Below are 72,089 nucleotides of genomic sequence, written 5' to 3'. Positions count from 1 at the left end.
TATAAAAAAGAAAGAAAATACATAAAAATGGTCTCTCTGTATTAAGGTAACAAATACAGGGTCAATTGCTTAAAAGAAATATGAATAAACAGCCTTCTTTAAAAAGAATACAAATCAAAGCACTCCAGCACTTATATTCATGCAAATACCAAAGAAAAGAAACCATATAACTTACTATCTGATCTCTTTGTCCTTACACTTAGAAACAGAAGATTAGAAAGTAAAACTACTTCTCCAAAGCTCAGAGACAGCAGGCAGACAGAAAAAGACCTTAGACACAAAATTCCCTCCACCCAAAGTTCAAAAAATCCGGTTTCCTGATTGGTCCTCTGGTCAGGTGCTTCAGGTGAAAGAGACATTAACCCTTAGCTATCTGTTTATGACAAGGACATATTACACCCTGCCCCAGATATTAACTTCCCTATCCGCAAGCAGCTATCTTCCCCTGCCCCTGAACACACAGGTGGTCAGGAACCTTCTCTTGGTAACCCAGTTCCACCTAATACAGGAAGGACCTGTCCCCAGTCAGAAGGGCTAGACTTAAAGCTCTCACTGAACAGTTTCTCAAGGATCCTTGCAACTGCTCTGCTCCCAGCTGGACTGTTGTTTCCTGGAGCCATCTATGCCAAACACAATAGACTTCCCTGGTCTCCATCTCTCAGGTCTCAGCTCAGGTCCTCCTATGGCAGGAAATAAACCACAAAAGGAGAGTTATTGCCAGAGACCACAGTGCCACAGGCTGATACTCTCACTTCTCTAAAAGGCTTTGTCTGATGCGCCCCACAACAATACTCCCCCTACAGTCATAGCTACAATGAAGGGGAATAGTGTTCCTGAACTGTGAAAAACAACATCCAAAAATAGTCATCGCTCACAGGAGACTATTGACCCTCTTCCTTCTGTAGCTTGATCTATAGATTATGAATAAAAATTCCTAGTTGACGGGTTCTTGTCCCAAGATCAGGCCCAGTATTATTAAAATTATTATATAATTGGGAACACTGATGTGCACAGGTACAATACTCACACTATAGTAACTCATTTACATATAAATAATTTATTAATACATTAAGCAAAGTCACACAGTAAGATAGATACAGATAATATAGAAAGTACATTGAAACATCCATACTCACACCATCCCTTGCAGCACAATCTAAAATGTTGTGCATTATCTTCCTCATCTTCACCAGTGGCCATCACTTTGGCCCCTCCCAAGGGCTACATCTCTCCCCTACTGCCCTGGGATGCCACTTTTATAATATGTTGTGCTGATGATACCTTGTCTAATGAATATTCAATAGGGGTTTCTCCCCATTTCCTTGTCTGTATTTCCTCCCCTTACCAATGTTAAGGTGTCCTTCTTCTATAGTTTAGTGTATTTATGATTTCACTCAATTTCATCAATTTGTTGCCATGGCACTCTTGCAGTCAGATGTTCCATCCAAAACCTTCCAGAAGCTGGTGTCAGTTCATGTTCTGTGGCTGGCTCATGTCATTATGGACAAAATTCCCCCCTACACTCTACTTCCAGATCCCCAAAACTTACGAGTTACCCAAGTTTATCTATGCCAAAGTTCATAGGCCTCAAGCCTCATGCTAACTGCTGAAGCCAATGTCATACAGGATACAGGCCTGTAGGTTCCTTTCATTACTGCTGCATATAATAAAGCAGAATATAATGTAAAGCAATGAATATAATAGAGGTAAGATGGTCCACTGGGCTACACTTCTCTTTATGCCCAAAGAGGACAGTCACCTGCTAGTAGGCTCACGTTCTCTGAAGAAAAACAAGATCAAGTACAGAGAAGGAGAAAATAGTGACCAGTGACTCAAACCCAGTAATGTGTAACAGGAGACAGGTAAGGGCTGAGCATCTCTATGGGCAGGTCACTCTCCTGGGAACCAACCTTCCTCCAGGGAAGACATATGCCCTGTTTTAACTGTTGGGCCTGCAAAGTTTTGTAGAAACAATAGTATCAAAGTAATTCTGTTGTGCAAAGTAAATGAACAAACAGTAAACACAGCACTGACATGACCAGCTTCAGTCATCTTCCCAGATAAAAAATGTTTAACCTTGTCTTAGAAGAAAAATACAATATACAGTTATATGATTTTTAGCCCTGGTTTTTAATTCAAATTTTAATTCAAATTCAATTTTAAGCCCCACCTTACCTACCAGTACAGGGTAATTATTATTTGAAATTTATAACCATTAAAGAGCTTTGGTTACTGCTTGGAAACTAGTTTAATTTGACAGGTAATTTATAAGAAATTTATTAATAAAGACTTCCAAGGAAGCTCCAGATTACTGGAGGAAGAAATAGTTACCAATAAAACCCAGTATCTTCATTTTAATTTCATGTGTTACTTTCCACATTATCTTGATTCATGAGAATTTTTTGTCACTCGTTTATATACTTAGTACGAATCAAGTGATTTTTATGTACTTATGCAGCATTTACAAGCCCTACCATAGCGACAAGGTTACTGACATAGAAAAGCAAACAGGGTGACGCACTGAAGTTGCTTGGCACTTCATAGAACCCGCATGTCACACACACATACACCCCACCTACTAGTAAATGGCTATTGGAAAAATACCCTCTGCTTGTCTTGCCATCTGTAGTGTGGGACTGAAGAGACACTCCTTCCTTTAAAATACTGTATGTGACTGAAAAGCCCCCCCAGGAGGTAATCAAGCTATTCTGATGATGCTAACACATGACTCCAGTTCTCACACCCCTTTGAAGGCTACTTGTCTTGGTGCAGTTTGCAGCATCAAATTCTAATTCAGTTACTTGGAAACTTGTTTATACTCCAGACTTTCCCTTCAGTGACTCCCAAAGGGCTCTGATCTCTAAGGGCAGAAATCTGTCCTGCAGACCGGGCCCAGACAGGGCTTAGCCCTGCGCCTGCAAACACAGGGGCAGGGAAGCAGTGCAACACATGCTTGCAGCTGCTGGGGGAGGGGTGCAAGGGAGGGAGGGGCAGGGTGCAGCTGGAAGGGGGAGTGGCTGCATACAGCTGCCAATTTTCTACTCACACAAAACCAAACACTCTTGCCCTACCCCATATCCCACCCCTTCTCCAAGGCCTCACCCCATGCTCAATCCATCCCGCCCGTCCCTCTGTCACTCGCTCTCCCCATCCTCATTCGCTCATGCATTTTCACTGGGCTGGCTCAGGTGGCTGGGGTGCAGGAGGGGGTGAGGGCTCTGGCTGGGGATGCGGACAGAAATGAGGAGTTCGGAGTGTGGGATGGGGCTCCAGGCTGAGGCAGTGGGTTGGGATGTAAGAGGGGGTGAGGGCTCCAGCTGGGGTCGCAAGCTCAGGTGGGTCTGGGGATGAAGGGTTTGGGGTGCAGGAGGGTGCTCCAGGCTGGGACTGAGGGGTTCAGAGGATAGGGGAATCAGGGTTGGGGCAGGGAGGGATGATTGATGGAGTTTGGGATGGTTGATGGCGGTTCCCGGCCAATGGGAGCTGCAGGAGTGACAGTTGGGACGGGGACAACATGCTGAGCCCCCGGCTGCCCCATGCATAGGAGCTGGAGTGGGGACTCGGTGGCTGCTTCCCAGGAGCTGTGTGGCATGGAGGCTAGCAGGGAGCCTGCCAGCCCCACTGCAAGGCACCACCAACTGGACAGTCAATGGCCTAGTCAGTGGTGCTGACCAAAGCTGCAAAGATCCCGTTTCAACTGGATGTTCCAATCAAAAATCAGACACCTGGTCACCTTCTGGCTCCAATTAGTGTGGGGGAGGGTGGTCCTGGAGCCTAACTCTAACTCTGTCCCCCGACCTGGAGTTGGGAAACCCCTACATAACTCGACACAGCTGTTACAACCCAGCAGGCAGGCACAGAGCAAGGCAGGGCTGGGGCCACATGGTGCACATGTTCCTCTGTTAGCCTCACGGAGCTGCTCCTCTGACCTTCTCCCCACGGCAGCATCAACCACTTATCACATTGCTTTTGCTTCTGGCCTCGGGACTGGTGTCCAGAATGGCTGATGGGAGATGCAGGCCCGGGGGCACTACAGCTCTCATGGTCCCAAGGGGCCCACAATCACCGATGGGAGATACAGGCCGGGAGACACTACATCTCCCACACTGCACTGCTTCACTTCTCCTCAGCCCACCCAGGTTCTCAACCTAGTATTTGAATTTCTGGTGACCTGCTCCGTGACGTCATGTTACTGCAACAGACACAGGATGAGAGACACTCCCCCGCATAGCAGCAGGATCCAGTTGTAACTGGGTGGCGAGGTACCTGTGGAGGTACAGTAAGTGCCCAATGATCATCATTGCTTACCTTGGTGTCACACTAGCCAGTCTGCTGAGTGCTAGCAGGTCATTCTCACTGCCCTGGGTTTCTGATTCACTGGCTTTTCTTGGCAGAAGTTCTTCCTGGGGTTCAGTTTATCAATGGTACTTTTCTCTCCATCTAAATAACATTGCCAGTAGTCCACAAGCTCCATTCAGGTATAGTTCCCTCTAAGGAATGCACACAAGAGAACGAAGGGCCACCCACTTAATTAGTGGAGCCATGTAGGCATGGCTCCACTAATTAGGTGCCTGGACCCTGGAGAAAATGGAAATGTAAGGTGAGGTGGTGGCCTTAGTGGGGGTGGGGACAAATAAGGGATAGGTGGGAGGGGGCAGTGGGCTGAGAAGAGGGAGTGGGGGGAATTTGGGATGTGCAGGGCTGTGGTGGCCAGAGAAAGGGGTGACTTTCCCTAGCTCCAGGGCTGAGGCTGCTGAGGAGAGAGAGCACATCCATCACATTAGAAAGGTAAGACTACTGATATTAAAATATGAGTTGTGTGCTTTTATTTGTAGAACAAAAAATAATTATTATAGGGTGTTTTTTTTAATATAGCGCTTTCCTCCAAAGTGCTTTACAATAGTTAGCGAGCAGTACAAACAACATTTGGAAAGATCATTAAGTGGTCCACTGAGACCCTCAGCAATTTTCTAGTGGTCTGTGAAAAAAAAAGTTTGAGAACTACTGGTATAAACCAGTGAAGGTCATATGAAAACAGTTATAGAAAGCTCAGCAAACTATAGTAAATGAAACTGTGGTACAAAAAACAAACAAACAAACAAACCCTAAATCCATGCACAGCTTTGTTCCCACACAGAACAGTATATCGTACTGACAACTGCTTTCATCTTCCATTGCAGCTGCATTCTTTGAATGGGGACTTATATGGAACAGTTTGAGAGAGGCCACTCTGTATAGTATTACAGAGGAAACAATGCAGCTTTTTTAAGGAAATATGCTATTACAGATTACAAACTTGCCACACTTCTCTAAACCATTATTGCTGCTTTTGGGATCTATTGTGAAAATATAGCTTACTGTAATAACACTTAAATCTAATGCAACACTCACTGAAGCAACCAGACATGACGGAACTGGGAGGGCTTAGCTGTTATTTATGTTTGGTAATCTAGTCATCGTTTAAATTAAAAAACAAAAAAGTTGGGGAAGATAGTATTCATGTCCAAAGAAAGGAGTAGGTTGTGGTTCTTATGGCATTTTATGAACAATAGACCCTGTCTTGCAAGCATTTTCAGCACACAAGTTCCCTTGATCTCAATGCAAGTGCCACATGCAAGTTCTTTTTTGCAAGATCGGGCTCAGTGTATCCTCTCCAGCTTGGTAGCTGCTACTTCATTTTACTAAACAGCCTATTTATTTTAAACAAATCATAATGTGTGTTACTCATTGGAGGAAGGCAGAGAGAGAGGGAGAGGGAGAGGGAGATGGGGGGGAGGGAGTGAGAGAGAGCAAGACAACCATCATGCAATGAGTTGCCTTTGTGTGGCAATGTTCTTGTCTTAGTTCTGGTAATGCTTTTATAATACAAGTAGTCCTAAGGAAGATCTCTGAACCTTGCCACATGTAGGGTTTCAGCTCTTAGCCAATAATTCCTTAGCTGACAACACTTTTTCAGTTTGCAGACCAGAAGTAGCTGTTGAAACAAACTGGTTTCTCAAACTTTAAAAAATGAAGTTACAGGAACTGTCTCAAACCCCACACAACAGAATTTGTAGCTAATGTTTGTCCCCTGAAACAGAGAGTGCAAAGAGAAGGATTTTTATTTACTAATACATCTAAGTTTTCAGGAGCAAGCTTTCGCGAATGAAATATAATTTGTAATAAAATCAAAGGGTTCTGATAGCTCCAACCTTTACAAATTCACTGTCTTATGAGAATGTTGGTGCATGTATATTTTAAGAAAAGTTGCTTCAACAGAAAAAAAAGGCAGATTAGTTGATAGAGCCAATTTAATAACTTCAGCAGTGAGGGCTTTCATATTTTAATTTATAGGACACATAGTTCCAACAGTTTGCGTAAGTTCAGTACAACTACCCTTTCATTCCAATATTATTTTTCTATGTAGCAAAAATTAAGGATTTCCATCTGCTATTTATTCATTAATTAAATAAAGATTCTCAGAGTTGGGTAGAACAACAGTATCATCATCATAGAAGACATGCTTTCATTTATGAAAGCATGCTAAATGGACTATTTAACACTGTATTATATCAGGAAATCAGAAAGGCTATGCTACCTGCTTTTTTCTCCCTTGCAATGTAATTAATTTAAATTATCTGGTCTACTTTTCTAAGTTTATTTCATGAATGTGCCAGAAGATGACATTCAAGTCTTGTTCTTTGATTAGTTTATTCAGTTATTTTAAGTGGAAATTTAATATTTGAAATATTTTTGGCTAGTTGTAGTATAATCATATTTGGAAGTCATTGACCAGTTATCACATCTAAAAATAGAATGCACAGTGTATGCACCCGATAATCTGAAAATTGCAGGCACATGCATGCACACATTATTTAGGGCATGATTGTATTATGTAAACTTATAGTGAAAAACAATTATTCAGAATTACTGTAGTTTTGTTCTAATATTTTGGTTATTCTACTTATACAGCCCAATATGCTGTTAGCTTTCTTGGCAACAAGGGCACATTGTTGACTCATATCCAGATTCTCATCCACTGTAACCCCTAGCTCCTTTCTGCAGAACTTCTGCCTAGCCAGTCGATTCCTAGTCTGTAGCAGTGCACGGGGTTCTTCCATCCTAAGTGCAGGACTCTGCACTTCTTGTTGAACCTCATCAGATTTCTTTTGTCCCAATCCTCTAATTTGTCTTGGTCCCTCTGTATCCTATTCCCTACCATTCAATGTATCTACCACTCTTCCCAGTTTAGTGTCATCTGCAAACTTGCTGAGGGTGCAGTCCACGTCGTCCTCCAGATCATTAATGAAGATATTGAACAAAACCAGACCCAGGATCGACCCTTGGGGCACTCTGCTTGATACCAGCTGCCAACTAGACATGGAGCCGTTGATCACTACCCCTTGAGCCCGATGATCTAGCCAGCTTTCTATCCACCTTATAATCCATTCATCCAGCCCATACTTCTTTAACTTGCTGGCAAGAATACTGTGGGAGACCGTATCAAAAGCTTTACTAAAGTCAAGGAATAACATGTCTGCTGCTTTCCCCTCATCCACAGAGCCAGTTATCTCGTCATAGAAGGCAATTAGGTTAGTCAGGCATGACTTGCCCTTGGTGAATCTATGCTGACTGAGTCAGAGTTGGACATATTGATAGATGAAGAGTCAAAAATAGATAGTCACTTATACTATACTAAAAATACTAACACTCTCTTCTTTAAATGGCAGATCTCCCTTGCTCTTTGTCTTATCCTATAACCTCTAGAGCATAATTCCTCCTCATGTCTTGAGAAATTTTGCAACTAGAAATTAGAATTCAGGAACACAGGAAAAAGATGACAATGGGAAAGAATATAGCACCCCTTCCCCCACCCAACTCTCCCCTTGTAATCACACACATTGATCCTGTGGGATATGCCCTAAGTTTGCCTATCACAGTTTGTTTGACTGAACCTTTTAAAGTAAAAATCTTGAGCAAAACAGTAAGTTCCCACTGTTTGTAATTCTATAGGTTAGTCATGATGATGATGGTGCACTAATGCCATACTTACTTGCCTTCTTGTAATTCTGGAGGGACTACACTTCCCTCATTTCCTCATCTATGATGAACTGCAGACTAATTGTGAGGCATTCACATGACTTTAAAATTGCATTGCCAGTGATACGTAGATATCTTTAAAGTGCAGTTATAGGCTGAAATGTAACTCTTCAGAAATAATGCCTTTGAATGCCTGTATCCTTACTTCTTTTGTGTCCTGTGGTCTCTGTGCATTTGTCCAAATCATAACCACCTTGTTTACTGCAATCAGTCCATAGCCAATCTGTCTTTGGCAGAGTAAAACTGATTCTGTCTTAGTAATGCTTATCACAACCGACCAGTAAGTTCCAATTCCAGGGTTTTTCTTGTTGGTGACAAGATTAAAAAACACAAGGAGCACAGGATGTTTTTTTAAAAAGTAAGAAGAGCTGTAGGGTTAATGGTCAGAAATATCTTAATTTTGACATTGAATTAAGGAAGTGTAACAAGAATAGCTAGATAAACACAGAGGCAATTTATGCAACTCTCTATTATGGATTCCACAGAACAGGTCTGGATAATTCAAGTTAATTCTGTGTCCTGTGACTGAAATTAAAACTTTCTAGGAGCAAGGTGTACTGAGGTTTCAGGGGTTCATTTTCAGTCAGGGGCAGCCAAGGCTTTGTCCACCCTAGGATTTTTTTCACCAATAACTGACTGTAGGTATAGTGTCATCAGCGGACGCTATAGTGTAACTAGAACCCAGGCTAGAACTTTGTCAGATGGAAGACTATGTTGTCTTCATAGATTCCACGGCCAGAGGAGCCCTTTGCAATCATCTAATCTGACTGCATGTACAACACAGGCAATAAAATACCCCCAAAATAATTTATAGAGTATATAATTTAGAAAAAACAATCTCATCTTGATTTGAAAATTGCTGGCGATGGAGAATCCACCATGACCTTTGGCAACTTGTTCCAACAGTTAATTACCCTTGTTGTTAAAAATGTACGTCTTATTTCCAGTCTGAATGTGCTTAAATTCAATTTTCACCAATTGTATTGTGTTAGACCTTTCTCTGAGATTGAGGAGCCCAATATTAAATATTTGTTCCCCATGTCTTACAGTACAGCATCCACTAGTCTACTGGTGGTGGAGCTGATGAACTGGAGAATTACTGAACTTGAAAAACCCTAATGTAGAGATAGCCCTAGTGTGTACTGTCATAGTATTTACAGACAGAAAGGACATTAGATCATCTACTCTTAACTCTTGTATATCACAGGCCCTTAAATTTTATCTAGTCACACCTGTATTTAGGCCAATAACTTGTATTAGTCTTAAGCATTTTCCAGAAAGTCATCCAGTGGTGATTTGAAGATGTCAATACTCTGTGAAGTCCACAGTTCAAACTAGGGTGATCAGATGTCCCGATTTTATAGGGACAGTACCGATTTTTTTGTCTTTTTTTTACATAGGCTCCCATTACCTCCAACCCCGTCCCAATTTTTCACATTTGCGGTCTGCTCACCCTAGTTCAAACATAAGTATATTTTTGGACCTCTTCATGCACAGGTTATTAGAATGTTGAGTTTAAAACAAGCAAGTTATTAATACACTTTGTTGGAATTGAATGGATTTCCACCAGCAACTGAAGTTGTTCTCATTACTAAGCAATTAACTCAGTTTTCTGTCACCATGTTGCTCCATCTGCTGCCCTAGCTTCCTCCTAAATTATTATGTTCAAATTACTTGTACATTGTTGTTCAGAGAACAAGCAATACAACATCTTGCTGATCATGAGGAGCAAAAAAAGACAAACCAAAATCTACCATGTAAGAACGTTGATAAAAGGGAAGGAGAGGCACATGCACTTGTTGCTTAGTGTGCAGGTTTGATCAAAATGTTAGCATTCTTAAGAAATAGAAGAGGAAAAAATACTGAAATCAGTATAATGTCATCATATATATCTCTGGTGTGGTACCTTCATTTTTTGTTCCATTCCCCACCCTCAAATAATAAAGAGTCTCTGAAATGGAGGTGACAAATATGACCAAGGACAGACTTCAGTATGAAAAGAGACAGAAAAGATTAGAACTATTTACTTTAGGAAGGAAACAATTAAAAGGTGATATTTAAGAGATAAACAAAATACTGATTAGTACGGGAAAGTTATGGGCATGTATTTACCTTTACTCATAACAAGAACAAAGGGATGTTCAATTAAAGACAAAGTTCAGAAATAAAAGAATTTTTTTTTAAAACACAACACAGCTTGTGAAACTCATTGTCACAAAATAGCGTAAACTGATTAATTTAGAGGATTAAAAAAGGTGGAGGTATTTACATAAAGGAGAAGGATTATTAACTTCCTGCTTCAGGTGATAACTTCCAAAACGACAGGGATAGGAAGAGCTTTCCCCTATGGACTGCTTATTTCAAAATGTGACTGTAAGGGTTCATGCAGTTCCCTCTGAAGCAGCTGGTACTGGTAGAGACAGGATTCTTGACTAGATGGCTTATTGGTCTGATCCAGTATTGCTGTTTCTGTCTTCCTATGCAAAACATTAAATTGCTTCTTACAAAACAAGACTCTGTTTCCAAAGATCTAGAGCTTGACATAGAGCTACAGGAAATCCATCAGATATGTGTGCATATGTGACAGCACTTATGAATTTAAAAATATTTGACCTGGCATTACAACATAATGTAAGTTTATAAGTCACGGCTAAATCACATTGTTTAATCAACATTTGGCATGAAAACAATCTTCCCAAAAGGAATAATGTTGAGTCAATTTATTCAGAATGTACACATACTGAACTCTTCTTTCATGCCTTGCTGGTTTTAAAGATAGAAAATTAAAAACAAAATTGTGTTATGCAGCTCGATTTCAAGCACTAATAAAACAGGAAGAGGCCACTGTGAAACTGAAAATGCCACCTGCCTTGTTTTAATTCTGCTTGCAATGGCCACGCAGAACTTTATTTGCAGCAGTCTCTCAACATAAGTGATTTGATACCCTTTCCCCTAAGAAAAAAGTGAAAAAAGTAATTCAGCAACAACAGACCAATGGTCCCCCGAGACCATACCACAGCCCAGAGGGCATATCCCAACATTCATGTATTACCCCATAACAGCAAATCTCTCTGAGTGTGTTTGTGTGTTAAACAAACAGACTCCAGCATATATGATTTGTGCCCATAAAATTTCTGCCTGTATTTTTGTGTTCATAAAATGAACTACAGGTGCAAGTCAGAATATTTGAACCTCTAGCTATCTGATTTGCACCCAGAGGTAAATTCAGGTGAGGGGTAAATACTAAGTTGTGCACCCACAATTCAAGTGGAAAATGTATGTAATTTGTGCCTTAAAAAAGGAGACCACCCTTTTAAAAATGTGATTCTCTTTTGTGTAGGTGTTTATTACCATATGAGAACTTTACTCTCCAGGGACATGTGGCAGTAAAGAGGATTGGTACCACTAGCAAACCAGTCTACTTTGAATGTGAGGGAAAAACATAAAATTCAACAGGCTCCACTGATTAATCCATGAGAGAAGTCAAGTCCCTAGTTCTGAGGAGCTCGAAGCTCTGCTTTGAGCACACAGCAAGAAAAAAGACCTATAAATTATGTAATTGCCTATGGGATATATAGGGGGAAAGGTATTAATTCTCACTGACTCAAGAATTACTCCTCCTCATCCCTAAAGTGATATATTACTATACCTGAAACCTGGGCCTTCTTTCTTACTAAGTCAGTTCCCTTTGAACAAGTAACTTGTAGTTTCCACTACCCTGGCTTTTCTTCCTATCTTGCATAACTATAGTGACTTTAGAGCCTATAGCATACTGTCATTTGAAAATTTAAACTCATTGTCTGAGTGCCTCACCCACCTCATCTGAATTGTAATTGGTTTGCACAGAAGGAGAGGCTCAGGTTTTTTCTATAAAGAGTGTTTCAAACACAGCTTGAATCCTTATCATATAGCACCATAACTGCTCAGAGGACCACTGAACACGAGTCACAGAATAGCAAGAAACCATGGCTGGTGAGTAAAATACAAGTCTCTCAATAAATAACCTGCAAGCAACCGAATAAGGTTATATTCCCTTACAGGGATGGTTTATTAGTGGGGGGTTGTTGCAAAGGACTCTAAGTGTTGCATACTCTATATTCTGGGATTTGGAATAAGTTGTATTACTGGTAACAGATATTTTAAACATTTATTTTCCTAAATTTTTAATAATACAAACAGAGAAAATAAGCTGTTCCGTACATTGTAATACTAGAATACAGTATTACAAAACTGATGCAGAGCACAATGGGTTGTGGAGAACCACTAAGACTGTTTAGATCAGGTGTTCTCAAACTGGGGGTCAGGACCCCTCAGGGGGTCATGAGGTTATTACATGGGGGGTTGTGAGTTGTCAGCCTCCATCCCAAACCCTGTTTTGCCTCCAGCATTTATAATGGTGTTAAATATATAAACAAGTGTTTTTAATTTATAAGGAGGGTCACACTCAGAGGCTTGCTGTGTGAAAGGGGTCATCAGTTCAAAAGTTTGAGAGCCACTGGCTTAGATGTATTACCCAAGAATGTACCAAAGTGTACAGAATGTGACTATTTTATGCTGGTCAGGTTAAATATTAAGAATTTAGAAGGCAAGCTAGAGATATGAATCAAAGCTAACTATTACTAATATAGGCACTTATGGTAGACATTTTGTGAGCATTAATAATATACTTCTGTGGACTCTGTCTCATGTCTACAAATACTTACTGAAAACTAGCTTTTAGGATGGAGTCTGTGTTTATAGAAGTAAGTGTTTGTGTGTTGAGCACACATACAGGGCTAGATACTATCCTGTAGATGCAGGGAATGTACACTGCACCCCTTGTACTTGCAGGAGCAACTGTACCTAATGGGGACAGCACCTTTAAATCTAGAGAGTGCTTCATATGAGCCCCAGCAGTGAATTGTGCCCCTCGCTTGGCATACCCTCTTTGCCAGCGTTTGGAGCCTGGGCTCTGCAGGCATAAGGTGAATCGTGACAATCACTTGGTGAAAGTGATAACAGACACAGAACAGTGTCCAAAGAGCAGAAACAAAGAGCTTGATTTTCCTCTCATACTGATGTAAATGAAGACTAAATCCACTGAGGTCAATGGAGCTACACGGGGAAGTGAGAAGAGAATCTGGCCCATGGACTCTAAAAGCCATGCATTTTATCTATACAAGATTTTTTTAAAACAAACACAATTTCTTGGGGTGACTTGAACCACTTACTATCTTGGCATATTCCTCACGGATTCATTCTGCCAATGCTTCCTAACCTGTTGGTGAAAGTGCAGTGTGTGGCCTGCCAGTGCCCACTTGATGAATTTCTAAATGTACTAGATGAGCTCTGACATTCCATTCATCTAAATGTTCATCTCTAAGAAATGACCTGAGAAACAGGAGGGTTCGAAAGGGGTCAGATGTGTATTATGGGCAGGTACCAAATAATCTGCTCCATTAAATATTGCTTAAGTAAACAGCCATGAAAAATGCTACTGGGCTGGTTAAGAGAGCTCTTTGTTAACAGAGGGAGTATGTGTTAAATCTGGACAGTAAAAACAATAACCACAGATTGTAGCAACAGGGAAATAACCACAATTTCCTCAGTGTAACACTTGCACAATGATGTGCCAACATCATAGCCAATACTTTAACAAGTGGCTTTCCAAATATTTTCCACTAAACCTCCAGTATGCTCTATGTACCACTTGCATATGCTCACAGAAGAAAGCAGGAGAGAACAGGGAATCTGTCCATTTGTGTTTTTCTCCATTTAAACAAAAGTCATTGTCATAATCTTAATTGGAGGAAGAGACAGCCCCACTTGACAAACAAGCTAGCACTTGGTGGATATGGTCAGACTTTTTGTGAAACACTCAGAGTACATTCACAGCCCAGCCCAGCATTACATTTGTGGGATCTGAGGAAGAGGTGTAGACCTGGGGGAAAAGGTGTGGGGGATCCTCCCCATGGTGCTGTGTAAATGCAGGACCTGCCACTTGGTGCTATCAGGGCTAGTTTAAAGGAAATATTTTGCTCTTCAGCAGATCCACATGAACCCAGGTAAGTCATTTCTGGCAGGGCTAATTTAGCAGTGTCCAGAAAGGGGTTCATGGAGCCCCTGCTACATCCCAACTGTCAAGGATTCAGCTGCTTGTTTCACAATCTCCTCTCAGTCATAGTCAGACATTGTTCAACCTTCAGCCCTAGTAACATAACAAACAATTAAGGTATGAGTCATACTCAGGAATATCTTGTGTGGACACTAGAACCATAAAGCAGGAGCTCAAGGAAATGCAAAACAGATATTGGATCCAAACCCTAGATTAAACATTCACTGCCACGTAGAATGGTGATTACAAGAGACACTTCTCACTTGTAAGTAGAATATGCAGTATTAACTGGAGGTCACCTCTTCTGTATATTATCTACACTACACTTGTGAAATTTGTGTAAGTGATATGCATGGGAGAGAGATAGAGATAAATGCTTAAACAAAGTCAAATCTAATTCTGAAGGGTCCTGGATGGCGGGTTGATGATGGAGAGCCCAGGGCTGGGGTGACAGGGGTGTGTGGGGAGGAGCCCAGGACTGGGGTGAGGGCAGCCAAAATTTTTTTGCTTGGGGTGGCAAAAACACCTAGAGCCGTCCCTGTTTAGACCTTGGGATCAGATTTAACAAGTGCCTTCTCTTGATGCGTCAGAGACCTGAGCTGACTTCCTGCTCTTTGGAGCCACAGAGGCTGAGTTTCCTCAGAAGCGAGTCACATCACTGTTTAAAATATAGCAACATGTCTCAGCTCTATAGGTTTTTTGGAATCTCCTGCTTCCTTCCCAGAGGCCAAGAGGATTCCCCTGTATGACCCTGCTTTATACCTCAAATTTTCAGCCTCACATCACATCCAATATGTTGTATTTTGACTGAAAGAAGCAGTCAGTAGAATTGAACTGCATTCTTTATTCAAGCAACGCACTCTCAATTCCAACATCTCTCTCCTCTCTGACACTTTCCCAGCCTCCCTCTAGTATTGCAGTAACCAACTCTTGTTCTATTTTAGTCAGTACTAGCTACAACAGTCTCTGCTTTGAGAGATGCCAATTCCCAAGAAGCTAGATAAAATGCTTGCAAAATGAACAATTGGTTCCTCTGTGTGATGGAGACACAAACACAGGAAGAACCTCCTCCATCAAACTGCCTCCCATTACCCCAAGTCACCTGTACTTAAAACATGTACAACTCCAAAGAAGATGCCTGAGATTTTTTTCTGTCTATCTCTAGAGACTCCTCTGCCCCCACAAGGCCTTGGGATTCTCCTCACCATTTTTTTCCCCTCTTCTCACAGCTCTGACATTGATAAATATCAACTGGCAGCTTGAAGCTAATGCGAGTGCACACCATACTGATAAATACTCCAGCACAGAGCTGATTGTGAGGAAAGGACAGGCCTTCACTGTCATCCTGACCTTCAATAGAGCACTGCAGACTGGAGAGAGCTTAACATTCACTGCAGAAACAGGTAATGCCCCCACTTCCGTCCCTCTCACAAACAGGTTGCTGCCTGAGACTGGTGATGTCCTTCCCCCGCAGATGCCCACTCACCCTGTCAAAAGGAGGTAATAATGCCCACACAAACTCATCCCCTCAGAGCCATTCTTAACACAGTTTTACCTATCCATGTGACTGTGCAGGGTGTTAAATGTACGACTAACTTAAGCTAATGGTATTTGGCATCAATTTGTCTAACATGCTGACATATGGTACAATCTCACTCATCACGGGTTGCCTCTCTGCTGGGTTCAATAGAAATTGTATGTGGTTTCAGAGTGCAAGAGAAATCTCAATGTTCTTAACCCTCTTTGAAAGGGCCAAGACCATCACTGCAAGCTAAGACCCAGGCTGTATTTGACATCTCCAGCACAGCAAGCAATAGTACCTGGAGCGCAGTCCAACAATCCACCAACTCCAGCTCTGTCAACATCTCTATTTCCAGCCCAGCTAATGCTGCCATCGGACGCTATAAACTGAGCGTGCAGCCTGCCTCAGGTGGTAGTGCCTCCCGTAGGACCCTTGGAACATTCGTTCTGCTCTTTAACCCTTGGTCTTCAGGTACAGACACTTTGGGTTGCTCGCTAAGTAACTCACTGCAGCTTTAATATGCATAGCTTGCCCATCTGATGTACTGAATAGTAACAATATGTACCCTAACACTGAGTGCCAAGAGTGAGAACCAAGTGTGTCCCAATACCTTCCAGTGACACAAAAAAGAATGAACATCTTAGAGATTTACTGTATAGCACACAGTAGGGAGTGCACCCCACCTCCTCTCTGTGCAGAGTCAGGATACTGAGGGATTCCCAACAGGGAAGCTACAAACTCATCATGTTCATGCTGTAGCTTGTGTGTGATTATGGAGTCTTACCAGAGAGCCCTTACTCTGAAAGGCATAGACAGAGCCCTGTGTCTCCCACAGCTCAGCACCACCATAGAAGAGAAGAGACTAGGCACTGTACTATCCCTGAAGAAAAAAAGACAAGGCCCTGAATCTATCTCACACTAACTTTCCCCTGCAGGACAGAGACTTAGCCACAGGTGTGTCTTCGCTATCCCCAATCCCTCTTCCTTCACCCCACAACTGCAAAAGGGTTGAATTTCTAAAATCCATTGATAACATTGAAAGCAGAGCAGATAGGTGTTTATAGGAGCTCATCTGAGGCTTTCAAACCCATGCCCCATTGTGGCTTTACAGTGCCTCTGCTTTGGATTTTCAGGGGATGATGTGTTTATGCCTGACAGCACTGAGCGCAAGGAGTATGTGCTGGAAGAGTTTGGAATTGTCTTTGTGGGCAGCATAAACCGTATTAGCAAGATGGGCTGGAATTATGGCCAGGTAAATGCAAAGTGAAGAACTTGCTGTTTGGGCCTCCTTTCTTCTCATAAGCTAGATCTGTACCTTGCCTGCTCTTTCTAGCTCATATTTAGTGCAGTATATAATGCAGCACAATCTTTGAGAGACCTTCTGGGGCACTGGCAGCCACTAGCCATGTTCCTCTGCACCTCCCAGTGACTTATCTGGACAACAGGAACCTGGTCACAGGCATCAGGCCTCATCTCATGCCCCACTTTATACCAATTCACATAAAGGTCAGTATCAATAACTGGGCATGTCTTGTAAACCAGGACTCCCATAGTTCAGCTGTAAACATTTTAAAGTCTCTGCTGGATAACACTGTACACAGACGTGACTGCTGTGATGCTGGGCAGCACTACCCCAACTCTTATTACAGAGTCATAAATTTTGAGGCCTGAAAGGACCATTGTGATCATCTAGTTTGACCTTCTGAATGACACAGGCTAGAAATCTGTATGCACTAACTCCTGCACCAAGCCCATAATTTATGTTGGAGCTAGATTGGCTCGTTAATAAGTATGTAGACTGTTATTTCAAATACTGATTTAGACTATTGTACCCTTAAGATTTATAAGGAAGAACAATTTGCACCACCTATATATTAACTTATTTTTAAAACACAGTTTCAAGGAGACATTCTGAATATCTGCCTTTCCATACTGGATAGAAGCCTAAGCTACCGTAAAGACCCTGCCACTGATGTGTCTCGCAGAAATGATCCCAAATATGTGGGCCGTGTGCTCAGTGCCATGGTAAGAAAAGCGTTGATTTACTCAGCATTAGAAACATTGCAAAATCCAAATCCACTAACTGTTTCTTTAAAAGCGGATGGAAGATACTTCCCTGTGAGGGTAAATCCACTGTTTGTGTGGCTCAGAAACCACAGTGATGGATAACTACCTGATTTGTGCATGCAAGTTCTTCTTAGTCTATGGTATTTCTGAAACATTTGTTACTTTGGTATCCAGTTGTCAGACAAAATAAAGGAGTTCATAATTCAATTCCCCCTCTTAAACAGAGAGAGTAGGTCTGGTGGTATTTACAGAGGTCATTCCTGGTAGTCTTACATTTTGGCTTATTTGATCATGTCTGGTAAGGAGTTCTATAGGCAAGGGATTTTTTTTACTGAGAAGGCTCTTCCCCAGCACCCTAGATGTTACTCCTGATCTCTCCAGTTGCTCTGCCCCTGCAGTAGACAATTTTATTCTCCAGGGCTACCATTCCTTCCACGAGCACTAAATTGACTTAAAAGTTTATAAAGGTAGCAACAAAAGCAGGAGACAAAATAGTATTAAGATTTTTGCATTCAGCCAAGAATTTTTTTTCTAATACTTTCAGTTTAAATCCATGAAGCTGCTCCAAATTGCGATGTACATCTCCCCACATAAGGGCTTGTTGGTGCTGAAACGTAGTGTGTTTCAAGCTGGGGGAGTACATCTACAGCTGGCACATGGATCCTGATATGATACACTAAAAGTTCTGTAAAGTGCTTTGACCTACTGCTGTTATTTTTGGGTGGGAGGAGCGGAGGGGGCTAAATATTTGTATTTGATTAAATACATCTCCTACATCCCTTAAAATAAGATATCATCTTTGTGGCAAGCCAGTTCCCTGAAGTAGCTTTGCCCCTTGCCCAATGATTAGGGCACTAGCCTATGACTTGGGAGACCCAGGTTCAGTTTCTTCCTCTGCCACATTCTCTCTGTGTGATCTTGGGCAAGTCACTCAGCCTCTCTGTGACCCAGTTCCCCATCTGTAAAATGGAGTTATAGTAGTGTCCTATGACACAATAACATTCTGTGGATCAATATAGTAAAGATTGTGTTGCATTTTGAGATCTACTGATGAAAAAGCACTTACATAACAGTTATACAAGGTATTAATTGGTACTATATGCCACACAGGGCTGTTTCTCCCTCCTTCTACTGCAAACTACGCTATGTGTTAATCTAGGGTATATTTTTTCCAGGTCAATAGTAACGATGATAATGGGGTGCTGCTGGGAAACTGGAGTGGAAATTACTCTGGTGGAACAAGTCCAAGCAGTTGGAATGGAAGCGTTGAAATCCTGCGAAAGTGGAAGGATGCAGGATTTAAACCTGTTAAATATGGACAATGCTGGGTTTTTGCATCAGTGCTGACCACAGGTATGTTTCATTAACACAGATGTGTGTGTTGCACAGGCTCCATTATGGGAAATGCTAAACACTATATACTGAGGCCTGTTTCAAAGCACTGACAATGCCAGAGCCTGGTTTGGCCAGATCACTATCCAGAATTGTTAGCTGAGGATAGTAGCATAGAAACTTTGTATCCCAGAAATGCAGGTTTTTAATTATTTGTTTTGATTTCTTTAGTGCTCAGGTGTCTGGGGATTCCTACTCGTATGATTTCAAATTTTAACTCCGCCCATGACGCAGATAGAAACCTGAGTGTGGATGTATATTATGATGAATCTGGAAATCCTCTGAACATGGGGGGTGACAGCATCTGGTAACCAACTACTCTTCTAAATATCTGTAATATTAAGCATTGCCAGCACCGGGACTTATAGATGCAAGTCAAAGGCATGATTTGGTCCTGTGCATTGATGGGATAGATACAGACACCTCAACCAAAGCACGTAAATTTCCATACTAAACACATTGTGAACATATAGTTAAAGCTGCAACTCAAAACAAGACACACATTAAATAAATAACAAAACAATAAAAAGTATGGAAACCACCAGCTAGGATTACCCCAATCTTCACACCCAAATTATGGTCTCTCTCTCTCTCTCTCTCCAAAGAACAGAACAATTCTCAATGATCAACACTATTTAATCTACATGTACCTCGTTTAGTACAGAATGTAACATAACAAAGAGTTACAACAGTCACTTGAAGCTAAATTAGAAAGTTGTAACAATATTACAGCTACAGGACCAAAGTGGATACAAAAATCTAAGGTGTCAACCTGAAAATATCACACAATGGGACTTGATTAGTTTGGGTCTAGATTTTTAAAAGGGTGCACACAGTGGTGTTGGAACAATTTATGTAGTGGGGGTGCTGAGAGCCATTGAACCAAACTTGGATATGATGGAAACCACTTCAAGCCAGGGGGTGTGGTAGCACCCCCAGAACCAGCACCTGTGGGTGTATATTAAGATGTGAACTTTCAGCATAACCAGGACACAGGCTTCCTTTATACAGGTATAACTTGTCCCCATATCAGGTCACTGGGGTGAAAATCCACAGAATTATGCCCACAATTAAATGTTAGATGCATAAATTAAGATACAAATTTAGCTTGAGATTATGCTGTCCAACTGTAGAGGTGCTCGGGAAGGGACAGCATCCTGGGTACAAGGACCAGGAATAATCTGCCCTTGTGCTCCAGGGAACACTGTTGAACCCAGTGAAGGCTGAGAGTGCTCAAAACCTTTCAAAATCAGGTCCAAGGCTTTCTGTACAACTATAAAATGTCTGAGATTATTTTCAGTTATAAAATTCTTGTTGATTTTACATTTCCCAATGAAACCCCCATCCAGAACTTCAGGTTGAGATTCTCAGGATAAAGTCTGAACTATTCAGCATCAGTAGAGAACATGTACAGATTACAACATTTGCTATAGTAAATATAAATAACACAAGGAGTGCATTTCCTGTAAATTAGTGGGAGTCTGGAAGTGTTGAGGGCCCTTAATGAGGACCATTACTTGCTGAGACATGCCTGATCCAGAATCAGGATAGTTTATTTGACATAGCTTATAACAGCAGTAAAGTAATTAATATTTATGCTGTTTCATTTACCATTTTGTTATTTTCTTAGTTATTAGAGACCAATACAGAAACCATTGGTAAACCATGTCTCACTGAGAATGCTCTGTTAGGGGATATAATGTGTGACTAGGAAATGTATAAAGTTGTGCAACCATTTAGTGTATTTATGGACCCCATTCTCCCAAATGGTCTTTCTGCTAGCAGTAAAGAGTAGCCAGAAAGCCACCTTCATCAGCAACCTGAGGGCTCCCCTAGGGGAAGGGAAGTTTTGGGATCACTCTACTGGCAACTACCAGTTCACGGGATGTGGCCAGCGCACTGCTGCACTCCTGTAATTCCTGGCTGCCACAATATGCTTTCGGGGCTATAAGCAGCTGAACGTAATTTAGAACTCCCCTAAAGCTGCAGTGCGTTCCTGGCTCAAGGAGCCTCAAAGGCAACATGAAGCGTGTGTGTGTGTGTGTGTTTGGCTGGTCCTTCAGCTTGAACAATTTTGTCAGATGAGAGAATCTGGATTTACAGAAGTGGATACAATCAGTGACCCTCAAACTCGCTACACAACTGTCACACATTAGTTATTTACCATGTTTATTCTTGTCTCTAGGAATTTCCATGTCTGGAATGAAAGCTGGTTTACCCGAAGTGACCTGGGGCCCTCCTACAATGGATGGCAAATTCTGGATTCAACTCCCCAGGAGAGAAGTGCAGGTACAGGGATTTTAATTCAGGAAAATGTTAAAGCAGGGGGAACCCTGTAAAATTCAGGGGTCCTTGACACATGGTTTGTCTAATGTGCATTGCTTACATTCTATTAGAGTGTTTTGACTAGTCTAGCCCTAATTGATTTTCTTTTCTTTGATACTCTAGGAATATTTCAGTGTGGTCCTGCTTCACTTGTAGCCATCAAAGAGGGCGATGTAGACCTGGACTATGACTCTCCATACATATTTGCTGAGGTGAATGCAGATCGTATCACCTGGACTTACGACATTAGGACTAGAGAGGCAAAGCCAATCTCTTCTGAGACCAAGTCAGTTGGCCAGTTCACCAGCACCAAGGCAGTAGGCAGTTATGTCCGTGTAGATGTCACTAATAATTACAAGTATAGAGAAGGTAAAGAGAAAATCCTCTGTTTCTTGATAGTACCACAAGTTTAATTCTTAAAATGGTAGAAACATTGTAATAAGAGCCAGTACCTTAGCAAGTACTACAACAGCTAGGGCAAAAGTTACACTTTTGGCTTCTACAGTGCTAAGAAAAGGAAGGAAGACAGAAGGTATAGTATTGTGCCATACCATTTCTGATATGTCAGTTTTGACTCATGAGACCTAGGTAATGTTGCTCTTAATTATATTGTGCAAAACATGTCCCGTCCCATCCTGTCCATGATAACACAGGCTGCTCAAATTGCATTTGCTATCAAACACAATTATTAGATAGGTTTCTATACAGTACCTATAAACTAAGATAGACAGCTAACTCCACAAGAAGGGCAACCCTTTCAAAACGACCTCAACTGGCCTCTAAATTTGCACCTTCAGTTTTGCCAGTACAAAATACAGAACACAAACATCTTTATCTAAGTTTGCAGGTGCAAACAAGAGTAAGACAGAGTGCTATTAAAAATGTCTAAATGGGGGAAGGGCTGATAATTCAAACTGTCATATTAGAGTAGGGCCTGTTCACGTAAGCTGCAGGCCTGTCAATCTCATCAGTTTAGAGGGCTGCTTCGTGTTACAGAATAAAGTGAAGCAAGTTGAAATTTATATTTACCACTTGTACAGCCCTAGGAAAAGTTGGATGAGGGAAGGTTTGGGAACTAAGCTTTAGTTCCTCTCTGGAATTAACAGGTTTAATGCTCTCAAGTTTAAGGACAGCAACTCTGAAATCTGAAATGAATGCATGCCTGTCACTCATCCAACAGGTTGATAGTGGCTGCAGTAAACAGTTGCTCTGTCTCCCCTGCTGGGTAAGCTTGTCAGTTAAAAGTGACCAATGCCACTACAACTACCCTGCATACAAATTTAAAAATGGACATATTTGACTGGATTTTTATTATTTTTTATTTTTATTATTTTCACGGTGCACGCACTCTCTCGCTCTTTCTCTCATAGGCTCTCAGAAGGAAAGAGAAGTGTATGAAAAGGCTCGTACAAAGCTGGGTCGAGTATATGGTTTCAGTGCCACATCAGAGAAGCGACCAGAAATTGATCAAAAGCCTGAAATTTCAGGGAAGTTCAAGGTGGATGGCTCCTTAGAGATTGGCAAAGATGTCAGCCTAATCTTGGTTCTCAGAAATTTGACCTCTGATGCTAAGACTGTAAAGGCAAATATGACTGCTTGGACCATTGTGTACACTGGGAAGCCAATTCATGAGGTCTGGAAAGACTCCTTTTCATCTACTCTTGCTTCTGAAGAAGGTAATTTTTCATATAATTGTGTAACCAAAGAAACAATTTTGTTATAACAGTATGAGAGAATTAGAGGTAAAGGTGGCAAAACTGAGGGAATGAAGAAATCTACTAAGAAAGGTGCAATGGGAGAGGGTCTTAAATTCCAGCCTGGAAGGAGGCTGGGGATTCTTAAGAGACACCATCATTAATCCAAAGCAGGTTAAAGTTCCTCTAAAAGAGAAAAATCTAAGAAATAAAACATTTCCCGTATGATTGCCAAACACAGCTCAGATATAAGGGTGCGGGGAAAACATACTAGAAATGAAGAGGTGGTGGCAAGTAAACCAGAATACTCAGTTAACAGACGCTAGAATGGAAAAGATAAGGACAACAAAAAAGCAAGACGAGTTAATGGCAGCCAAAGGCTTCTGTAAAGTTACATGGATTTTTATAATGGGAAGAAGCAGCACAGTAAAAGGAAGAAAACTGGTTCATGGGGGGGAATGAAATTATTGATTCAAAAGTGGCTGAAATGCCCTGTTTATACTATATCTTGAACAAAAAGAAGCCTGAATTAGTACAGAAGGAAAATGCTGTAAAATAACTTTGGATGAAGGGCAGATAGAAGAAAGCTTGAGAAAATGCAAGTATTACTCACACACGAGCAGGTCCAAGTGATGTGCATCTTAGGGAATTAGTCCTGGATAGGGCCTGAGAGGCCTTTCCCATGACAATTAAATAGACACTAACTAGTTAATGAAATGCGAAGTGGCAGGTGATCTGTCTCATCACCTTCCAGAAAGAACAATGGGGAGGAAAAAAGGGGCAGAGAATGAGGCAGAAGGAATTGAAGAGAAATCAACCGCAGTCCAGTCCCAGACAAGCAATGCAGCAAGAAGTGAGAGAAAAGCAGGAAAAGCTCATGTCCTGTCTACCACCAAATACTGGGTGATAGGAAAATACTCATTTTAGGTGAATGATATTTGTTAGACTTTTGCAAGTGCATCCCATCCTATTTATGTTTTTTTCCTTTCAGAGAAACAGTTTCCCATTAAGATAACATATGCTGAGTACCAGCAAAATTTAACAAGAGACAACATGATCCGAGTAACAGCTTTGTGTCAAATTGAAAGTGGGATTGATGTGGTGGTGGAAAGAAACATCACTCTGGATAACCCTGACCTTGTCATGCAGGTAAAGATCTGTCCCTTTGCAACCTGGAGAGGGAGAGCGCTTCAGCTGCCTCACACAGTTAATCTGAGCCCAGCTTTAGCACTGGGGAAAAGGGAAGGTGAAAGGAGGTTTAGACTGGATCTTTTGCTTCCTACATCTACTGTCTTTACCCTTGAGAGATGCTCTGTTCTCATCCTGCCATGGTGGGGTGTCTTAAGAGTGCCTAACACTTCATGAATCATAACATCATTTTCTGCTTCAGAATGTGATCATGCAAGTGTTTGGTCTGTACAGGTGCTCAGTGATGCAAAAGTGAATGAACCAGTGAATGTGGAAGTGATATTTACCAATCCTCTCGACCAAGAGGTGAAAGACTGCGTGCTGCAGGCAGAAGGCAGTGACCTGCTGAAAGGAAAGCTCAAGATAGAGTAAGTACAAGGAGCATCAACTTCTTGACACAAAAGATAACACCCAACCCTAAGTCCTGTTGTGTGTTTTGAAGCAAATGTTGGCATGACATCTTTTTCCTTCTGGCTGTGACCACAGAGGTCTGGCTGTGGAAATGAGACTCAAGATAAAAAAAGACCTGATTTTTAATGAGGCCTCAACCTGACCTTTCTTTTGGCACTGCAGTTTGTAGGTACCAATAGCTGTGGGCACAAGTTGGTGCTATTTATTCACCCATTTACCTGACTGCACTCACACATTGGGTAAAAGTCTAAATTATATAAGTGGGGCTGAGGCCCTGGCAGCCAGTCTGCAGGTGCAATCTATTAAACTTGAATATTATGGCAGTGCCAACCAGGTCACACCCTACTATACAAGGCATGATACAAAGTGGTGGTTGCTATGCAAAAAAAGCTGCACCTGTTAACCTTGGGTCCTTTTTAAAAACTTTTTTTAATGAACTGTGCATGTGCAAATCTGAGTCTTTGTGTGTCTCTCTCTGATTTTCACCCATATCAGGTAGGTAGAGGTGCAAGTATGCAGATTTGTGCCTGCATTTCAAAATGTGAACATTTCAATAAGGTCAAATTTTTCAGACAGAAATTGCACCCTCAAAAGAAGGCCATCCTTCTGAAAATGTACTCCCATCTCTCTCCCTGTAGAACTACTGCTGGTGCAAAATTTTTCCAGCAACTAGTATATGAGAACTACTGATACAAAGAGGCTGGGTATTAATAATCCAGACCTAAACCATAATGTTTAGAAAGCCAGACATGCTAAGAGTTTGAAAGCTACAAAATTTGTGTATTTAGAGATAAAAATATATTAATTAGGGAGGGACAGAATGGAAGGAGTGGTTAATATTGTGATTAATACTTTTTTAAAACAAGAGACTATTTCTCCTAAATAGTAACCCTTGGCATGTATGATTTTTCAACCTTGGTTTTGAAATTCAATAAATGTCATTGTTTTGGAAAATGTAGAAATATAGTAGGGGTTAGATCAATAAATTGAAACCCTTACTTATTAGGGGGTACTAATGTATTTGCTACTGATAAATGAGGAATGGGACAGCTATAAAGAGCTGGAATGCAATAGATGCTATCCAGTTCATTTTTCTTGTATGTTTGGATCATTAATGTTTTGTAATGCTGGAATTTTAAATTAGAACCAGGAAGGGTAAATTTGCAGCCAGACCTTCATCTGGCCTTCACAGAACTGCACACACAAACTTCTACATGCACTTGGCAAGCACAAATGCCTGACAAAAATTCTATTTGTCTATGCCCTTTAGTCTAACACCTGCATATAGACTCATAGACTCTAGGACTGGAAGGGACCTCGAGAGGTCATAGAGTCCAGTCCCCTGCCCTCATGGCAGGACCAAATACTATCTAGACCATCCCTAATAGACATTTATCTAACCTACTCTTAAATATCTCCAGAGATGGAGATTCCACAACTTCCCTAGGCAATCTATTCCAGTGTTTAACTACCCTGACAGTTAGGAACTTTTTCCTAATGTCCAACCTAAATCTCCCTTGCTGCAGTTTAAGCCCATTGCTTCTTGTTCTATCATTGGAGGCTAAGGTGAACAAGTTTTCTCCCTCCTCCTGATGACACCCTTTTAGATACCTGAAAACTGCTATCATGTCCCCTCTCAGTCTTCTCTTTTCCAAACTAAACAAACCCAATTCCTTCAGCCTTCCTTCATAGGTCATGTTCTCAAGACCTTTAATCATTCTTGTTGCTCTTCTCTGGACCCTCTCCAATTTCTCCACATCTTTCTTGAAATGTGGTGCCCAGAACTGGACACAATACTCCAGTTGAGGCCTAACCAGCGCAGAGTATTTACATATCCTTAAATGTAAGTGAAAATGCCAACAAAACTCTGAATTATCTATCCCATACTCACAGTAGGGATCTCCAAAGTGGCCGAAGGGAGCTAGGTACCCAAGTCAGCATTGGAGATTTAACTCCTTTAGGAACCCCATTGTATAGCTTCTCCTCCCTACTGACAGCAATGCATAGGGAGGATGGCTGGCAGGGAAACTCAAATATAAAATACTAGGATGTTTTCAACTGATATTTCTCCTTTTGTTTCTGTTTTTTAGAATGCCCTCACTACAGCCCAGGCAGAGTTCCAAAGTACCGTTTGAAATCATTCCCACCAAGAGTGGAACCAAGCAGCTGCTCATTAATTTCTCCTGTGACAAGTTTCCAGATGTCAAAGCATTTGAGACCATAAATGTGGCCAACTGATTATAAGATGTGCAGTTGTCAGTCTGTCTGTATAACTTTGAGTGAAATAGTGCAAGAAAGCTCCTGTCTTCTGTGAACAATTAGTAAACCAGTCTATTTCTGCTATAGAAACAAAATCCACACCCTGTCTGACAGGAATTATCCTGTTACATAGTTTTATCAAATTCATGGCTGTGAAAAAACATGTCATGGACCATGAAATCTGGTCTTTTGTGTATTTTTACCCCATACTATACAAATTTCACAGAGGAGACCAACATTTCTCAAACTGGGGGTCCCAACTCAAAAGAGGGTTGTGGGAGTAGTCAAAGATTACTGTTGGGGGTGGAGGTTGCAGTATTGCCACCTTTACTTCCATGCTGCCTTCAGAGCTAGGTGGCTGGAGAGCAGTGGCTGTTGGCAAGGTGCCCAGCTCTGAAGGCAGTGCTCCACCAGCAGCAGTGCAGAAGTAAGGGTTGCAATACCATATTATGCCACCCTTACTTCTGTGCTGCTGCCTTCAGAGTTGGGTCAGGACCCCTACAATTACAATACCGTGAAATTTGAGACTTAAATATTCCTAAATCATGAAATTTAAGATTTTTTTAAATCCTATGAATGTGAAATTGGTAGGGCCCTAGTTATACATTTCAATATGCAATGAGAGCAGGGATTCTTCATGTACTGATGTAAATTTCCAAATTTTAAATATACTATCTGCATTTCTCTCCTAATTGTGTGTCTGGTTTTCTTATGCCTTTTTCAATTTGGACACTATTCCCTGTGGCCCCAGGTACTACTATAATCTACTATGAGATCCAGACCCTCCTAGAGTGAGCAACACTACACTGTATATTATTTTAACTTTGAACATGACTTATACTGTGCAGAAAAGACAGGATATTGCAAAAATTTAAGCCACTCTTATGAAAAGGTTCTACAGAATTTAATAAGGATGGAAACCAATAGGGTTCTACAGAAATTACTCAAAAAAGATATAGAATAATATTCTTTTTATGGCTTTTAAACCAGCCTACAGAATTCTATCACAAGCATATAATTTTCTATTAAATTCTGTAAGTTTTTTCTAAAGGATATTCACTATTGAAAAGCTGCTGTCTTACATTATTAACATAGGTATATCTCCATATCTCATAGAACTGGAAGGGACCTTGAAGGTCATCAAGTCCAGTCCCCTACGTTCACTAACAAGACCAAGTACTGATTTTGCCCCATATCCCTAAATGGCCCCCTCAAGGATTGAACTCACATCCCTGCGTTTAGCCCGTTTTAGATCCTCAGCTTCTTCTCTAGCATTATTGTCCCTTCTCCAAAAACTTTTTCACTGTTGCGATAGTTGGTGGGACCTACACTGTACCAGGTGCTTTCCAAACAGAGGAAGTCACAGTCCTTATGCTAAAGAGGGAACAATTTAAAAAGATAGATGAAGTGTGGCAGAGAGGGCTATGACCTGTAGGCAGACAGTATATCTACAATGTAAATACCAGTATGATTGTAGCTTGAGTAGATATACCTGCAGTAGCTTTCATCTGCCTAGCATAGTTAAAAGTAGCACTGAAGATGCAATGACATAGACCCCAGTATAAGCTATCAACACGAGTGCGTAACCAGTGTAACTTTAGCATCCTCGTAGCCAAGATGGAGTCTGCTCTGAAGGCAGCTCTGGCAAAGAGAGAGCACACACAGGAATGCAGCAGGAAAAATCCCTTCCACCCCAGGGGCACCTGTTCCAAGCCCCCAAGAGTTAACACACCCACCCACAGGAAAAGTACAATCATAGAATTGTAGAATATCAGGGTTGGAAAGGACCTCAGGAGGTCTTCTAGTCCAAACCCCTGCTCTCAAAGCAGGACCAATTCCCAACTAAATCATCCCAGCCAGGGCTTTCTCAAGCCTGACCTTAAAAACCTCTAAGGAAGGAGATTCCACCACTTCCCTAGGTAACCCATTCCAGTGCTTCACCACCCTCCTAGTGAAAAAGTTTTTCCTAATATCCAACCTAAACCTCCCCCACTGCAACTTGAGACCATTACTCCTTGTTCTATCATCTGGTACCACTGAGAACAGTCTAGATCCATCCTCTTTAGAACCCCCCTTCAGGTAGTTGAAAGCAGCTATCAAATCCCCCCTCCTTCGTCTCTTCTGCAGACTAAACAATCCCAGTTCCCTCAGCCTCTCCTCATAAATCATGTGCTCCAGCCCCCTAATCATATTTGTTGCCCTCCACTAGACTCTTTCCAATTTTTCCACATCCTTGTAGTGTGAGGCTCAAAGCTGGACACAGTGCTCCAGATGAAGTCTATGAGTCTGAGGCCTCACTAATGTCGATAAAGGGGAACGATCACATCCCTCGATCTGCTGGCAGTGCCCCTACTTATACAGCCCAAAATGCCATTAGCCTTCTTGGCAACAAGGGCACACTGTTGACCCATATCCAGCTTCTCATCCACTGTAACCCCTAGTACCTTTTCTGCAGAACTGCTTCCTAGCCATTTGGTCCCTAGTCTGTAACAATGAATGGGATTCTTCCATCCTAAGTGCAGGACTCTTCACTTGTCCTTGTTGAACCTCATCAGGTTTCTTTTGGCACAATCCTCTAATATGTCTAGGTCCCTCTGTATCCTATCCCTATCCTCCAGCATATCTACCACTCCTCCAAGTTTAGTGTCATCTGCAAACTTGCTGAGAGTGCAGTCCCCGGCATCCCCCAGTGCATTAATGAAGATATTGAACAAAACCGGCCCCAGCAGATATAAGACAGGGAAATATTTATTTACAGAGGGATGAGAGGAGAAAAACAAGGGGAAATATAAGGGGAGCAGTAAAACAGGGTTGCATTCAACACAAGGTCCCACAGGCCTGGTGGTAGCACAGTCTGAAAGGTCAGGCACTGAGCAATTGTCTACACACAGAGTTCAGGAGTCCTGAGTAAAGTTCCAGTCCAGTGGTGAGTCTTGGGTGCTCCTAGTCATCTTTGGCACCAGGAAACTTTCCCCAACAAACCCCTTCACTGCCCTCTTCTGCCACTCTTTGCAAAGCCACACAGAGCAACTACCTCCCCACTTAATTAGCTAGCAGACTCCCTTCTTATGCCCAACACATAGTCACAAGCCCCAGTACCAGGGGCGGCTCCAGGCATCAGCACTCCAAGCACAAGCCTGGGGCGGCAAGCTGCAAGGGGCGCTCTGCTGGTCGCCTCTAGGGCGGCAGGCAGGGTGCCTTTGGTGGCTTGCCAGCAGAGGGTCCACTGGTCCTGCGGCTTCGGTGGTGCCTGCAGGAGGTCCGCCAAAGCCACAGGACCAGCGGACCTTCCGTGCTTGGGGCGGCAAAATGTCTAGAGCCGCCCCTGCCCAGTACTCACAGCCCCATGCAGCTCTGGGCAACAGTGATACTGGGTCCAGCTCTGGCCTGTCGTTCTTGGATGAATCCTCCTTGGCATGGTACTCTTCCTGGCTCCCATCCTGGGGTGTCCCTGATCGGCCCTGTCCTTCCCAGGCTTCAGGCAGGTTCTCTGCTGCTTCATTTTGTGAGGGCCTGTAGGCTATGATCCTCCTCTCTCTGGAGCTCTAAAACCACACGCTGGAGTTTCCCTCTTATCTCTCACTACTCCCCCTCCCCACTTAGGAAAAAGATTTAAAGGGGCCATGCTCTCTAAACCCCAAAGGGATTACACCAGGATTTCAGATTGGCTTGTACAGCATGGTAATAAAGCCATACTCAGAATGATCAAGGGAATGAGACACCACAGGTTGGATTTGCTTGTTTTTATATGAAATTCCTCTCCCTCCACCACACAGTTCCCATGTTCCCACCCACCAATCCCCACATTCAGTTGCAGTAATTTTATCTTTCTGCCTTCTAGTTTCCACTCCAAAACTCAGTGCAGCTTCCCTTGGCTGAAAAAAACCTGCTCCCCTTCAGTCTCACATCCGTCTACTACCCCACCTTGGTATCTACATGCCAACACACTAATGCACAAATGCTCTCAAGAACTATGGGCTTGAGTTCCCTCAGCTGAGCCTGGGGCTCATCCCTCAGGCCAATCAATGTACTCAGTTGGGCTGCAGCAGAATCGCCTGATTGGCCAGCCTAGACAATTGGCTACAAGGAACCAACAGGTCTGCATTTAAACTCAGCAGCAATTCTCACACCTGAAACAGTGATTGCCTCTGTGCCTGCCTTGCTTCAGAGCTGCTCCTACCTCATTCTTGTCCCACTCCATTCTGCTCCAGCCCTGCTCCCTTGCCTGGTTCATGAATCTGGCTCTGACTCCCTGTTCCTTGCTCTTACCCTAAGGCCAGACCTCAGGGGTGTCATTTGGGGGTTGCCTCCCCTGCCCGAGTTTCATACAGGAGGTGTGCTCCCAGGCAGAGCTCTTAAATATAGCACAGCATTAGCCTTTGTCTACTCTGGAATTTTGTTGGCAAAACTTTTGTCATTCAGCGGTGTTTTAAAAAAAAACAGCCCCCTCCCCCCCCCAGCAACAAAAGTTTTACCAACAAAAAGCACCAGTGTGAGCTGCTACCACTCATGGGGGGGGGGAAGAGTTTTGTGTCAGCAGGAGAGCTCTATCCTGCCAACAAACAACAGCTACATTGAGTGCCTTTTAGCAGCATGGCTGTAGTAGCACAGCTGTGTCCTAAAAGGTGGGTAGAGTAGACAAAGCCTTAGTGTGGAACATGAGTTCTGCAGAGAAGAGGTGCCCCTGGGGCACAGACAGTATTTTGTTCAGATAGGGCACTGAGGCATAGAGAGACTAAGGGTCAGATTTTCAAAGATATTTAAGGCACCTAGTCGGATTTTCAAAAGCACCTTGAACAGGGGTAGGCAACCTATGGCACACGTGCCAAAGGCGGCATGCGAGCTGATTTTCAGTGGCACTCATACTGCCCAGGTCCTGGCCACCAGTCAGGGCGGGGGGGCTCTGCACTTTAATTTAATTTTAAATGAAGCTTCTTAAACATTTTAAAAACCTTATTTACTTTACATACAACAATAGTTTAGTTTTATATTATAGGCTTATTGAAAGAGGTCTTCTAAAAATTTTAAAATGCATTACTGGCACGCAAAACTTTAAATTAGAGTGAATAAATGTAGATTCAGCACACCACTTCTGAAAGGTTGCTGACCCCCGTTCTAAGTTATCTACAAAAGAAAAAAGAAAAAAAGAAAAAAAAACCCTTAGAGTTTTCAGGTGCTTAAGTAGCCCCTGAAATCACAGTTAAGTTTCCACCCGCATCCCAAATCTGAAATGTAGCCCGTGCCATCCACATCCTGGTCCCTGACAGCAGTGTGGGAAATAACTGAGAAGATGATCAAACATGTACATCTTTAACCTGGTAGGGTGACTCTCAGCCTAAAAGGGCAACACACTCAGAGAAGATGGCAGAATGGGCTCAGTTGCCACAGATTTTCATCAAAAGACATCTGCTTCTGCCTCCCTCTGGAGGAGAGGGGGGGCTGTAAGACTCCCCTTGTCCTCCACTCCCCACCTTCCTCCACAGCTGCTGCTGCTCTTCCTCCCCCAACCTTAGGGGAAAGGGATCTGAAGCTCCCTGTCTTCCTGCTGCTCCTCTCAGGTGGGGAGCAGGGTTCGCCTTCCTCCTATGGTCATTCCCTTAGTTTGGGAGGCAAGGGAGCTCCCCTTCCCCTTGCTGTTCCTCCTCCACGGCTTCCCTTTCTGACAGCAATTCTCCCACTCTTCCCGCTCGCATGCATAGAATTTAGACTGGCGCTTGGATTCTGCATATGGGTGGAAAAGAAATAGACGGGATATTAGTCACCACACCACAGTGGAGTCTAAATTCATTCTAAGTCCTGTTTTTATCCTAACTTTAGACTGGGGTGACTGATGGGCAAATTGGGATACCTGAACTAGGGCATGAAAATAATATTTTTCAGAGAATTTGGCAGGTGTCCAGCTGAAGATGTAGCTATGCTATTTATTAAAAAATGACATTTTAATTGTTTTCTGACATGTCATGATTTTTCAGCCTATCTGATCGCTCTCAGAACATTGACACAGCTCTTTAGGAATCATGTAAAGGGTCACTATAAATCACAGCACATTTTACAGGTGAGAATGATTTTGGAATCTACATCATTACAGACTGGATCAGTGCTAGGAACACCAGTATTGAAAGGTTATCGGCAACGTATTAAATATGGAAACCCATCAACTTCCTGAGCAGTACAGAGCTCTAAGGCAGAAATTAGACTACTTAAATCCCTTTTTGGGAGACATCTGTCTGCTGAGTACAAAAGAAACTAGAGAGGGAAGAACAGAGGGTGGCGTTAAGCTTGTTCAGGTGTTCTTCAGACAGAAAATTCCATTCTGAGGTGTGTTTTTACTGAAGGGTGTGTTAAGCTTGAGGTCAAAAAAATGGCATAATTAATCTTAGCTCTTGATTTCCATGTCTTCAATATTTGTTTCTAAATAGCATGTACATTGGCAGATGTTCTTTGAATCAGTAACCTTAACTGTTAGCTAACAAAGTAGTGTGTGGAAACAAATGTAAATGCCAGAACAGCTTCTGATACTCTATCTAGTCTGGTGATTTAGGAAAAGAAGTGGCTGGCAGAGCCATAACTAGGTATTTTTGGGCCTGAGGCAAGAATATAAAATTGCTCTCTCCCCCAGGGCCGGCTCTTCGGCAGCAATTCAGCGGTGGGTCCCTCAGTCCCTCTCGGAGGGAAGGGCCTGCCGCCGAATTGCTGCTGAAGAATGAATGACGGGATGGTGGTACAGCCTGTGATTTGGGGGGGGTCAACTCATGATTAATGCTGCTTCCAAGATGGTCTTTGGTTCCAGTCCAGTTCCAATCCAGAGAGGGACTCACAGGTTAAGAGAGGAGGGAGGTGCTGGATATCAGCAGTGGCCACTAGGGATCAGCATGTGTCCTGAGAATGCTGGGAGTTCAGGTGTGCAGGGCAGGATCAGGAGTGGCAGGTTTGTAGAAATTTTGGTGGTGTCCAGAACCCACCTCCACCCAAACTCCACCCACCCAAGGCTCTGGGAGGGAATTTGGGGGAGGGAGGGAGGAGGTCTGGGGTAAAGGCCCTAGGTTGGGGCAGGGGATTAGGGTGCAGGGTGCAGGCTCTGGGAGGGAGTTTGGGAATGGGAGGGGTACAGAGGGATGGGGTGCAGGGATGAGGGCTGTGGGGTGTGGCTGCAGATGAGGGGTTTGGAGTGTGGGAGGGGCTCAGAGCAAGAGTAGGAGTGAGGGCTCTGGGGCTGGGAATGAGAGATTTGGGGTGTGGGAGGGGCTCAGGCAGAGGGTTGAGGTGTGGGGTGTGAGGGCTCTGGCTGGGACTGGGGATGAGGTGTTTGGGGTGCTGGAGAGGCTCAGGGCTCAAGCAGAGGGGTGAGGATGCGGTGGGGGGGTGAAAGCTCTGACTGGGGGTGTGGACTGGGGTGAGGCAGGGCTGGGGATGAGTCTGGGATGCAGGCAGGCTACTCCAGGACACAGGCCAGAGAGCAGGACTCCCCCCAGCCCTTTCCTGCCGGCAGCAGCAAGCTCTGGGAGAGGAGCCCCCCTTTCCTGCCCCCTCCCAGCAGCACACTCACCCCCATCACTGTCACTGCATGTGCTCCTAGGGCCCCTCTCAGGTCCAGGAAGCTCCCTCACCTCCCCCATGGTGGGTGCCAGGGGGTGCTGCATGTGCCTCCTCCTCTGCTGTTGCCCCTGACTGTAGCCTCACTGAGAGTAAGAGATGGGGCTGCCTCCTTGCCCAGCACGGGGCAGGAGCAGTGGCTGTGGGTGTGGGGAGCCCTGTGCTGCTGGAGGGTCCCATTGGAAAATGAAAGGGTCTGAGAGGGAAGGGCAGGCTCAGAGTCAGTCTGCCGTGGCAGGGAGATGTGGGGCACTAGGATCCTGCGGCAGCAGTTGCTGCAGGGAGGCAACATAGAGCTGCTCTGCTCCGGGTCCGGGAAGGGGTTGGGAGAAGCAAGTCAGGGCCGGGGGGTACACTTGGGGGAGGCACGGGGGGGGGGTGGCAAGTGGGGGAGATAATCTGGGTGATAAATATCTCTGTGCCAGCGGCTTCTTTTTTCTCCACCACTTTCTGCGCCCCTCGACTTTGTGTGCCAGATGCAAGTGGCTCACTCGCTTCGCCCTTGTTACAGCACTGGGCTGACTGTCCATTTCTAGGACTCCTTCTGTGTAGACTAGGTGAACAGCAGAGTTAGGGTCTGTCTACACAGGCTTAAAAAATCCATGGCTGGCCCGCATCAGCTGACTTGGGCTCACACGGTTTGGGCCCCAGGACCAAAAAATTGCTGTGTAGACATTTAGAGCTTGGGCTCCAGCCCAAGCCCAAGACCCTCTGCCCTTGCAGGGTCTCAGAGCTTGGGCTCCAGCCCGAGCCCAAATGTCTATACCATGATTTTTCAGCTGCAGAGCATGAGCCCAACTTAGCTGACCTAGGCCATCTGTGGGGTTTTATTTATCGCAGTGTAGCCATAGCCATGAGCAGTAATGAGTGGGTGAAACAGAGGCAGCTGTCAAGGCTCTGACTCACCTTACACCAGTGTAACCCAGAAATCAATTAAGAAATCAATTACATAAGTGAGAGGAGAATCATGTCCTTTATGAGCTGTAATGGAAGTTCCAAGGGAGTTTGAGAAGCCAAAGAGCTGGACACTTACCACTGCCAACAAATTAAGAGATTAGTTTTTAATTAAAAACTCAATTTGGGATACTGAATGGCCCCAAAGGACTGAGTGGCATCTGCAGTGGAAATCACATGACTTTCCTCTTTGTAATGATGAGTAACAAGGCTACACTAAACAGAGGTGCAACCTGGGTATCTTCATGAAAGAGAGGGTGGAGGAACTTGAACAATGGATGAAATCACTGTGGGAAAAAAAATCAAAGTCAAATGAGACAGGATTTGAAAGGAGACACAACCAGGACCCTTCAGGATGAGTCCAAGTGACTCAGTTACGGAGGAGAAGAAAGACACAATGACAATCAGAAAGAACAGTAAATTCAAAAGGCATTAATACCGACTTCCAACTTTATCAAGGATAGATTATTTTATGCTTAAAAGCACAAGTCTGGAAGTCAGAAGGCCTCTGCTCTATTCCCAGCTCTGCCATAGATTCACCATGTAACCCTGGGCAAGTCATTTAGCCTCCCCATGCCTCAGTTTCCCTATTCTGTAAATATTATAATGCTTCCTTACCTCACTAGACCATTGTGAGGACTAATTAATTATTCTGAATTGTTTTCAGAACTTTGGATGGAAGAGGTTACAGCAGTGCGAAATAATAGCAGAAGCACCGACCACAATAGATTTTATGCCCTTGAGAAGAAGGGCTGTTCAAGCACATCTGGCTGTGCACTCCATAGTGAAGATCCTGGCCCAAGATATCTGTGACTCCGATTAACAGAACAGTATAGTATAGTGTGCTGCTTTCTGCAGACCAGGCTGGGGGAGAAAAATAGTGGTGTATATCCTTCAGAATGCCCACTGTACTTTATAGGAACAAGTGACTAAAGTAAAGGAGGACTGGATAAAATTAAGATGCACCACCACGAGGAGTGATATAAATACCTAGATTGATTAGACAGTCTGAACAGAACCTGGGAATATGGAAGGAATATTCAGAGAGACTTTCAATAGCAACTGGGAAGGGGGAGTTGATACTGGAGACAGCGTGCACTCATTTGTGGAGGAGAGCTGGAGATTGATGAAGTAGTGGAGACTCCTGTAATATAGAAATGACTCTACAGATCAGTTTGGCTATGTTTACACTAGCACTTTTGTTGGTATAACTTACATCACTCGGGGTCTGAAAAACGCACCCCTCAGTGACGTAAGTTACACTGAAAGAAGTGCTGGTGTGGACAGCGCTATGTCAGAAGAAGACACAGCTATCGCCGCTCATTGGGAGTGGTTTAATTGTGCCAACAGGAGAGTTCTCTGTGCTGCTGTAAGGTCTCTAGTGTAGACATAGCATTTGTCTCCACTTAAGCAGAAGAATTGCCTCTTGGATTCACAACTGGCAAGATTTGTTTAAAGAGCTTTAAACTAGGCAAGATAGGGGGAAAAGGGAGAGCTTTTATCTTACGTACGTCCAAGACACAAAGTAAGGCAGAAGTTGGGTTGTTTTATTTTTAATCTTCTGTTTCACAAGTGTTAACATACTTGAGTGTCTTTATACAAATGCAAAGAGTATGGGAAATAAATAAGGAGAAAGATTGAACATCTAGGGATAGAGAGAGGAGAGACACAGAAAGGGAGAGGAGATGGACTGGATAGAATTTACAATGGCAGCAGTAAAACGATGTGGTGAAATTCTCTGAGTTATGAAACAAGGAAAGAGGTACATGGAACAGCATCTTCAGAGCCCCACAACTGGAGGAAAGCAGGAACAAAACACTCTGAACCATTGTTGATAATGAGAGGGTGGAGCTGAGGTAAGAAAAATGACTGTAACGTAATGAACACTGTGAGTAGGAAGACAGTCGTGTTCCAGAGGGATTACAGAAAGCAACTACCAATGCTTTAGAGTGGTGAGTGACAAGGTACGGGATGACTGTTGTCTGTTTCTGATTGGGGCTGGGGGTTGTTGTTTTTTTTTGTTTAAAAGTTTTTTAGTGTCTTGGTGAACACCACAGTTGGCATTCTACAGTTGTCAATGAGGTGGAGCTGAGGCAGAAAAATGTTATGTGACTTAATGAACAATGTGAGTAACAACCAGAAAGATTGAAAAAAAAGAGTCATGTTCCAGAAACAGTATGGAAACTGGTGAAGGCACTACACTTCAAGTAATGAGTGCCTGAAGATCAGAACTGGTTGATGGCTGTTTGTTATTAGGGCTAGGTGTTGGGTCCAGGTAAACATCAGAGTCTGTGGCCCTGGTGGATACAAAGAAGAGTGAATCTAAGGTGAGGAGGGGAAAAAAAATGAGTGAACTCCATAAGCAGCAATCAAATGAGCTCAAGGGAGTTCCCAGTGGGAGTTTTGAGAGTCTGAACAGCCCGGCTCTGACCACTTACAACAAAAGGAGCAACCTTTAAAATCAAAATGTCAGTGGAGATACAGAATAGTCACAAGAGAGCCATGCTTCCTGATGTGGAGAGTGGGCAATGTTCCTCTTTCTGAATCAAATCCAGAGGGCTACCCTGAATGCTGAAACTTGATTCCTTTTTGGAGGATGAAGTAGAAAGTTTCAAACAGCAGTTGAAACTTATAGGAATATTAATTTTTATTGATCTAAAGGATACAGTACTGATAAATAAAGAAAACTGCCCTCAATTTTTGAAGCCTCCTGGTTTCCTCCATGTTCAAATTGTTCTGCCTTTCTGAGTTCTAATCTACATCATCAGGTTGGGGCTCCCACTAAGGGAGATTCTCAACCATGGAGATATTTAAACAAGGAGATTTCTAAAAACAGTTTTGGGAAATCGTTTTAATAAGGTCTAACCTAGTCATTAGTTATGACTTTTTCCAGGAAAATAACTACTGGGGTTTTTTCTGTTTTTAACTAGGTTTTACTTTTTGAAACTAAAAACCAGACAGCTTTCTTGTTAAGTCTTTAATGAGAGCTGAGAAAAGGCTGTTGGAGCTGACAGGAGCCATTTCCCCACAAAAAATACTTTATTCCTTGTATTTAGAAGGGGTTGCATATTGCAATGATGGGTGCTATCCAAATATGAGACAGAAAATTGGAGTGACAATTTCTAATTATTCCCAGAGCAGATACAACTCAGACAGGCCAGCAAATAGGTATAAACTTGCTCTAGGTGAAAATTCAGCATTCTACAAAGAAAGTAGCTTTTTGCAAACAATACATATATATATATATATATATATATATATATATTGCTGCTGCTGCAGCTAAACAAGCAAAAAAAAAGAAGTTACTCTTCAAGCAAGAAGTGACCCTGAGTTCTATATGGCTCAGATACTCCCACTCTCTATTTCCTCATCCCTAAATGTGATTTAATCATGGATTACCTAGGATTCCCGGTAAGAAGTCCTACTTGTCATGGGTATCTCAGCAAATGTACTTCTTCTGAGTAAACAAGTTTAGCATCTCTTCCCACAGTTACACCCCATGTTAAGCAGGAAAATTGGCATTAAACTGACATAAATTATAGGAACTGGCTAATTATATTTGACAAGTCTACAGGGATCAGTTACAACTGCCAAGCACCTCACCCAACTCTCTTGAATTTCAGATGACAGAAGCAGACTTTGATCTTTATTATTAATGTGGATGAGATTTCCCTGAGGAATTAAGTAGAAGATATATACAGTTCATACACAGAGAGAGAGAGAGAGAGAGAGAGAGAATGGCAGGTGAGTCCAATGTGCAATCTGAGTGTTCATCAGCATATTAATCATGTCCTTAAAAGTGTTTTCTTAAGAGGCATTTATTGGAAGTGTCTGTATAAACTGCTTATTTCAGAGGGCAGTTTTGCATTGTAATTTACAATTGCACTGCATTGTAATGTTGTTTTGTTATTACTGTCAGTGTATTTGTGATCCTGTAGCTTGTATGTAGAAACTAGGGTTTCAACTTACTGCTGCCATCCACCTTGTGTAGGGTGACCAGATGAGAGACGTGAAATATCGGGTTGCGGAGGGGTGCTGGCGGAGCAAAAAACAAAAACAAAAAAAACAAAACCAAGAGCCGCCGGAGCATAGGAAAAATTGGGGAGAGGTGGGGAGCCTCCTCCATCTGTGCGCCGGAGGGCAAAATATTGGGACAATTCACGTCCCAACCAAACATTGGTCGGGGCGCAGAACAAACAAGTAAATATCGAGACAGTCCCGGTAAAATCAGGAAGTCTGGTCACCCTTGTCATAGTATAATTCCCAAATCTGGACCTTAGCGTCCAAAATATGGGTACTAGCATGAATTCCTCTAAGCTTAATTACCAGCTTAGATCCTGTAATGCTGCCACCAATCAGGACTTAGAGTAGAGCGCCTGATAGACTCTGGTCTCCCCCAAAACCTTCCCTGGGGACCCCAAGACCCAAATTCCTTGAGTCTCACAACAAAGAGGAATAAACCATTTCCCTTCCCCCTCCTTTCCTCCTCCCAGCTCTTTCCCATCCTGCGTACACTAGGAGATCACCGTGATTCAACTCCTTGAATCACCACACAGAGAGGAATGATACCTTCCCCCAGAGGCAATCCAGATTCAAGCTCCGTGAATCTAAAACAAAGGGATTCCACCCTTCCCCTCCCTTCTCCTTCCCTGTTAAGTACAGACTCAATTCCCTTGAGCCTCAACAAGGGGAAAAAATCAGACAGGTCTTAAAAGCAAAACTTTTAATAAAAAGAAAGAAAAAGTAAAAGGTCTATCTCTGCAATTTAGATGGTAAAAAATTACAGGGTCTGTCAGCTTATAGAAACTAAAAAGAAGCCTCTCCCCAGCAAATATAATTTAAAATACTTCCAGCAAACTACACAATTGCAAATAAAGGAAAACAAATAAAAAGACTACATCACCTTTCTACATTTGTACTCACAAAATTGGAATAGAAGATTACAGAGCCTGTAGGTACATGTGGTCACTCTCAGAGCCCAGAGAGAACAAAGCCAAACCCAAAAAACACAAACAAAGGCTTCCCTCCACCGAGATTTTAAAGTATCTTGTTTCCTGATTGGTCCTGTGGTCAGGTGTTTGGGTCCCTGTTTGTTAACCCTTTACAGTTAAAAGAGACATTTACCCTTAGCTATCTGTTTATAACAACCCTAACCTTGTGTAATCATTTATACAAGTGCAAAGTGTGTGTAAAATACTAACAATCTGAATCATAGAATTTTTTACCTACTTTGCACTAGTGTAAATGGCTATTCAAGGTGGAGGGCAATAGTGAATTGAGTCCTAAGAAGAGGACTTCATATTCTAATGAGAGAGATGAAAGAAATCTGTCCAACCCAGTTTTTAAAAATCCTAGGTTTCCCTCAGGAGACTATTCTGCAGCCTGTCAAGTTTTCCCAGCTATTCAGCCTAAATTATGTTCTAAATTCAACCTTTTTATGTAATCTTATTACTCCTTGTTATACCCCACTAACCCTTCCTTCATTTTTAATATTGACGGTCCATTATCCTGTCCGCCTTTTTACCCCAGTTAGACAGATTCCTAGCACTTCAGGGACTAGTGTCCACTCTAATTTCTGCTGCCTTGTCTGAAATCCCATCTGCCCATCCTTGTAAAGTGTGATAATGAAATAGCAATACTTTTCTTTTAATGACTTCATTATATGAAATGTGGAAGCTTGTTATATCATGTGAGATGAATGTAACAGAACCCAACACAACAAGCTCTTCAAGCCCTCATTAAGCATTGAGCTTAGGTAAGGTACTAAACAGTCTTCCCTTCAGTCCAACAATCGTCCAGCAGCAAAATCCCTGCACCTGTGACTTCTCCAGCCTCAAGGAGGTCCCTGCTGCCAGTGACTGACTTCTGCCTCTGGGAATTAAATATACTGGCTATTTCTTCAGCTCTTCTCTCTTATTTTACAGATCTCACACCAACACAAATCAGCTGGCATCCTAAAGCCAACACTAGCGCACACCATACTGACAGACATACCCATGCAGATCTGACTGTGAGGAGAGGGCAAGTCTTCATGATCACCCTGTGGTTCAACAGGACACTTCAGACAGGGGACAACTTAGCATTCGTCACAGAAATAGGTAACTCCTACAGATACCCTACTAATCCTCCCTCACAGAGGATTAATCTTTCCCCATTTCAGCATCCCTCTCATCCCATTCAGAGACAAGTTCTTTCCCCTCACTCATTTCACTTTTGTAACAGTGTGTCTCTAATGTGCTCATGGTAAGTCTGAGATTTGTATCAGTGTGGACCTCTGTCTATGACCCACAAACAAATACCCATTCTTAGTAAACACTGCTGTTTGTTGTTCTCTCTGCCAGGGCCAGCCCCTTCTGAGGCACATCACACCAAGGCCATCTTTAACCTCTCTGAGGCGGGGGCTAGTGGCTGGACTGCAGTTCAAGGACCCAGTGAGTCCAGCTACATGAATTTCTCAATATCCAGCCCAGCTAATGCAGTCATTGGACGTTACAAACTGAGCCTCCAGATCACCTCTGGCAACAAGGTCTCCTCCAAGTTCCTGGGGCACTTTGTACTGCTCTTTAACCCTTGGTGTTCAGGTAGGAACTGAGATATTTGCTCTTCAAGGTATTAATTAAATTTTATTGCTTTCACAGCATGCACAATGAGCTCGTGCCTCAGCCCTGCTCATTTAGAGTTATTGCAGGTAGCAAATTCAGCTAGTCTTAAAATTTTTTAAATTTGTTTTGACTATGAAAAATATCCAACCTCTGCATGGGTGGCAAGTTTAAACTGTACCAGTGAAATATCCAGCTGTGCCAGGTGGCCCGTAGGATGTTTCTAGGAGATCCAGAATACCTGATTTCCACAGCCAAGAGAATGGCGAAAATCTATTAAAAAAAATGCTTGTACCTGCCAAGGCCTGAGTTAGAGGCACTGTGATTTCTTGTAGCAGTTAATACCCTCACATACTCCTAAATCTAAGTAAAGAGCCCAGCACTTCCTACCAAGGTGACGAGACAGCAAATGTGAAAAATCGGGACGGGGTGGTAGGGGGGGTAATAAGAGCCAATATAAGAAAAAGACCCAAAAATCAGGACTGTCCCTATAAAATTGGGACATCTGGTCACCCTACTTCCTACATCCTTCACAGACAGTGCTGGCCAGGTGAAGGCTGGGCCAGTCAGAATTCCCATATCCCCGGAGGGTGTGTGATATGAAGGAGGCCAGGGTCCTGTGCTTCCCCACTTCTTTCACAGTGGATTGGGAAGGGTACAGCTCTGCTTCTCAAATTTTGCACCCCTGTAGAAATGAAGAGCCCTGAGATCAGGTCTTGGCAAACAAGTGATGATGGAACAGTGACATTTAAGGCTTGAGTTAGGCTCCTAATTTTAAGGGAATTATCCCTAACCACCCAAGCCATTAACCCCCAGTGTAAAGGAAGAGGAACAAGAGAAATGACCTCAGAATTAGCAACAGCTTCCTCCTCTAATTACAAAGCAGCAGCCATCACATCAGTAACTAGGGATCTGAGTCAGAGGCCACGCCAATTAATGAGTCAAGATAAAAAAACCTACTAATTAGCTCAGAATGCCTTGCAAGGCACCATCATAATAATTAATGAATAATACTTAGGACACAAGTATCAGAGGGGTAGCCGTGTTCGTCTGGATCTGTAAAAGCAGCAAAGAATCCTGTGGCACCTTATAGACTAACAGACGTTTTGGAGCATGAGCTTTCGTGGGTGAATACCCACTTCCTCAGATGCATGTCTACACAGAATTTCCCTGGGAAATGCACAGCTACCTGAAACACTATCGGCTAGGTAAGCATCTGGACGGATGGAAATAAATCTGCAGGTACAGAACAACCCATTTGCCTGCAGTGCAGACACTGTGGTGAGCCACTGCTCAAAGTGGGGCACTGGGGCAGCAGTGGTGGTGACAGGTCGAGTCTCATTGTTGCTGGTTGAAAATGGAAAGATGGTGAGGAAAAAAATGTGGCTCTCCCATTTCCTTTGTCCCATTTTAAACTCTGAGGTTTGGAAGGTCAGCTCCCCAAATCAGGGTATCAGAGGATTCCGTGGCAATGGCCAGATATGGGAGAGAGCCCTAACATTAGGCAGCATGACTATTATCTAGCTATCTAATATTCTACCCTGTTTAACAACAACTCCCTGATGCCAACACAGAGAAGGGCTTCTGCCTGTGGCTGGGTGATATCACTGAAGCAAGTACCACTACTGAGAGGAAGTGGAAAAGGAAGAGCCTCAACATTCAAAACAGATTTTGTTTGTTCTTGTTTTAGTCTCTGTAGCTGAAGTGCTGAGATGCTAGGAAGAGAGGCACAATGGAAATGAGTAAATAACAGTCACACTCCAGGCAGGTGCTCACAAAATTCTTGCCTTAAGCACAAGAGTTGTCTCAGCCACTCTATGTGAACAATTTATCCCCAGCAAACACAGCCCATTTCAGTTTGTGATGCACAGATCACTCTTTGGCACAGCTTGCAAGGCCTTACACCCACTTTGATGGCATTTGTGTTTATCTACAACATGAGAACTGTTGGACTTCATATCTAACCAATTCCAAAATTACTGAGAATACTCTAGGCATCAGTGAGCAGAACCCTATTGATTCAGGGTTGGGAAAAGGAGGGAGATTGGAAAAACTGAAAGGGAGAAAATGGGAGACATGGCATCCCTGTAATCTGTTTATCACAGCTACGGACTCAAGCACCTCTGTAACTGTCTGTTCATCGAAGAGTTGTTTGATGACACCCATTAACATCTGCCAGCAGAACAATACTCCTAACTCTGCTCTACCCAGCCTCCCAATAGTGGTGAACATGTGAACATCCTGAATGGTGGGGTGATGAGAAGAATGGGGAAAGGTGGACATATACAGCCCCGAACATAAAGGCTATGTGGGGGAAGAGGTAACAGGGGGACATACTCCCTGGGCAAAAGTGGGGATATGGGCTAAATGTGCACACTCAGAGCCCCTGCTATGCAGGGAGAATGGGGAACAGAGGTGCACACATGCAAGGGAGAAGGGGGATCCTGCTGTAGAAGAGGGCACACTGAAACCCTAGCAAATGGGAGTGGGAGACCATGGTATGGAGAAAGTGGTACACAGAGAGCCCCTGGCTTAGGGTGTAGGGAGAATGGAATGGAAATTGGTGGCATAGAGCCACTGACAGGAAGGAATTGAGGAGTGTGACGAACTAGGAATGTTCTTAATGTTTTCTCTAAATACTGTGTTGGTGCCTCAGTGTCCCCATGGCAGTTCTTAAGTATCTGGCAGAGCAAGGGCCAGTGCACCTAAATGCCTGGAACTCTGTCTCCTAGCAACTGATGGCCTGGGCCCCTCCTCTGCAAAGGTGCCAGCTGAAGGTGTTGGAGACAAAGGGATCAGGTGACCTCCTGGCCCGGGAAAGGAGCTGAGCAGAGAGGAGGGGCTGGGAGGGGTTGTTAGTCTGGAGCTGGCTGGGGTCGAGGAGTGAAGTGCAGACGTGGGGGGTCTGGCTCACTGCCCCCAGAATGGACCCGGCTGAGGGGTCCAGTTCGCTGTATCTACAAGCTCTGTTTTAGACCCTGTTCCTGTCATCGAATAAACCTCTGTGTTACTGGCTGGCTAAGTCACGTCTGACTGCAAAGTGGGGGTGCAGGACCTGTGGCTTCCCCAGGACCCCGCTAGGGCAGGCTCGCTGTGGGAAGCACACGGAGGGGCAGAGGATGCTGAATGCTCCAAGGAGAGACCCAGGAGGTGAAGACCTGTGAGCTTCTTGCCCTGAACAAGTCTGCTCCAAGGGAGAGAAGGCTCCCCAAAATCCTGACTGGCTTGGTGGGGAGCAGTTCCAGAGCATCGCCCGGTGACTCCGTGACAAGGAGTACACACAACCCTACCACCAGAGGGGCAATTGAGGGAGTTGCAGGGAGTTCCTGAAATAGAGGGGTGTAGGATGGTGGCTCACAGGGAGTTTGTGGGAGTAGAATGGAGGAATGCAAGGAGCCTCTAGAATGTGCAATGAACTTTGCTCCAGCAGCTACAAACCCCTTACTATTTACAAAACAATTCTGAATATCAAACTTTTTACAGCATACTTTGGCCTCTGGGTATTTGATAGGCAGTGTGGGCAACTGGTCCCCAAGGTCAAATAGTACTGTTTTTTACGTGATTGGTTGGTGACAGGTTGGAGGTGGAAGGAGAGGGCACTAGTGCAGAAAGCCACAGGGAGCTGTAGAAGATCTGGAGATTCCTATGGTGCTAACTTTAGAACTCCATATTGGCAACCAGCAGCAGCCACAGTGCAGTGTACAGCACAGGCTGAAATCGGGGGGTGGGAGCATAGCTGCTCCTAAAGATCAGTTTTATTTTTTACCTCACTTTTTCACATTAGTCTCTCTTCACCTTCTACCACCCTCACTTCCCTACAAAGACAACAAATACATACCAATGCCAACACTGATGAGGCAAACATGCCTGTTTACATATGTGCATTTATATAAACTATTCCCCAAATATTTGTAAACAGAAAACCATTGTATCAATGCTCACAGAAAAGCAAGCCACAAGGGCTGCAAACAATTCAGAATTTGACTAAGTATTCTCACACAAGAAAAGTTCAGACCATTTGGCCATCCCTAATTGCCCTGTCATTGAGTGCTATTTTAGTGAATGTGAACACACTAACTTATATTTCCTATTAAAAATGTACACAAGCCATCCTGTGGCTCTTGAAGCCTCAGTGGAAGAACTCTCCAAGTGCCATGCCACTGCTGAGGAGCCATGGTAATATGAGAGTAGACAAGCATAACTCCTTTGGCTGAGACTGGTGCATGGCTGAGGTTCTGTCCAAACAGGACTGAGGTGTTGTTGGTTGTCTGAGGAAGCAACTGAAGGATATAATTTCTGCTTCTTCATGAAATGTGTGTCCAATATTAGTTCAAATTTGCAATGTAGGGGTCTGATTAGATTAAGTGTTTCCAGGAGGTCAGGTAGTAGCAAGGCAACAGCCATCAGGCAAGAGCAAGGACTTTTACATTTACATATGGCCAGGAGGTTAAGACTGTTTCTCTGAATGTAGATCTTGCAGCTGTCATCCAGGCCTTTGTCACCTTGAGATTAGACTACCTCAGCACACACTATGGCTATGTCTACACTACAGATCGTATAGTGGCGCAGCTGTATGGCTGCAGCTGCTCTGCTGTAAGGTCTCCCGTGTAGCCTCTCTATGCCAACAGGAGAGAGCTCTCCCGTCAGCACAATTAAGCCACCCTCAATAAGCAGCGGTACCTGCTTGCCCACCGACATAGCGCTGTCCATACTGGTGTGTCTGTCAGTGTAACTTATGTCAGGCAGGGATGTGTGTTTTTCACACCCTGACCAACAAAAGCTTTACTGACAAAAGTGCTAGTATAGACATAGCCTATATGGGTTATACCTTAAACCCACTTGGAAACTGAGGTCAGTGTAGAAATCAGCAGCTCAGTCATTAAAGCAGAGTATCATGCAATGAAGCACAGTACTCCAGTGCTCTATGATCTGTTCTGGTTGTCTACTGTTTTTGTGGTAGAAGTAAAGGTGAGAAGGAGACTCTGGAAAAATTCCACCACGATTTCAACAGCTTCCACCCCACCATCAACCTCAGCCTGGACCAATCAACACGGGAGGTCCACTTCCTAGACACCACGGTGCAAATAAGTGATGGTCACATTAACACCACCCTATACCGAAAACCTACCAACTGCTATGCCTACCTTCATGCCTCCAGCTTCCATCCTGGGCACATCACACGATCCATTGTCTACAGCCAAGCACTGAGGTACAACCGCATCCGTTCTAACTCCTCAGACAGAGACCAACACCTACAAAATCTCCACCAACCATTTTCAAAACTACAATACCCGCATGAGGAAATAAGGAAACAGATCAACAGAGCAAGACGTGTACCCAGAAGCCTCCTACTGCAAGACAAACCCAAGAAAGAAACCAACAGGACTCCACTGGCCATCGCATACAGTCCCCAGCTAAAACCCCTCTAACGCATCGTCAGGGATCTACAACCCATCCTGGACAATGATCCCACACTTTCACAGGCCCTGGGTGGCAGGCCAGTCCTCGCCCACGGACAACTTGCCAACCTGAAGCATATTCTCACCAGTAACTGCACATTGCACCATAGTAACTCTAGCTCAGGAACCAATCCATGCAACAAACCTCAATGCCAACTCTGCCCACATATCTACACCAGCGACACCATCACAGGACCTAACCAGATCAGCCACACCATCACCGGTTCATTCACCTGCATGTCCACCAATGTACATTGGCCAAACTGGACAGTCTGTACGGAAAAGGATAAATGGACACAAATCAGATATTAGGAATGGCAATATACAAAAACCTGTAGGAGAACGCTTCAACCTCCCTGGCCACACAATAGCAGATCTTAAGGTGGCCATCCTGCAGCAAAAAAACTTCAGGACCAGACTTCAAAGAGAAACTGCTGAGCTTCAGTTCATCTGCAAATTTGATACCATCAGCTCAGGATTAAACAAAGACTGTGAATGGCTTGCCAACTAGAAACCAGTTTCTCCTCCCTTGGTTTTCACACCTCAACTGCTAAAACATGGCCTCATCCTCCCTGATTGAACTAACCTCGTTATCTCTAGCTTGCTTCTTGCTTGCATATATATACCTGCCCCTGAAAATTTCCACTGCATGCATCCAGTGAAGTGGATATTCACCCACGAAAGCTCATGCTCCAAAATGTCTGTTAGTCTATAAGGTGCCACAGGATTCTTTGCTGCTTTTGCAGATCCAGACTAACATGACTACCCCTCTGATACTATACTCACACTGAACTGTCCAGATTCAGGGATACATAACAATGAGATGTACTCTTCCTGCTAACAGATCCACTTACTCAGAAAGGTCAAAAAACAATCATGGCTTTGGCTGAAGTTTATCATCAGTGTTGTTGCCAAAGAGGCCTAGAGCTCCCAGAATGCCATACAGGTTACATCAAGGGAATGAAAAAGGTTTACCTGGTTTTGAGCTTATTGAACTAATTTAGAATGTGCCCTCTTGAAAGGAATGGAAATCTCTCTAGGCATGACCTATTTTCATAACCAGTTTTTATCGTTGCCTAAAGCAGCTTGCATCTGACGAAGTAGGTATTCACCCACGAAAGCTCATGCTCCAATACATCTGTTAGTCTATAAGGTGCCACAGGACTCTTTGCTGCTTTTAACCACATACTTGCTAGCTGATATAGCACATAGGAAATGTGCTTCTTAGGTAAAATGTGATTGGCTCTGCTATATGAATAGCAAGTTATGAAACTGTACCCAAAACCAAAAGAAAGGAAAAAATAGGTAGACATGATGGTGTGATGAAGTGGGAATGTTCTTAATGTTTTCTCTGAATACTGTGTGGGTGCCTCAGTTTCCTCTATGCCTTTCTTAAGTATCTAGGTGGTGGGATAAGGGTGTGTGATTGTTGCAGAGCCTTAGAGGGCCAGTGTGATGCTGTCTGTACAGAGGATGGCTAACACCCTGTCTCCTGGTAACTGATGGTCTGGGTCCCTCCCCTGCAAAGGTGCCAATTGAAAGTGTTGGAGAACAAAGAGATCAGGTGGCCTCCTGGTCCTGGAAAGAGACAAAGGCCAGAGGAGGGGCTGGAAGGGGTTTCAGTTTGGAGCTGGCTGGGGAAAGAGAGGGAGGGCCAGGCTCAGGATCTGGCCTCCCTGGCCCCAAGATGGATCAGACTTAGGGGTCCATTTTCTGTACCTACAAGCTCTGTTTTGGACTGCGTTCCTGTCGTCTAATAAACTTTCTGTTTTACTGACTGGCTGAGAGTCTTAGTCCCAGATTTGGACCTTAGCGTCCAAAATATGAGGGTTAGCATGAAAACCTCCAAGCTTAGTTACCAGCTTGGACCTGGTACTGCTGCCACCACCCAAAAAATTAGAGTGTTTTGGGGCACTCTGATCCCCCAAAAAACCTTCCCTGGGGACCCCAAGACCCAAATCCCTTGAGTCTCACAGCAAAGGGAAATAAACCTTTTCCCTCCCCCCCACCTTCCAGGTGCTCCTGGAGAGAGACACAGAAGCAACCTCCGTGAATCTAAGCAGAGGGAGTCCACCCTCTCTAATTCCAGTCCTGGAAACAAAAGCACTTCCCTCTTCACCCAAAGGGAATGCAAAGTCAGGCTAGTAAATCTAACACACACAGATTTCCCTCTGACTTCTTCCTCCCACCAATTCCCTGGTGAGCTGCAGACTCAATTCCCTGGAGTTCCTCACTAAAGAAAAACTCCAACAGGTCTTAAAAGAAAGCTTTATATAAAAAAGAAAGAAAAATACATACAAATGGTCTCTTTGTATTAAGGTGACAAATACAGGGTCAATTGCTTAAAAGAAATATGAATAAACAGCCTTATTCAAAAAGAATACAATTCAAAGCACTCCAGCAACTATATCCATGTAAATACAAAGAAAACAATAGAAACCTTACTGTCTTACTATATTTGTACTCACAACTTGTAAACAGAAGATTAGAAAGCAGGAAATAGAAATCCTTCTCATAGCTGAGAGAGATTCCGGCAGAAGACCCAGAACAAAAGACTCACACACAAAAAACCCTCCACCCAGAGTTGAAAAAATCCTGTTTCCTGATTGGTCCTCTGGTCAGGTGCTTCAGGTGAAAGAGACATTAACCCTTAGCTATCTGTTTATGACAGGGATGCAGGGCCCTTTGGCTTCCCCAGGAACCCCGCCTGTGTGGACTCACTGTGGGAAGCGCATGGTGTGAGAAGGGGATGCTGAATGCTCTGAGGTCAGACCCAGGAAGGTTGAAGCTGTGTGAGCTTCTTGCCCTGGAGACAGTCTGCTCCCAGAGAGGAGGTATACTCCCCCAGAGTCCTGACTAGCTTCGTATGGAGTAGTTCCAGAGCATCCCACTTCTCACTGAATGAAATAGGTAGACATGATGGAGTGAAGCTTTGCATAATTATGCAAAGAGAAATAATGGAAAATGACTCACAGATGAGTTTTATACTGCCCATAGATTGGAAATGTATGGGGGAGAGGGAGGAGAAACATGAATCTTGCAGGTGTACAGGAAATGTTAACCACAGAAATGATATTAACATATGACTGGATAATGTAAACATGTAACCAACTGCAAAGTGTAACGGACAAGTAAAATACTGTAAACAAGCAAGATATAACAATCCAGGATTAAGAGAGAGAAAGTTGGAACATAAGTGAGCTGCAACCTCTCTCTGTGGACTTGGTCAAGTATTAACCCTTTTTGTAGAGAGTGCTGATTAATTTTTGATGTATAATTATTGATTAATAAATTCATTGAGCTTGGTTATGTGACCACTCAATCAATAAGCTACACTGAACCCTCTTACAATGTCCTCAGTTATAGGTGCAACAGCACAGCTAACTTTGCGCTTTCAGGTGATGATGTCCACATAGCTAACGAAGATGCAAGACAGGAATATGTTCTGGATGAAAATGGAATCATCTTTATCGGAAATGCCAACTATATTGAAGCTAGAGGATGGTATTACGGGCAGGTAAGAACATAAGAATGTCCATACTGGGACAGAACAATGGTCCATCTAGCCCAGCATCCACTCATCTGACAGCAGATGATGTCAGATGGTTCACAGGGAATGAACAGAGCAAAGCAATCTTCAAGCAATCCAATCCCTTTTGTCCAGTCCCAGCAACTGGCAGTCCAAGGCTTAAGATGGCAACAGCATGGGGTTGCATCCCTGACCATTGTGGCTAATAGCCATTGATGGACCTATCTTCCATGAAAATAATTTTTTTGAACCTTGTTATACGTTTGGCTTTAAGAACATCCCCTGGCAATGAGTTCCACAAGCTGACTGTGTGCTGGGTAATGAAATACTTCCTTTTGTTTGTTTTAGACCTGTTGCCTATTAATTTAATCAGGCGACCGCTAGTTCCTGTGTTATGTTAAGGGGTAAACAAGACTTACTTATTCATGGTCTCCACATCATTCATGATTTTATAGACCTCTATCATATTCCCCGCCAACCATCATCTCTTTTCCAAGATGAACAGTCCCAGTCTTTTTAATCTCTCCTCATATGGCACCTGTTCCATACCCTCAGTCAGGTTTTTTTGCCCTCTCTGTACCTTTTCCAATTCTAAAACATCTTTTTTGAGATGGGACAACAAGAACTTCATGCAATATTCAAGGTGTGGGCATAGCAAATGTATACAGTGGCATTATGATATTTACTATTTTATTATTTATCCTATTCCTAATGGTTCCTAACATTGTTAGATTTTTTGATGGCCACTACACATTGAGTGGATGTTTTCAGAGAACTATACACAATGAATCCAATATCTCTTTCTTGAATGGTAACACCTAATTTAGACCCCACCATTCTGTATTATAGTTGGGATTATGTTTTCCAATATGCATTACTTTGCACTTATCAACATTATAATAATATATGGAGATATACCTATCTCATAGAGATGGAAGGGACCCTGAAAGGTCACGGAGTCCAGCCCCCTGCCTTCACTAGCAGGACCAAGTACTGATTTTGCTCCAGATCCCTAAGTGGCCCCCTCAAAGAGTGAACTCACAATGCTGGGTTTAGCAGGCCAATGCTCAAACCACTGAGCTATCCCTCCCCCTGTCTGCCATTTTGTTGCCCAGTCACCTAGTTTTGAGAGATCCCTTTATAACTTCACATTCTTATTTGGATTTAACTTTTTTGAGTAATTTTTTTTATCATCTGCAGGATACCCCCTGGAGCCTTATTTAAAAATTGGCATCACATTAGCTATCCTTCAGTCATCTGGTACAGAAGCTGATTTAAGTGATAGGAAAGCAGTTTCTCCTCCCTTAGCGTTCACACCTCAACTGCTAGAAGAGGGCCTCACCCTCCCTGATTGAACTAACCTCGTTATCTCCAGACTGATTCTTGCCTACATATTTATACCTGCCTCTGGAAATTTCCATTACATGCATCTGAGGAAGTGGGTATTCACCCACAAAAGCTTACGCTCCAATACATCTGTTAGTCTATAAGGTGCCACGGGACTCTTTGTTGCTTTTTACAGATCCACACTAACATGGCTACCCCTCTGATACTTGATACCACAGTTAGTAGTTCTGCAATTATATCAACTGTAGGAGATATACTTGGGAGCTCAGGTCTTTATCCCACCTTTGACTTCATGTTCTCTTATGCACATGTGTCTCTTTGGTATCTGTATCTGTTTATTTAGGGGAGTCAGGTTATTTGCTTTATTTCCAAGAATATCTTATGCTTCTGATCATGATTTTATGTATCACAATTCTGCTGTTCAGTGCAGCTATAAGGAGGACAAAGGAATCCCAATCCAGTATTAATGAGTGCACTTACATCATGTACAGGCAGAAGTTTTGTCTGAGGGGAAGGTACATAGCTAAGCACCTCAATAGCAAACTGAGGATGGTACTTTTACACATATCTTATTAGACACCCATTCTTCACTCATTCACTCAAGAGAGCAGGGTGAAAAAGGGATGGAGTGTAAGTCAGCAGGTGCAAAGGAAGCTGGTGTGGTAGGGAATTAAACCTTGCATTCATTGCAGAGGATTACATCCTGAGTTTAAAACTCTGAGTAGCCTCAGCCCACACTTTCACTGGAGGACAATAATGTTGCCCTCCCTGCAGTGCACCACATAAGAACTTGCAGGAAGGGACAGGTTCTTCCTAACATTCTATTTCCTTGGGCTTTATCAGTTTGCTTGACCTAGTTTGTAAAGTCTTTGAGGCAAGGACTTTCTCTGTGTTATATGTTTATGTAGTGCCAAGCATCAAGGTGCCCTGATGCAGATTAGAGCCCATAGGATACAAATACAAATCTAATCAATACAATAATTTGTCTTGCTTGAATTACCTTTGGAGCAATACAGATCTACTGTACCAGTTCATCCCTGGTGTAACTCCATTGAAACAAACAGTTACCAGGATGAATTTGGCTTATTTTGATTATACCATACTTCTCCAGTCTGGTGTCCATGTGCAAGCCCTCCATTATGTCCCTTCACTCCAGCCAGAGGGCTTTGTGTACCTACAGTCCCAGTACATCTTTGTGTTTGGATTTCTCAGAAAGAGGAAGTTGCTGAGGAGTTTATCTTCAAATTCTGTTTGAAAAATTAACTCTCTCTTTACAAGGCTTTGTCTCTTCTGGTTACAGTTCCAAGATGATATTCTAAATATCTGCCTTACTATGTTGGATCTGAGCCTGTACTGTCGTCAGGACCCAGTTACTGATATATTCCGCAGAGGAGATCCTAAATATGTGGGGCGAGTGATTAGTTCAATGGTAAGGAATGGGTTATTTGCTCTTGGTTTCAAACACGTCTACCAGCAAAAAGCAGTAGCTGCATAGTGGAACTCAGCAAAGTCTCAGGCGAGGTATTTCCAGCAAGGATAAGGAGGTGTTAGTACCGTTATATAAGGCGCTGGTGAGACCCCATCTGGAATATTGTGTGCAGTTCTGGTGTCCCATGTTCAAGAAGGATGAATTCAAACTGGAACAGGTCCAGAGACGGGCTACTAGGATGATCCGAGGAATGGAAAACCTGCCTTATGAAAGGAGACTCAAAGAGCTTGGCTTGTTTAGCCTGGCCAAAAGAAGGCTGCGGAGGGATATGCTTGCTCTATATAAATATATCAGGGGGGTTAACGTTAGGGAGCGAGAGGAATTATTTAAGTTTAGTACTAATGTAGGCATGCGGACGAATGGGTACAAACTGGATATAAGGAAGTTTAGACTTGAAATTAGACGAAGGTTTCTAACCATTAGGGGAGTGAAGTTCTGGAACAGCCTTCCGAGGGAAGTAGTGGGGGCAAAAGACTTTTCTGGCTTTAAGACTAAGCTTGATAAGTATATGGAGGGGATGTTATGATAGGATAGTTAATTTGGGCAACTGATCTTGGATTATCACCAGATAGGTCTGCTCAATGGTCTGCAGGGAGATGTTGGATGGGATGGGAACTGAGTTACTCCAGAGAATTCCTTCTTGGGTGCTGGCTGGTGAGTCTTGCCCACATGCTCAGGGTTTAGCTGATCGCCATATTTGGGGTTTGGAAGGAATTTTCCTCCAGGGCGGATTGGCAGGGGCCCTGGAGATTTTTCGCCTTCCCCTGCAGCGTGGGGCATGGGTCGCTTGCTGGTGGATTCTCTGCAGCTTGAGGTCTTCAAACCAATTTTGAGGATTTCAATAACTCAGTCCTGGGTTAGGAGTTGTTATAAAAGTGGATGGGTAGGGTTCTGTGGCCTGCCTTGTGCAGGAGGTCAGACTAGATGATCATATTGGTCCCTTCTGACCTATGAGTCTATGAGTCTAAAGTCCAACAGAACCATCGATGTCTGAATAATGTGATGGAAGAACTTGACACAGGACTCCTCTTTTTGTTAATTCTATGTCTCTCATATTTTAGATCAACGGGAATGATAATGATAACGGGGTGCTGGAGGGAAGCTGGAATGACAATTTTGCTGAGCATGAAAACCCATCCAGATGGAATGGTAGTGTGGTGATCCTCAGGAAGTGGCGTCAAGAGAATTACAAGCCTGTCCAGTACGGCCAGTGCTGGGTTTTTGCAGGCGTGATGTGCACAGGTACATCTTAGAACAGATAATGCTATTGAAATGGAGGTGTCCTGTAACCTCCATCACTTTATGAGCATATGCGTACACTAGAGCTGGAAGGGGTAAATTTCAGCTTGGGAAGACATACCCATGCCAACTCTGACCGAGCTAGAGCGTTAAAAATAGAAGTTGAGCCCTGGCAGTGCAAACATCAGGAAGGGGCTAGCCACCCTAAGTACAATCCCATCTGATACCCTAGATACGTACTTAGGGTGGATAGTCCCTCACACCACTGCATCTACACTTCCTTTGGCATGCTAGCTTGATCAGATCTAGCATGGGTATGCCTCCTTGAGCTGCAGTTTGCACCTTCTAGCTCCAGTGTAGACATACCCTATGAAACACAAAATGACTCACTCAGCACTTGGAAACTGTGCTTGAAACACAATGAAAATGCTGATTAGTCGCAGCCAGTGAAACTAGTCAGTCTGGAATGGCTGAGAAATAAGGTGTTTAGCATTTAAATATTTACAATAAGACAGTTGGAGCATTTCTGTATATTTGTGTGTTTCAGTTATGAGATGTTTGGGGATTCCAACTCGTTTGATTTCAAACTTTAATTCTGCCCATGATGCGGATGGAAACCTGAGTATTGATAAATACTATGACAGTGCTGGAAAGAGCCTTAACATCGGCAGAGACTCCTCATGGTAAATATAAAAGCTTCTGTATCTCAGCAACACTTAGGGAGAGGGCATCAGTTACCATAAAAGCAATGCTGCTCTGGTCACTGCACTAGTAAACACAGCACAACAGCAGCACAGATCTGAAGGAAATCAGAGAATCTTCATATAAAAAAAATAACTTGATAAAAGAGTTTCCAGATTGGAAGGAAACTACACTGAGCTACTTTGCTCTTGATTTAATAGTATCTGGTTTTCCTTTGGCAAAGCACTCATATGACTTGAAAATTAGCAGTAATTTAAGAAGTTTAAGATTTCATGCACCAAATCTCTCACCCACCAATCTCTTAAAAAAAAAAATCTTGTTCTTGCCCATGCAGTCACGTTTCTGTTTCTCTCATGCTCTTACCAGATTTACTGTTGTAATGACCTCTCGTCATCACACATTTATGCTTCAGTCTCCTTCACTGGACTCTTGAGTCTCCTCTGGTGAATAGGTGACCAAAGTTTGTTGCCCAAACTTAAAATTAGGCGTTCCCCATACGGGAATAAACAACACAAAAACCAGTCCAAAAACAAACAACTATCTTCCAACTCTCCCCAGGTTCAGTAGTTCTGTCCTGTTGCTAAAATACCAGCTCATGTCCAGAATTATCAATAGCTAAGTGTTCAAAAATCATGAGTCCAGGCCCAAAAAGTCATGATACTAGTTTAAAAATCATGTTGTGTTGCTGGTTTTTGAAAAATACGTTTTGGATTCATTTTCAACTGCCTTCTGGTTTCTGAGTCTATAGACTACTCATTTCATGTTTTCCTACTTTTCTCTACAACTAGTTGGGCTAGATTTTTTTTTTAATGAAAGTGGAGATTCTTAAGATTCTCACACAACCACATGACTCCATCATGTGGGGCTTTAAGAAAAACACCAGATATCACAAGACTCACAATAAAATGTTAAGAGTTGGCCACATTTCTTGGCTTATTCCTTGCACCAGTAGTCCATTTATTGATGGAGGGCATAACGCAGTAGTCTTTTGCCCTCCCTGGACTTAATCAGTGATCCTTTTGTTCTCACCAGGACTAATTGGTTCCTTACCCTGATAAAACAAGATTGAAGGGGATTGGGTCTTCCTCTTTCCTTCCCTTCTGAAATTCCCCATCCTGAGGCCCCTGAATAAAATTAGAATTGGAAAAGGTACAGAGAAAGGTAACAAAAATTATTATGAGTATTGAACAGTTTCCATGTGAAGAGAGATTAAAAAGATTGAGACTGTTCAGCTTGGAAGAGAGACAACTAAGAGGGGATATGATAGAAGTCTATAAAATCATGAATGATGTGAAGAAAATGGTATTTATCCCTTCACATAACACAAGAACCATGGATTACACGATTAAATTAATAGACACCAGGTGTAAATACAAACATAAAAAGTACTTTTTCACACAATGCACAGTCAACCTGGGGACTCATTGCCAAGGGATGTTGCAAAGGCCAAAACTATAACATTGTTCAAAAAATAATTAGATAAGTTCATGGAGGATATATCCAACAATGGCTGTTAGCCAAGATGGTCAGGGACACAACCCCATGCTCTGGGTGTCCTAAGCCTCTAACAGCGGGATGGATCACTCTATAATCGCCTGTTCTATTCATTCCTTCTGAAGTACCTGGCACTGGCCCCTGCCAGAAGACATGACAGTGAGCGAGATGACCCAATATGGCCATTATTATATTCTATGTTCTTAACTGAGTTGCCAAGTCCCTACCAGTGCTATATTGCCTCCGGCCTTTCCTTTTTGCTCTCACACCTTACAGGGTCCTTTTTGTGACCTGTCTCTCACAGAGAACCCCTTCCCCAGGTTTCACCTTCTAGTTCTGCAGGTGCCTCCTTCTCCCTGCAAGTTTCTCTTACAGCCCCTACAGGGCCAAGGTTTACCCAGCTTCCTTAACTGAGAGCCACCCTCCAGGTCATGTTTCCACCTGGAGACTCCCTAACTGAATTACGGATGCTTTCTTACATAGTCCTAGTAGTCACATGACTTGTCTGGGTCACTGTCCCTCCCAATGCTTTTTCTTAAAGGCTGAACCCCAGTAATACCCAGATAGTATCATTTTCCCTTAGGGAAGCCATCATGTTCCGTTACAATCCCAAGAGACTCAATGTTACATCTCAGCAACACCTTAAAAGCATCATACTCCATTCTTGTGCCCAGAATGGTAATATGTAGGTCCTCCGAAGGATCTCTTCATAGTCCCATCATTAGACTGATTGGCTGGATTTCTGCCCTTCTTTTGAACCGCACCTCTGTTCATTTTCACCTTCAGGGATTATCATGTCTGGAACGAAGCTTGGTTCAGTCGAAGAGACTTGGGAACACCATACAGTGGATGGCAGGTTCTAGATTCAACTCCGCAAGAGCAAAGCAAAGGTAACAGATAAAGTTCTGCTTATGAAATTATGTCCCTTTGCTGAGACTCAAAGTGCCTAATAAGGTTGCTGATTTTTCTTCATGCCCTAGGGATATTTCAGTGTGGTCCTGCTTCCGTCAGAGCCATCAAAGAAGGTGATGTAGACTTGGACTATGACACCCTATTTGTGTTTACGGAGGTGAATGCTGACTGCAACCAATGGATAGTCTACAAAGATGGAACCAGGAAAAAAGTGTATTGTGACACGGAGAGAATTGGCAAGGCCATCAGCACCAAAGCTGTGGGCAGCAATTCCCGTGTGGATGTCACTAACAATTATAAATATCCAGAAGGTAAAGGAAAACTATCACAGTTAATTTCCCCTTGGGGTTCTTGGCACTGGACAGTTAGGACTGGTTGCATATTTTGGTTTAATCACTTCTCTGCTTCATTTGGAACAATATTCCTGGCAATATTGTTTTCAATCTTGCTTCATAAAACAATGGGTACCACATTCATGGTGTTGTGCGCTGGATAGAATCTTTAGCAGGAAATGCACTGACTAATATTCTGCAATAAATTGTTTCATAGAGTTGACAGATACATTTTGCCACCCAAAGCAAACCAGCAATTAAAATTTCCTGAAAACTGAAGTAAAAAAAACAATTGTAGAAGACATCGCTAATATCATTGAAACTGAGTTCCATATACACCACCACCTACATAAGAAATCTCTAGACTTCTCTGTGCCACCAAGGCACTGACTATGTCCAGGTTCCATCCATGCCATTCGCTATGACAGGAACTGGATCTTTGCAGGCAGCCACATGCACTAGCTACATCCTGAAATTCTGAGGGATCCAGAAGAACATCATTCTGCTTGTTTCCATTGGTCTTAATTCTGCTTTACAAATGGGACAATTCCATGGTTTAACTTTGAATGAGCAAAGTTGAACACGCTAACAACTGTGACATGAGGAGATTCAGATGGGTAAATACTCACTCATTTCAGTTCCTCAGTCACCCTTCTACCCTATAACTTCACCAGATCCTCCCCACTAGCCCCTTTTCTCCCTTTCCTCATAAGAAAGATGTCACCACCACTCCCCGACACCACAGCCTTCCTCGGAGTGAATCATCCCTCTTTCTCCTTGCCTGCCTACCTGTAGCCATGGGCTCATTTCCCCCTCTGACTCCCAGACACTCCTGTGCACATTCACACTTGGCTGCCCTGTCTCCACCTTGCAGTTCTGGCCTTATAGATGGATGGAGAAGTAGTAATGGGCATCAAGTTGCATTAGTCATATTTTAACATCCTCAGTCCCCCACAAAACACTGTCTTCTAATTATGGCCTGTGTAGACACACATTCCTATCACTTATACCCTAATCCTCCCTCCAAATGTTTGTTACATCCACTTGTTTCACCTTGTCTTAAATACAACTGTTAAGTGATTCAGGTCAGAGACTCTCTTAACAATGTGTTTCTACAGCACAGTGGGGCCCTGATCCTGACTGAGGCCTCTGGGGGCTACTACAATACACATAACAAACAATAATAGCACACAGGCAGGACACCAGCATGGATTTCCCTCTGTGGAGAGATGGAATCAAACCTACTCTCGACAAGAGTCTGAGCCTTTCTGTGCTCCATGCTGCTGTGAATCTCCTTGACTTCCAGCAGCAACCAGGACCGGCTCTACAGTTTTTGCCGCTCCAAGCAGCATGCGGAATTGCCGCCGCAGACGGAGGGGGCAGTCCGTGTGCCCTTAGGGCGGCAGGCATGTTTCCGCAGCCGTGGCAAGTCGGCGGCAGCTGCTATGTTTAGCTGAAGCCGCAGCGGACAGCTAAACATAGAAGCTGCCACGAATTGCCGCCACTGCGGAAACGTGCCTGCTGCCCTAAGGGCACACAGACTGCCCTACCCCCACCCGTGGCGGCAATTTGGCATGCTGCTTGGGGGCAAAACAATAGAGACTGTCGCCCCTTGCAGTTTGCCGCCCCAAGCACCAGCTTGGAATGCTGGTGCCTGGAGCCGGCCCTGGCAGCAACAACCCCTCTCAGAGTAACAAATCCACAGAAAACAGTCAAGCATTTTCATCCAAGGAACTACTCAGATTTTTAAGGATTAAAGCTGTATTAAACTAAATGGAAACAGGTTTAAAATCTGAGCATGTGTCATCCCCCACATAGCTTGTATCACAAATGTTGTCATTTGTCTACATGATAGCTCTGGAATACTGCAATAAGAAGTTTATTTGTCACAAAATACAGTTTCATTTATTCATGGCATGAAATGCTTATAGGACGAACATTCAGACTGGCAAGAAATGCTCTGCTAAGCTAAGCAGGAGCAACTTTTTTCTGCTAACTGGCTAGCTTCCTGGCTTTTGTGGTTTTAAATCATGCTGATGCTATGACATCAGTGATTTACAGACACATTTTCTGAAATGGCCACTGATCCTGGATGCTTTAGTGTCTGGATATCTGACTTCGAACACCTGGAATCTGATTTTTCACAAGTGCTGAGCACTTAAAGCATGAACTGAAGTTAATGGAAGCTGGAGATGCTCAGATGACAGTGTCCTGAGTTGAGCACCTAAAATCAGTGGCCACTTCTGGAAATTTGCTCAGGATGTTTTTAATGCTACTATAAATAGTGTAGAAGTTAGTTATCAGAAGGGCCTGCAGAGTTATAGAACAAAGTCCTCTTGCATACTGTGGTGAAAGACAGGAGACAATAGGAGCCCTATGAGCCAGCAGTTAGCAGGAAGACAATGTGCTTCATTTTAGTGACTGTTATCATTTCACTGTATCACAAATACTTAGATGTGCAAATCCCAGATCCAGGGAGCTACTATACAAGTGGGATCTGCAGGTACCTCAGGTTGGTAGGTAGTGCAGAGCTGGTATACTGGACTCTCTTTATAACCTTAACCTAGGGACTGTGTAATGGAGACATGGTTATGAAATTTACTGATGTTTCCCCTTCACCCAGGCTCTCACGAGGAAAGAGAGGTGTATAAAAAGGCCTGTGCCAAGGCACGTGGATCAAATCTCACAGAAAGGCTCTCAGAAGTTCCTAATGAGGGATCATCAGAAACAGTTAGAAAACCTGAAGTCTCTGGGGTATTCAAGCTAGTTGAACCCCCTGTGTTTGGCAAAGATATCAACCTAATCTTAATTCTCACCAACTTGTCCTCTGAATATAAACCTGTAAAGGTGAACCTGAGTGCATCAACCATCCTGTACACAAGGAGAGCGGTGGCAGAGATCTTGCAGGCAGCCACATCTGTTGATCTTGGTTCTAAAGAAGGTAACTTTTCATATGATTGGACAGTCAGCAAAACCATGTTCTTAAACTGAGAAAATAACTATTCACAGTCAGATGGACAGGAGGAAGATACACCAAATGCATATCTATGTCAGCCTTGCAATTCTTGCAAAATTGCTCAGGAACAAAATCTGGTTGTCCATCCTTTACTAGCATGACAATTATAGTGTTAAAAAAATTATGATATCCACAAAATAATTTCTCTCTGTGGTGGGCTAATGGGTAAGAGTGTTGTAAGACTAGGTGATGTTCTCTCTCTCTCTCTCTCTCTCTCTCTCTCAGTCAACAGGGATCACTGAAGAGAATTTAACACAGGAGGGTATACATGCAGTAAAAACAAATTAAGATACAGTAAAAGTTTCAGCAAAGCTCCATGTCTCCTTAAGGTTAGGGTTAATAAAACAAGTGCAAGATACACAGAACTTCTTCACCCCAGAGGGCTGCAGAGGAAGAAGCTATTATTTTTCCATACATAGCAGAAAAACTGTAAGGAATGAGACAATGAGGAAGGGGATTGGGCTACTCTACAAGGGACCTTATGATAATTGGACCAATCTTTCATCTAGTCAGCACAGGTAAAAATCTAGAAAAGGATACATGGAGGGATAGACCAAATGTCTTACCGAGCCAGTTGTCAGTAATATAAGGACAGGTATACAATTAGATGCAGAGGGCCAAATTCTACTTTCAGTTTCACCAGTGTACTCTGTATTAAAGAGAGTAGGGTTAGATTGAGGAAGCAAAATAGAATTTGTACCAGATAACAGAACTGTCTGCAGCAGCCAGCAAGGAGTGATGCAGAGCAAGGACTTGCAGGCAAGAGATTCACATAGAACCAAACATCCTCTGTCTGTGCCATCCTGTAAACACATACTACAGAGAAGACTAAAAACAAAGTCACCCAGGGCATCTGTGAAATTACTGGAGTCTGATACTTTCCAAATATGTTTGCATTTCAGAGAAACAGATTCAGTTAAAGATCTCTTATGCCCAGTATGAAAAGTCCCTGACTGATGATAAAAAGATCTTAGTGACTGCCTTGTGTGAAGTCATGCACACACAGGAGGGAAAGATGTTGGTGGAGAAGACCATCACTTTAGAGACTCCAACCATCTTCATCAAGGTAAAGAGCTGTCTCCCTGCTGCCCATAATGGAAAGCAAATGGAAGAGTTCTCACAGAGTCTTGTGGCTGGAGCTCAGCCCAGAAGACAGGCTGTTTGCCAGAAGCTGGGAACAGGTGACAGGGGATGGATCACTTGATAATTACTTGTTCTGTTCATTCCCTCTGGGGCACCTGGCATTGGCCATGGTCAGACGACAGGATACTGGGCTAGATGGACCTTTGGTCTGACCCAGTATGAACATTCTTATGTTCTAATGGGAATTCTAGGATCAAGTGTGAAAATCCAGACCAAGTTTTCCAAAAGTGGCTACTGAGTTGTTGTTGCCCAGCTTGAGAAAACCGTAGGATGTCAAGCTGGGAATGAAAAAATCAGAAGCCACTTTTGAAACTTTGCCCTGGCTCTCTGTGTTTATTTACCACTTGTGTTTTCTCTTCTGTAGTACAAATGTATTCAGGCACATTCCCTACCAAGTCACCTTCCAAGTCAAGTGCCATCAGATCATTTGTTTTGGATTAGTTATAAATTTTCCATTCTTACTTTAATTATTGTAGTTTTTTGGCTGCTCTCAAATGACATTGCCCTGTCCTGAAATAGACTTGGAGCCTGAATTCACAGTAACATGAAGATTGATTTATACTGTTTGCATGTTTAATCACTGTCAAGAGCATGTTCAGTGCTCACTGTACCACAGAAAATCAGGCAGCAAACTAAAGGACAAACCGATTTAAAAAGACATGTCTGAATAAATCTGAGCATGAAATCTTTTAAAATATATACATTTCCCTGCCTCTGCTCAACTGCACAGCTAATACAGCCCAGCTTCAGCACCAGGAAAAGGCAGGAAAGGGGAGATGCACATCAACCAGAAGCTAAATTCCATAGTTCTACCTATAGCCCATCTATCCCCTGAAGGAGAAAATATGCTCTGCCAACATCAGCATTATGTCTGGCACTCCATTCCTGGGAGAGTGTCTGACACCTCCTGAAAAGGTTAACACCTTTGGCTGTTCACATGTAAATGTCCTGTAAGGGGCGGGAGGAGAGAGCATAACAACTGTGAATCACCAGAAAAGTTTGTCCCCCTCCATTTAGATTCCTGCACAGGTTGTGGTGAACAAGCCTGTTACTGTAGAGATCTCGTATGCCAATCCTCTCCCGGAGCCAGTGAAGGACTGTGTGGTGCTGGTGAAACTGATGAATCAAGAAGTCAAAATAGAGTAAGTAAAAGGGGCGTCATCTGTCCATCACTTTTGATAAAAGACTGACAGAGTCCTGACCTTGGTTTCTTGGTGAGCAAGACTTAGAACACTTACATTCCATCTTCAACATGCATTTTAAACTAAGTATGAAACTGCAAGTCTTAGGAAATACATATGAAGAACAATGCCCAGATCTGCTGGGTGTCAAGTATCAGAGGGTAGCCGTGTTAGTCTGGATCTGTAAAAGCAGCAAAGAATCCTGTGGCACCTTATAGACTAACAGATGTTTTGGAGCATGAGCTTTCGTGGGTGAATACCCACTTCCTCAGATGCATGTAATGGAAATATCCAGGGGCAGGTATATATATGTGTGCTAGCAAGCAAGCTAGAGATAACGAGGTCAGTTCAATCAGGGAGGATGAGGCCCTGTTCTAGCAGTTGAGGTGTGAAAACCAAGAGAGGAGAAACTGGTTCTGTAAATCTGCTGGGTGTGTTCTTCTCAGTGTGCCATCAGGTCTTGAACATGTGACTTAAAACTTTTGGAGATTTCTCATTTTCAGGTGAAATTTATTTGTTATTCTTGACTTTTTGTGTAAAAAAATTGAAGACGAAGTGTGGTGGAACAGGTGGGTGAGTCTTCAGTGCAGCACCTAGAGCAGGGCTTTGTATTTCTGCTTTTAAATATGTGGGAGATACTCAGATAGTACAGTGATGAGTCCAAGATACAGTAGATAGAAAAAATCTTGCCATAGCTTTCTTCCTCCCAGCATAAGCAAGCAGAGTTGCTTTGACTTCCCTTAAAACAAATAAATACTGATGAATGGGAACCTGGGAAAAAAATGTGCCTTTGCAAAGCATGTGAGCAGAATGCCTCATTAATTATTGTTTTGCTGGGCATTGTCTTTTTGAGCTCTTCAGTGAGGAATCCACAATGTTCAATATTCCATACGGAGACCAACAGCATGTTTTACCATGAGCTGGTCTGGCTTATGCTTCCTGTGGGAACTATAAAAGTCCCCTTAGTATCCACAGGAGTCTGCAAAATGAAATTCCACAGAGGGTCCCTGGAAGCTTTTGCCTCTGAATTACCAGCCCAGTTCAGGGGAAAGAAAAAAAACAAACACCTCCACACGTCTTCCCCTAGGCGATAATGATGGGGTGTCAGTAACACAGGTGCCTGGCAACCCGAGAGGAGGCTCTTTACAATATGAGTTTTTGCCCATTTTGAGGCCCCAAATCAACAATCTCAAAACTAGACAGTTGACAGCTCTGTATTGCATCTAGATATGGAGATGTGCAGTAGCACTCTCCGCCCTCTCATCGCTTTCCCTTTATAAATCTAGCATTTCTTATTGCTTCCTGATTCACACAGGTGCCTTGAGTCCCAACAATTCCCAGGAAACATGGCTGCCCCTCAGATACTTCAGATTGTCTCTTTGGTGTGACAGTTATAGGTGGCTTTGCTTTTCCTTTCCAATTCAGCTTGTTCATTGAGCCTCGCTGGGATACATAATAGGAGAATTTCCTATCTAAGCCTGAACTCATTGATGTTTTCTTTGTTTTAGTGTGGCAGCACTGGCACCCAGGGAGCGATCACAGATTTACTTTGAATTCACACCCCACAGAAGCGGTGTGATGCAGCTGCAGGTGGACTTCTCTTGTGACAAGTTTGCCTACGTTAAGGGCTTTGAGACCATCGATGTGGCCCTCGGTCAGTGATTCAGTTGCGATAGTTGTAATGTCTCTGATCACTGAGCCAATCCCCTATTTCTGCATTAGAATTAAAAAGCATTTTTCCCTGCTCAATGATAGTTATGACTGTAAATTAGTACGTTTTCATTCTGAAGTGCAATGCAGGAAAATAGCTCATCTCTCTGCATTACAACAACAGGATGACTTCTCTTACTTCCACAATATTTCCGTGTCTAATCTCAAATATCTGTATTTGTGTTTCTTTTTCACCTCTCTGCTCTGCAACTCTTGTCCTAGAACAAATGCAACAACATAAAGTTCAGCCTGTAGGATACTCTCCTGCCTCAGGTGAATTGAGAGTGACAGAGTTAAACAATGAGACTATTACAATATTCCTAAGGGGATGTGGGTTGTATTTGCTTCAGTGTTTTACTCACTTTATACATTGACTCTTGGCGTTAAGATTGGTCAGAACATTGGCTTTTCTCATAAGTGTTTAATTACAGTTATGGTCTAGTTGTTACCTAATCCCAGTTTGTTAGCAATTAATAAAACTTTCAAAGAATGGTTTCAATTAAGTATACTTTCCTTGTAATGCCAGTGATACTGTGAATTATGTATCCCACAGAAATAGCATGGGAAATTCAAGGTGTTGAGGATGCTTTTTCCAGATTTTACAAATTAATCAGTAATAGAATATTTTTGCCAGTGCCCACTTCATTTCTGTACTTTTGTGCTACTACTACTACCTCTATATCTGCATAACAAGCTACTGTACCATGCTAAACTTTGTCAAGCAAAACAAAATGTAAATTAGTATTTTCTTCAGACTTCCTTTCTGACCTCTAAGAATAAGAAAGACAAACATTGCAGTCACCTTGAGGCTGGAAAACCAATTCTGGGGACCTGGAAAAGCAAATTCAGGACACTAAGCATTTCCATAATCCATGCAATACACCTATCACATGTTCCCAGTCAGCCTCAGAAGCATTTGGGGAAAGAAACCAAAGACATCAGCACCACAAACTGAGGATTCTTGTGCACGTCTGTGTCATGCCCACTCGTAGAACATAGTTAGAGGTATGACCCATACACATTTGACACTATCTAAGTTTAGGACAGCATGCTGTGACCAAGAAGTGTCTTGGAGTTTAGAAATTAAAATCTTGTATTTACATGCAAAATCCAGCGTTGTTTCTCCCCGCCTCCACCCCCCCCCCATAAGGTGATCACAGTTACACAAGCAGCACACTGTACAGCCAGGTCAAAACTTCAAATGCATACCTTTGCTCATACTTGACTTGCAATATGTAATCACCACTGCACACTTCAATGAGGATGTTTGCATTCACAAACCTCAGTTTAAAGCCATCTTTACAGCACCCTGATCCTGGCACTGTCAAACACGGGGTCAAGTCCTGAGGCACAATTTAAGGGCAGCCTCAGGCAACTGGGGTGTCATGAGGTGGACATAGCTATAATAATAATAATAATTGCAATTTTATAACATCCACAGTAGAATGCCACATGTGACTTTATCAGAAGAGTGCAAAGACTCAAGTCACTTTCCTCAGTTTATTCTCTGTAATAAGTCAGGCCCACCTATGCAAGCTAAGCAGAGCTAGATACACTGCTGCAACACCCCCTCCCACACACCCACCCACCCACCCACTTTGGGTTGGCCGTTCATCACCACAGACTCTTCTGTCGAGCACATTTTGTGATGCCAAAAAGGAAACCAGATAGTATATTTAATTTCCTTTAAAAATAAAAATTTTAAGATTAAAGTCAGAAAACTTACACTGAATTTAAAAAAAGTTTGAGTCTTCGAGTTCAGATGTCAAATCTTAAAAAGCCAATTGATTCAGAAAGAAAGAATGAATGGATAATCTGCTGCAGATCAGGTAAACCTAATGATCAATGAACACTCTTGGAAAAAAATAAATATATCTTCAATGAAGTAACTTCCAAAGTTATTTAGTAATGTACAGTATTTTAGCTTTTGATTATGAATTTACCAAAGCAGAAAGTTTTTAGCAGTGCAGCAAAACAATCACTTTAAGAAATAGTTCTGTTTAACCTCTCAAAACTCAAATGTTTTAAGGGCTGCAAGTCTTGTATAAACAGTGTTATGGGTTCATATACATATCAGAAGACTGGGAAAATATGGAAAGCTGAGTCCAAAATTAAGAGTCCCAATTTGAAACTTCAAGAACCTTTCAGCAAAATGCCATGTAGTTACCTACAAAAAATGACATCTTTTTTTAAAAAGATAAGCAAGGGATCAAATTTATTCAGTGGAATCATGCATTTTAGATCAGCTATTGCACTTGCCAAGATGTAAAGATCCTCTATGTGCCCAGATATGTGTCTTGATTGCCATCTACATGCCCTACATCACATCTTGAAAGATTAAGAAATTGTCATCTATGTTGGACAGAGAGGTGGGGAGCAGGGAGGCAGAGAGACTACTTGTAAAGTCTGCAGATTGTTCAGATTCATCTTCCATATGTAAGAAATGCCAATATTTTACTCCTCCACTTAAAAAGCATAGTCAAAACAATACAATCATAACCTACACTCAGTGCTGGTGCAACCATTTAGGCAAACTAAGTGGCTGCCTAGGGTGCCTAGTGGTTGGGGAGCGCCTAAAAGCCTGCTCAGGCAAGGAGGTGGAATGGAGGTGAGCTGGGGCAAGCGGGGCGTGGGGAGGGCCACCCACAGTAATGGGGGGGGCACACGGGAATCGTTCCCTGCTCCAGATCACCTCCACTTTGCCTCCTCCTCTGAGCACACAGCCCCTGCTCTAATTCTCCTCCAATCGGCGCCACAAGCCTGAGAGGGGAGGAGAATTAGAGCAACACCAGCATGCTCACTGGAGGAGGCAGAGCTGAGGTGAGCTGGGGCAAGATCCCCAGGCGGGGTTAGCTGCTGCAGGGGGACTCCCCAGGCGGGGTTAGCTGCCATGGAGTCAGGCTCCCCAGGCAGGGTAAGCTTCCGCAGGGCTGGGTGTCTCAGTGGGCAGGGTTAGCTGCTGGGGGGGGTCTCCCTGGGCGAGGTTAGCTGCATGGGGGGGGTAGTTGCTGCAGAGGGGTATCCGGGGAGGTGGCGGGCTCCCTGGGTGGGGGGGCTGGGTTAACTGCCATGGGGGAGCGGGGTTAGCTGGGGGGAGCACAAGGTGGAAGTTTCGCCTAGGATGTGAAACTTCCTTGCACCGGCCCTGCCTACACTATCTGTACTTGGAAATCTAGGACCTCATCCGAATCCCATTGAAGTCAACTAAAAGATTCCTATCAAAACTTCAGCGGGTTTTGGATTAGGACTCCAACACAGGGACATTCTTATACAGGTAAGCCTTCCCTTCCATTTAGAAAATAGAAAAATCCTACCATCATTTGCTGCAGCAGAGATACTATACAATGAAGGGGTGTCTCAGGTTTTCTCATTGCTCTCCCTACATCAGGGTGTGAAAGAAGGTGCGATAGGAACTGCTATGCCAACCCAACCAGTTCAACTAACCATCCATTTAAAGGTGCATTGTCACTAGGGCATTGCAAAGAAGCCTTAACAGGGCCAAAAAGCTAGACCAAAGAGTTGCAACAAGTTTGAGTAGATTAATCAAGTTTCAGTTGCTTGTTATCTGATGTGATATAATCCCACTGTTTCTTCAGTTGGTCAGAGTGTTTTTCAGGAAAAAACTGCGTTAGCATAGACAAGATCTACATTTCTGTGTGTGAAAAATAAGACATCAAAGCAGCAAAAGGACACAGACTTTTTTTTCATTTATAAGTGTAGTAAGTAGAGGCCCTGAGATATAAACCTTGGTATCAAAGGTCTGGTATGAGGCCTGAGGCCTGAACTAAAGTAATGATCAAGACTTTGCTAACATAAAGCAAAGTTACGCTGTGAGCCAGAGGCAGGCCCTGCTCACAAAAACTGGCAAGAAAATGGCTGATGTTGCATAAACATATATCCCATAGTGTATTGAAGCATAAACACGGTGCCAGGACACTCTAATACTGCACATTCCACACAGATAACAAGGAACAGGCTGACCCATCCCAACGACAGGGCCAAAAGGGTAACATGATGGATAGAGTTGTTTTGTTCGAACCAATATGTACAAGGTGAGAGGTGGCACCTTACTATGTAGAGGGGTTGTACCTTGCTGCGTAGAAGGGTTGCACCTCAATATGTCAGGAGTGATGTGTAACTTGTTTGTACCTGTGTATAAGAATGAATCCCTGGGGCAGTGTCTCTGTCCAGCTGAGGGGGCAGTGGAAAGTCCTGCCACTGACTGAGCTGAGTCCATTGCCAGGGGGCACATACTCGTAGTATGTCCTGTAGAGTAAAAATCTAGAGGGAACTATCATTGTGCTTCGTTTGACAATAAACCTGGCCAACGTGCCTTCATACCTTACTAGACTCTGTGGTCACTGGGGGTTTTCTCAGGATCTGCAGTGTCAGCTATCTGCACAGAGCTGGGACAGCACACAGAGGGAACACACGCACGCAGCCGAGTGATATCAAAATTGAAGAGAGCAGAACACCACACCAGTAGCATCTGACAACACCGGTGACCCCGACCACTGATCTGGTGAGTAAGCAAGCTGTCCGCTGTAAGAATCACAATCTAATATGACAGAAAACCTCGATCTAGGGAACCCCCTTATCCCCTCCCTTTTGATCTCCATGGAGTTTGATAACTCATAGACCCTCTGGACTGCCAGTAAGAGGGGTCCATATGAATTGAAGAATGGGGAAACATGGACTGGCATATGTAGAGCGATGGTAGAAACTGAGGCTCTGAAAAATAGTAATAAAAATAAAAAAGCAAGAATTCTGCAACCAATGTCTATGGCAGTGAGATGGTTGAAACAGCACACCACAAATGTGGCAGGGCAAGTAACAGTAACGAAGAAAGAGTTAAAAGAATCAAAAGAAGCTACACAGCCATGGAATGCTCCCACCACCCTTGCAGGGTAGCAAGCAGCCCAGAGACAACCAGTACAGGAACAGAGAGAAACACTGGAAACAGCTGTAAGGAACCTACAAAAAATACATGTGCTGTCCCCTGTTATAAATATTGGTGGTAAACAGCAGGCTTCAGGTAGCTACCCTGTGCCTGAAAAATGGGGACAGAAGCGGAAAGAGGTGGTCCTAGTAAAATTAAAAGATGAAACTGGGTCCACTGCATTGCAACCATCACCTTATCATAAAAGCCGGGTTCCAGTTAAACTTAAACCGGAACCTGGACTGATGCCTGTCAGAACGGGACAAGTAAGTGCACAGAAGGAAAGAGTAGCAAACAATACTCTCACTGAATTGGTAAATCAAATGAAGGAAAAAATGGAACAGTTCACAGAGCATATTAGGAGACAGGAGCTGCGACTCGATTGCAGGGGAGTGAATAAAAAAGAATTTCAAAGTAAAAAACTGAAATTAAGCGGGTTGACACCTAGAATTGATGCATTAACACATGGAGTTGCCCAAAAACAGTTAACTGCAGCAAAAAAGGGCACTCCCACCATCCATTTGGCATGCACACAAAAGCAACAGACACTGGGGGAACAAATTCAGATTTTACAAGAGCAGGTAACAACCCCCAATCTCCTCTCAGAGCCAGGATAAAAACCAGGGGCGCAATTCCCAACTGTGCAGGTTCCCAATTGCTTTGACCCACAGAACCACACTCCGCACTCATATCTAAAAATATAACCTTCTTTCTCAAATATTTTTACATACCAGTTAAGTTTTGTCTTTTATATGTTTTCTCAGTTTGCTAAACTTGCTGCTGCTGCCTGTACTTTCAAATACCTTGATGGAGTTAATCTCTCTTGGCTCAGGTCTCGCTACCTTCCTAGGTTGCTCTTCACCCTCCCTTTTCCTCCACCTCTCCTCACTTCTGCTCTCTCTGTTTTAAAAGTTAAAAGTTATAGTTTTTACAGAAACCTCCAAAAGATAAAGCAATTGAAAACAGAACGAAACAAGAAACAAGAAGAAAACAAGGTAAAAACTTTAAATAAATCCAGTAAATTAATTATTTTAACCCTTCAGGAATGCAACAGCTGGAATTATTCCTAACTTTCTTGAAAATATGGTTGCCAAGCAACAGAAATGCACTCTCTGCTTCTAATCCTAAGCACTAACTAATATTTGAAACATGGGCTTTTCTTATTTTCATATAGCAGAGTTTTAAAATAATGTTAAATACAAAGTAATGCACAATTCCTTGTTACCAAATTAATAGAATACATTTGGCAAATATTAATATATTTGTATCAATTTATGTTACAAGTTTTACATAAGGTAATAACTTGTTTATTCAAATATGTAACCCTTTTTACTTTTTATTTTTGGTTGTGTTATTTTGTATGGTCATGAATAGATTTCTGGCGCCATTTGTTTTTAATTGTAAGTTTGTCCTGTATGTC

At 43.1% G+C, this 72,089-nt stretch overlaps 2 protein-coding genes across 2 annotated transcripts; both read left to right on the top strand.

Annotated features, from left to right (window-relative positions):
- Positions 1–11,903: 11,903 nt before the first annotated feature.
- LOC127031747 (protein-glutamine gamma-glutamyltransferase E-like) lies at positions 11,904–27,723 on the top strand. Its single transcript, XM_050918791.1, has 13 exons — positions 11,904–12,051; positions 15,403–15,576; positions 15,924–16,166; positions 16,829–16,947; positions 17,592–17,720; positions 18,938–19,115; positions 19,326–19,461; positions 21,340–21,443; positions 21,603–21,848; positions 22,850–23,155; positions 24,165–24,322; positions 24,596–24,729; positions 26,863–27,723. Exons 1-13 carry the CDS (start codon positions 12,045–12,047, stop codon positions 27,008–27,010), a joined length of 2,082 nt encoding a protein of 693 aa, XP_050774748.1. The 5' UTR covers positions 11,904–12,044; the 3' UTR covers positions 27,011–27,723.
- A 9,778-nt stretch (positions 27,724–37,501) lies between these two features.
- On the top strand, positions 37,502–65,749 carry LOC127031748 (protein-glutamine gamma-glutamyltransferase E-like). Its single transcript, XM_050918793.1, has 14 exons — positions 37,502–37,530; positions 39,202–39,322; positions 41,503–41,676; positions 41,920–42,159; positions 51,035–51,153; positions 53,813–53,941; positions 55,063–55,243; positions 55,788–55,923; positions 58,223–58,326; positions 58,417–58,659; positions 61,304–61,621; positions 62,599–62,762; positions 63,857–63,981; positions 65,529–65,749. The coding sequence occupies exons 2-14, from the start codon at positions 39,316–39,318 to the stop codon at positions 65,680–65,682; spliced, it is 2,094 nt and encodes a 697-aa protein (XP_050774750.1). The 5' UTR covers positions 37,502–37,530; positions 39,202–39,315; the 3' UTR covers positions 65,683–65,749.
- Positions 65,750–72,089: the final 6,340 nt, after the last annotated feature.

Source organism: Gopherus flavomarginatus, chromosome 11, assembly GCF_025201925.1.
Source record: "Gopherus flavomarginatus isolate rGopFla2 chromosome 11, rGopFla2.mat.asm, whole genome shotgun sequence".
Classification (NCBI taxonomy): domain Eukaryota; kingdom Metazoa; phylum Chordata; order Testudines; family Testudinidae; genus Gopherus; species Gopherus flavomarginatus.
The sequence above is the reverse complement of the archived record's forward strand: the minus strand, read 5'-3'. Positions and strand labels throughout refer to the sequence as shown.

What these genes read in the sequence shown, in the direction of transcription:
- LOC127031747 (XM_050918791.1), top strand. An exon ending in TCCCCAGGAGAGAAGTGCAG is followed by an intron (nt 21,444 to 21,602) that starts GTACAGGGATTT and finishes TTGATACTCTAG; the next exon opens with GAATATTTCAGTGTGGTCCT. An exon ending in ACCCTGACCTTGTCATGCAG is followed by an intron (nt 24,323 to 24,595) that starts GTAAAGATCTGT and finishes TGGTCTGTACAG; the next exon opens with GTGCTCAGTGATGCAAAAGT.
- LOC127031748 (XM_050918793.1), top strand. An exon ending in TCCGCAAGAGCAAAGCAAAG is followed by an intron (nt 58,327 to 58,416) that starts GTAACAGATAAA and finishes TTCATGCCCTAG; the next exon opens with GGATATTTCAGTGTGGTCCT. An exon ending in TGATCTTGGTTCTAAAGAAG is followed by an intron (nt 61,622 to 62,598) that starts GTAACTTTTCAT and finishes TTTGCATTTCAG; the next exon opens with AGAAACAGATTCAGTTAAAG.